The 69,772-nt window shown below is 52.4% G+C and overlaps 3 protein-coding genes across 9 annotated transcripts; 1 reads left to right on the top strand and 2 right to left on the bottom strand.

The window, feature by feature from the left end:
* Positions 1-18,323: 18,323 nt before the first annotated feature.
* On the bottom strand, positions 18,324-32,709 carry cbx5 (chromobox 5). Its single transcript, XM_088922137.1, has 6 exons — positions 32,612-32,709; positions 29,878-29,979; positions 25,417-25,624; positions 24,142-24,382; positions 23,382-23,482; positions 18,324-21,161 (listed from the first exon to the last, which is right to left on the bottom strand). Exons 3-6 carry the CDS (start codon positions 25,554-25,556, stop codon positions 21,020-21,022), a joined length of 624 nt encoding a protein of 207 aa, XP_088778263.1. The 5' UTR covers positions 25,557-25,624; positions 29,878-29,979; positions 32,612-32,709; the 3' UTR covers positions 18,324-21,019.
* An 879-nt stretch (positions 32,710-33,588) lies between these two features.
* Positions 33,589-42,861, top strand: LOC148841422 (heterogeneous nuclear ribonucleoprotein A1-like). 7 transcript variants are annotated; one of them, XR_016090952.1, is made up of 12 exons: positions 33,589-33,687; positions 34,767-34,883; positions 35,247-35,393; positions 35,845-36,055; positions 36,395-36,487; positions 37,014-37,064; positions 37,293-37,355; positions 37,850-37,993; positions 38,490-38,624; positions 38,952-39,040; positions 41,705-41,779; positions 42,734-42,861. XR_016090952.1 is itself a non-coding variant. In XM_088913557.1 (11 exons), exons 1-10 carry the CDS (start codon positions 33,676-33,678, stop codon positions 41,746-41,748), a joined length of 1,056 nt encoding a protein of 351 aa, XP_088769683.1. In that variant the 5' UTR covers positions 33,589-33,675; the 3' UTR covers positions 41,749-41,779; positions 42,734-42,861. The 7 variants fall into 7 exon arrangements, 4 of the variants coding, with proteins under 4 accessions (XP_088769683.1, XP_088769690.1, XP_088769671.1 ...); XR_016090949.1 differs by having other exon boundaries at positions 37,014-37,103; XR_016090953.1 differs by lacking the exon at positions 38,952-39,040 and having other exon boundaries at positions 37,014-37,103; positions 39,544-41,779.
* A 389-nt stretch (positions 42,862-43,250) lies between these two features.
* On the bottom strand, positions 43,251-57,521 carry nfe2 (nuclear factor, erythroid 2). Its single transcript, XM_088918158.1, has 4 exons — positions 57,039-57,521; positions 47,641-47,719; positions 47,093-47,230; positions 43,251-46,197 (listed from the first exon to the last, which is right to left on the bottom strand). The coding sequence occupies exons 2-4, from the start codon at positions 47,686-47,688 to the stop codon at positions 44,830-44,832; spliced, it is 1,554 nt and encodes a 517-aa protein (XP_088774284.1). The 5' UTR covers positions 47,689-47,719; positions 57,039-57,521; the 3' UTR covers positions 43,251-44,829.
* Positions 57,522-69,772: the final 12,251 nt, after the last annotated feature.

Here is a 69,772-nt window from a genome sequence, read left to right as displayed (position 1 = left end):
TCCGAATCGGCCGCGAGCCGCACATCCCCTCGCGCAAGACGACAAAGCAGGTCCGAGGGCCACGTGACCTCCCGGTTCTGCTCTCCTCTTAACTTTTCTGTTTTTCGTGTGTGACTTGGTCTGCTTGGCCGCAGTGCTGTGGCTCCATGAAAAAAACGGCGCCTGGCCCTTTAAGATCCCCCGTACAGGATTCACAGCTCAGGCCTAGACACGAAGAGGCGAGACCCGCAGCTCAGAGTCCCGAATTTGCAACCAGTGGAGTAACTCGGAAAAGGCCTGGCCGTCTTCAACGAGGAGCAATTTGTGACGATGAGCTCGCGATGTGGTCGTGATAAAGCCCTCATCGATCGGGCGCGCTAAGGGTTGCATGAACAGTACAGCTCCTACATACAGCAGGTGTTCTGCACCAGCCCCAGTACACAGCATGTCAGAGAGGGGACTGAGAGATACTGTAGCTCTACCAGTTGAATCAAAGGAGGAGTTTAGAGGGGCCAGACTGCACCAGTTTAGCCAGGACACAAGAGTTAACAGCCCCAGAGCAGCCATCTCCTACAGCACAGCGTCCTCAGTCACCATACTGGGGCACTGGTTTGGAATTCTGGTCCAGAGGGAGGAGCACCCCCTGCTGTCCCACCAGCAGTACTTACAGCAGCAAAATGGTTTTCCTTAGAGATATCCCATCCCACTACTGACCAGTGCAGTGCTTAGATCTGAGATCCTGTTACATCTGGTAAAAATACTTTTAACACAGAGCCCATAATCAAAACTAGCATGGAAATTGTCTGTACAAGCAGTTACCAAATCTCCTGACAACACAGAGGCCTGCTGAAACAAGAGCTGAGCTCAGAGAAGAGCCCCTCAGCCAGCTGGTCCTGAAGCTCACTGACAGCAGCCAGCCTCAGGACAGCACTGCTAGAGCAACACCCATCAGAGTGAACAGATCACACAGCAAGATCTCACCCACAACACAACACACTGAACAACACTATCTCACCCACTGCGACACACACAGACACAACACACACTGAGCAACACTGTCTCACACACTGGGACACAACACACACTGAGCAACACTGTCTCACACACACAACACAACACGCACTGAACAACACTGTCTCACACACAACACATACTGAACAACACCATCTCACCCACTGGGACACACACAGACACAACACACACTGAGCAACACCATCTCACCCACCGGGACACACACACAAAACACAACACACACTGAACAACAGTATCTCACCCACTGGGACACACACACAACACAACACACACTGAGCAACACTGTCTCACACACAACACAACACACACTGAACAACACTGTCTCACTCACTGGGACACACACAGGCACAACACACACTGAACAACACTATTTCACCCACTTGGACACACACAGACGCAACACACACTGAACAACACCATCTCACCCACTGGAACACACACAGACACAACACACACTGAGCAACACTGTCTCACACACTGGGACACACACACAACACAACACACACTGAGCAACACTGTCTCACCCACTGGGACACACACACACAACACAACACACACTGAGCAACACTTTCACCCAATGGGACACACACAACACAACACACTGGGTTGAGGGACAACACAGCACGCTAAGCAAAGAGAAACAGATTCTGATGAACTACAGGCTCAGTGACCACAGCCTGGACATAGAAACTGGACACAGACAGACCTGGCTGTCCAGAGAAGACAGGCTCAGTGACCACAGCCTGGACATAGAAACTGGACACAGACAGACCTGGCTGTACAGAGAGGACAGGCTCAGTGACCACAGCCTGGACATAGAAACTGGACACAGACAGACCTGGCTGTACAGAGAGGACAGGCTTAGTGACCACAGCCTGGACAGAGAAACTGGACACAGGCAGACCTGACTGTACAGAGAGGACAGGCTCAGTGACCACAGCCTGGACATAGAAACTGGACACAGACAGACCTGGCTGTACAGAGAGGACAGGCTTAGTGACCACAGCCTGGACAGAGAAACTGGACACAGGCAGACCTGACTGTACAGAGAGGACAGGCTCAGTGACCACAGCCTGGACATAGACACTGGACACAGACAGACCTGGCTGTACAGAGAGGACAGGCTCAGTGACCACAGCCTGGACATAGAAACTGGACACAGACAGACCTGGCTGCCCAGAGAGGACAGCCTGTGCCCCCACTGACAGTGGGGAGAAACAGAGACAGAGATGCACTTTCTACTGCACTGTGATAAATACTATGGGATTAGAAAAACATTCTTCCCCAAAATAACAAATATGAAAACCGAATACTAAAATTCTATAAAATATTCACCTGCAGAAGGCTCCACAGCCGAAACGTTGTGTTTCCTTTCTCTTCTTTTCAGCATGGAATAAACCCGTTACCTGTTCCTTTACTATAAAATGCAACCTGCCTTGACCACATTGCTCTGCCTGACTGAGCCCAGCTTTCCATTTTCTGAACATCCTAATTACAGCTCAGTTTCTTAACTGCTCCATGGAAGAACTCATGGGTTAACTGGAAATATGAGATTTGGAAAGATTACACGCAGTAGTTTAAGGAAACCTAACCCTCCAACACATCGAAATACTGAGAACAATCAAAGGGATCAAATTAATCATGGTAATTAGTCCATCCCACAACTCCAGACATGCAGGGTCTGCAGCGTGTCCAGTCCTGGTCCTGGGGGGGTCAGTGTGTCCAGTCCTGGTCCTGGGGGGGTCAGTGTGTCTGCAGGGTGTCCAGTCCTGATCCTGGGGGGTCAGTGTGTCTGCAGGGTGTCCAGTCCCGGTCCTAAGGGGTCAGTGTGCCTGCAGGGTGTCCAGTCCTGGTCCTGGGGGGGTCAGTGTGTCTGCGGGGTGTCCAGTCCTGGTCCTGGGGGGGTCAGTGTGTCTGCAGGGTGTCCAGTCCTGATCCTGGGGGGGGGGGGGTCATTGTGTCTCCAGGGTGTGCAGTCCTTGTCCTGGGGTGTCAGGCACTTTGGGACCAGGATTGGTGACCTCTGAATTAAGGATTTAAATGTGTTCCCTGAACTCTACAAGGAATAAGACCAAGATGTAAAATGTGTGAGTTCAGGGTTTTAAATTATTCCTTGCTGGAGTGTAATTTCAGATTAAATATGCATAATTATAAATATGTGTGTGTGTGAAGTGTTGTGTTATTTATAAAGAGAACAAAGGAAATTCTACAGGCACTTCTTTACACAGAGGGTGGTGGGAGTGTGGAACAAGCTGCCCAGCCATGCTGTTGAAGCCGATACTTTGCCTTCCGTCCAGAAACAGCTGGATGAGATCCTGGGGTCAATTGACTTCCTAACTACCACACGGGTTACACGGGACTTGAATATTATGCAATGAAAATAATGATTATTCACATTCATTTGTGTTTTAACTCACCATGCGCCTGTTTATCACCTTTGCATCATTGCTGCAATTCCTTTTTTTTAAAGGGGTAGAAAAGCGAGGGCGCTAGCGGCTGTGTTTTATATCCCGCTCATGTGAGGCGGGCGGCGGCGGAGGTTATCAATTCACCAGCCGGGGGATCCGCGCGGCGCTCTCGCGTTTCCGAAGCACCCATAAACCCTGCAGCCCAGACAGCACTGGAGAAAGACGGCGCTGAGAGGAAAATAAAAGCGCTCTGCCCTGTCAGGACGGGGGAAAAAATCGCCCAATTCGAGGCGGAGAGATGGGCGCTTCGGGAGGGATAAGGCGGGCGGGCGGCAGCTGGTGTGGAAGCGCGGCTCGAGGCTCCGGGGAGAGGAGGAGCGGCTCGCGAGCGGCGCGCGGCGCGCGGCCTCGCTCGGCGTCGGACCCGAACGAGGCCCCGTGAACGGCGTCGCGAGCCGAGGCCGTTAGACGCGGACGCCCGTTGGTCTTACTGTAATTCATGAAATAACGACGGGCGGCCTGAAATGTTGAGGTCATAAGGATTAAACGGAATGAACTCGTATACCGCCTTTCAGTAATGAAAAGGGTCATAAAAGGTCACTTTTACAGGTACAACAACAACGAGGTCGGGGTAGAAGCCAACCTTCACCACAAGACGAGCTGGTATTGCTCTTAAAACTTTCTTTGTTTAAAGCATTTAACATAATGGATGAGGCTGATGGAAGACCTAGTCTGAACAACACCATTCTATTTCCTCATCTTGGCTGTATATTCCCTCTTTCTTTCACACACATCTTCCCGTCCTGTCCCACCTCTGTTTTCATGTGATATCCACTCATCCATTTTCTTACAAATATATATACATGTACATTTATAGCGTACATGTATACAAGTATATACTCTGAAATGAGACGGTTGGCATTGACGGTCTCACAGAGCTGGGACCCAGGTTCAGTTCCAGTTCCCAGGCACTGTTCCGTGTGGAGTTTGCATGTTCTCCCAGTGGTGGGTTCATTGGCTTAATGGGAAAACTGGCACTGGTGTGAGTGCGTGTATCTGTGTCTGCGTCTGTGTGTGTGCCCTGCGATGGACTGGTGGTGTCCTGCCCAGGGTGTACCCCGCCTTGTGCCCGGTGCTTGCTGGGATAGGCTCGGGCTCCCCCGCGACCCAGAATTGGATGAAGCTGTTTAGAAAAGGGATGGATGAGCTGGGCTGAACTGGAAGGTTTATTCTCCCCACAGCGTGGCTTTAATGTTCCTGTAAGACAATTAGGGATTTCACTCTGCTTCAGAAAGCTGTGACTGCCTGTCAGCTTTGCACCACTTACCAACATAACCTAGTCTTTACGCAAGCTTAATGCGTCTGTCCAGTTTGTGTGCGTATGTGCAGCAATATTCTTTTCTCAAGGGGGCAATCATATTATCAGTGATTAAGTGGTTATAATTTTTAGCATTCTTTTTATCTCTTTTCTTTTGACTTCCTCCAGCTAATTTACGGCCCAATTACAGCCCTTGGACAAGCCCAGAATTATGAAGGGACACAAATTACCGGCCTCTTGGAGAGACGGCGGTGGGTGTGGGGGGGGGGTGGCATTGCGTAATTGAAAAGCCGCGCGGGCGGATCAATAATGAGCTTCCTCCCGCGGGTTACAGCAAGCGTGACACCAGTCTCTGCTGAAATATCGCCCCGGCGAACCCAGGCCCCCCTGAGCGCGTGGGACACCGTCTGGAAGCAGGAGGGTCAAAGGTCATCCGCCAGTTGGTCCCACCACCCCCCCAGAGCCGCTGGTATATCCCCGTGCGTCTTCTGTTTAAAAACAAACAACCACATGTTCTGGTACTGCCTGTATGTCTCCTGCATCTCCCCTCTCTGGGGTTTTTTCAAAGTGGTTCTAATCTTTAAAAGGCACTATATAGCATTTCAGAAAAAAAAACAACAGATGGGCTGACTGCCTGGATGTTTTTGAGTGTTGGATTATGGGAAACCTGTCCTGACAGAACCCCGTGGGGCTGGGTTTAAAGCCCACCCTACCTCCATACGCCCACACGCGTGACGCCCTCCCCTCTGCTGCTAGTGGGACTCCAGCCCTCCAGCCTCACAGCCCCGATCAGCCCAGCGCAGGGGTGCACAATCCTGGGTGTCTGCAGAGCCTTTGGCCTCCAGCCCTCCAGCCTCACAGCCCCGATCAGCCCAGCGCAGGGGTGCACAATCCTGGGTGTCTGCAGAGCCTTTGGCCTCCAGCCCTCCAGCCTCACAGCCCCGATCAGCCCAGCGCAGGGGTGCACAATCCTGGGTGTCTGCAGAGCCTTTGGCCTCCATCCCTCCAGCCTCACAGCCCCGATCAGCCCAGCGCAGGGGTGCACAATCCTGGGTGTCTGCAGAGCCTTTGGCCTCCAGCCCTCCAGCCTCACAGCCCCGATCAGCCCAGCGCAGGGGTGCACAATCCTGGGTGTCTGCAGAGCCTTTGGCCTCCAGCCCTCCAGCCTCACAGCCCCGATCAGCCCAGCGCAGGGGTGCACAATCCTGGGTGTCTGCAGAGCCTTTGGCCTCCAGCCCTCCAGCCTCACAGCCCCGATCAGCCCAGCGCAGGGGTGCACAATCCTGGGTGTCTGCAGAGCCTTTGGCCTCCAGCCCTCCAGCCTCACAGCCCCGATCAGCCCAGCGCAGGGGTGCACAATCCTGGGTGCCTGCAGAGCCTTTGGCCTCCAGCCCTCCAGCCTCAGAGCCCCGATCAGCCCAGCGCAGGGGTGCAAAATCCTGGGTGCCTGCAGAGCCTTTGGCCTCCAGCCCTCCAGCCTCACAGCCCCGATCAGCCCAGCGCAGGGGTGCACAATCCTGGGTGCCTGCGGGTTCACATTCGCTCAAGCGGCTCACTGTTGCCCTGATGGGATCAATATAACAGCTTCTCCCCGCTCCTGTGTTGAAATCGAAGAGCTTGGAGACGTCGGGAAGAGGCAAAGGCGGAAAAGGACTCGGGAAAGGAGGCACGGAGCGTCACCGCAGGGTTCTCCGCGACAACATCCAGGGAATCGCCAAGCCCGCCATCCGCCGCCTGGCTCGCCGTGGCAGAGTGAAGCGGACCTCCGGGCTGATCTACGAGGACACCCGCGGGGTGCTGGAGGTGTTCCTGGACGCCGCGGTCATCCGTAACGCCGTCACCTACACCGAGCACGCCACTGGGAAGACCGCCACCGCCACCGACAGGACGTGGTCTACGCCCTGCAGCGCCAGGGTCGCATCCTGTACGGCTTCGGAAGCTTAACAGGAGCGGGGCTTCTCTGCCGGATTGGACCCTGATTTAAGCCCAAAGGCTCTCTCAGCTCCCTTGGTAGAGCATCAGGCTTTTAATCTGAGGATCCAGGGTTTAAGTCCCTGTTCGGGCAATTGTGTTTCTCCTTGCTCTTTCGGTGCCAGGGCTTTGAAGCTTTGCAGGCTCAGCTCCCCTCCAGGACCCGGACTGGACAGCCCTGGTGCAGACACAGCGCCCCCTCCAGGACCGGGACTGGACACCCCTGCTGCAGACACAGCGCCCCCTCCAGGACCGGGACTGGACACCCCTGCTGCAGACACAGCGCCCCCTCCAGGACAGGGACTGGACACCCCTGCTGCAGACACAGCGCCCCCTCCAGGACCGGGACTGGACACCCCTGCTGCAGACACAGCGCCCCCTCCAGGACAGGGACTGGACACCCCTGCTGTAGCCAGCAGCTGTATCACCCTGCAACTCACAGCTGGCAGCCCACTGAAGCTCAGCAAGTATGAGCCTGGTCAGTACCTGGATGTGAGACTCCTGGGAGAGCTAAAGTTGCTGCTGGAAGAGGTGTTAGTGGGGCCAGCAGGGGGCGCTCACCCTGCGATCTGTGTGGGTCCTAATGCCCCAATATAGTGAGTGTGTCTAGTGTGTCTATACTGTAAAAAAGGTGCCATCCTTCGGATGAGACGTAGAACTGAGGTCCTGACTCTCTGTGGTCTTGAAAAATCTCAGCGCGTTCCTTGAAAAGAGTAGGGGTGTAACCCCAGCGTCCTGGCCAAGTTTCCCATTGGTCCTCACCAATCATGGCCTCCTAATAATCCCCATCTATGAACTGGCTTCATCAATCTGTTCTCCTCCACACTGGTGTGTGCTGAGTGTACTGGCGCACCACGGCTGCCGTCGCATCATCCAGGAGTGGTGGTGGAGGGGAGTCCCCATTACACACAGAGAAGTTACAGAAGGGCCCAAGAGTTAATTTAAGGTAAATTTGCTGTGCTAGAATACAGCTCTTTCATGGTAGGCCGAAGAGTCGCGTTGTCCCTGCTCCTCTCCAGACACAGCCCTCTGGTCCTGATCCAGTAGTGGTTCAGTAGTGCTGAACAGGTGGCAGCATTAGTGAGGATGGGTGAATGTTTGGTGAACAGGAGACAAATCATTTCCTCTTCTCTCCTATCTTTTCCATCTTCTCCTATCAGAACTTTTAGCTTAACTCATCCTGTCCTGTCCTCCATCCCATCCATTTTGTAACCGCTTCTTCCAATTCAGGGTCACAGGAGGAGCTGGAGCCTCTCCTGGCAAGTAAAGATCGCAAGGCAGGGTACAGCCTGGGCAGGACAGCAGCCCATCACAGGGCACACAGACACACACACTCACACCAGGGCCAGTTGTCCCAGAAGCCAATTAACCTGCCAGCATGTCTTTGGACTGTGGAGGGAAACTGGAGCTCCTGGAGGAAACCCACACAAACACAGTGTGGGACATGCAAACTCCACACAGATAGCCTCCCAGATTCAGATTTGAGCCCAGGGCTCTGGCCCCGCTAGACAGCAATGCCCCTATCCTTTTCCATTTTATCCTGTTTCAACTCATCCTGTCCTATCCCCTCCTATTCTGGTTTGTCCTATTCTACGCTTTCTTAAGTACTGCAAAAACGCACGATGGGTTGGACAACAAAGACATCCTGTGCCCCCCAGCCCACCCCTCATTTACCTCAGGCCTACCTGCCTGACTGTGGCGCAGCGCCTCCCCCCTCCCCCCAGACACCCCCTGCACCCCAGCCTCCTTTCCTCCTTCCTGCCCATAAAAAATTATCCCAGCTCGTGGAGGGCAAACCGTTAGCATTTGCATTTTATTACGGGCCGCAGAGATTTAGAGAGAAGGATATATCAGAGCTGAGCAGACAGGATTAGTTAACAATACATTATCTGCCTTTTATGGCAGCTATAACTCTTCCCTGGGCCAGGAGAGAAGGAGGAGAGGAGGGAGAGGGGGGGGGGGGAGGGTAGCAAAGGGAAAAGACAGATCCCAGCCAATCATCTCTTCCCACAAGATAATGAACCCCAGCACCACAGCAGGCTGACTTTTAAAGAGAATTTTCTTTCTCTTTGTTTTAGTCTCATACTTATTCTTGAATCTGTCTTGCTCCTTGACTGAGTGTTTCTCACTTCTCTTATCTATCTCTGTTTTTCCATGTCCTGCTCTGTCTCACTCTCTCCTGCTCTCTCACCCTCTGTCCTGCTCTGTCTCACTCTCTCCTGCTCTCTCACCCTCTGTCCTGCTCTGTCTCACTCTCTCTCTCCTCTCTCACCCTCTGTCCTGCTCTGTCTCACTCTCTCCTGCTCTCTCAGCCTCTGTCCTGCTCTGTCTCACTCTCTCCTGCTCTCTCACCCTCTGTCCTGCTCTGTCTCACTCTCTCTCCTCTCTCACCCTCTGTCCTGCTCTGTCTCACTCTCTCCTGATCTCTCACCCTCTGTCCTGCTCTGTCTCACTCTCTCTCCTCTCTCAGCCTCTGTCCTGCTCTGTCTCACTCTCTCTCCTCTCTCACCCTCTGTCCTGCTCTGTCTCACTCTCTCTCCTCTCTCACCCTCTGTCCTGCTCTGTCTCACTCTCTCCTGCTCTCTCACCCTCTGTCCTGCTCTGTCTCACTCTCTCCTGCTCTCTCACCCTCTCCATGTGCAGCCTGGAGAATTTCCTCACTGTAGTAAAGGTATTCTGTGGGGGGAATGTAGATACAGGACAACCTCATTTTCCGGCAGATATTTCTATTGATTTTAAAGCACACACAGGACTCTCCTCTCTTCACTGGCTGTATGGATCGACGGAGTTCCTCTCTGTGCCACACAATGATCCCCCCACAATCTCTGCCCTGAGGGATTGAGGGGACTTTAACTGTGGGCGCAATACTTTTCACTATGATCTCCTCGTAGCCTGGGGGACAGTGAGTGCCCAAGTATTACCGGTCGGTGCCTTTAATTATAGGTCAGATTCAGAATTCGAACCTGTAACCTCCCCATTACAAGGCTTACTCTAGAGGACGCCTGACCCCTGTCCTTCCCTCTCATCCTCTCTCCTTCTCTTTCAAAGAGCTTTATTGGCATGGCCGATGAATTACAGTGTTGCCAAAGCAATTACAATTAGCAAGACATTTACAACAAAACATATTATTGAGCGGCTCCCTTCTGGGTCCCGAGGCTGTGTGACCAAAGATCCCGTACTGCGCTGCCGATTTCCCCTCCGCGCGATTGATGGCCCTTCCGGCTCTGGAGGCTGTGGGAATTGTGGGGTGTCTGTCTGTCTAAAACAATCTCCCTCTGCTGCCCTCGGCCTCGTGCTTCCATGCCCCTCTCCTGCTCCGTGTTCTCTCCTCTGGGCCGGCAGGACCTGGTTCGGGAGGCAGGCAGGGGGAGGGGAAGTCCGACTCCAGTGGCTATGTGCTTTTCAGCCTCTGCCTCTCCCGGTTTCCTGAAGAAGGACTGCGGACTCCAGCAATCAGACTGTGCCCGCGCCCCTGCGGGCTCCTCCTCTTGCTCACACACGCACGTCGTGCCCCCACGCCATCCCCCATCCCGGCACCGGCCGCCCAGCTTAGGAAAGACCAAGCCCGGCTGATTTTTTAATCGCATGGAGCGGGCGGGTTGCTTTTTTACTCGCGTTTGTGCCCACACGCCGGCCTCCAGAGTCCATCCAGGAGCCAGAGGCGCACTGTACGGTGATGGACGGCGCAAGCATCTCGCTGCAGCACCAGCAGCGTGGGCCTCTGCTGTAGGCCCTCAGTCTAGGCGCCGTCGAAACACCCTGAAGGTTTCGAAGGTGACAGAAGGTGGCATCTTCAAAGCCGTGTTGCGGCTTTAATGTGAAAACCACTGAAACGGTTTATTTTCCTATTTACAGCCCCGGCAAGAAACTGCAGGTACAAAGAGGTAAAGGCGCATATCTCCTCACAGTGACCTCCCTGGGGTATAATCCCAGCCCACCTTCCCGAACATACGAACGGTTTCATAAATTATGCACGGCTCATATGTGTGCTGTGACATGCAGGGAAGGTGATAAATAATTTATGATTTATCTCAATCTCAACATCAAGGGTGGGGGGGGGGGGCGGGGAGTGAAGGTCAGGTTTTTGGGTTGCTGTTTTAATCTGCAGACGTGGGTATTTTCCCACCTGCTAATCCTTCTTTTTCTCGACAATCATTTTCTTGGCCTGGGGTTTGCAAACAACGGCCCCACCACCATTCCCCCCTCAGATACCTCACATAAAACTGGCATGTTGTAGTAAAAGTGCGATAAAGTGCGGAACATTGCAGCATGATCATGGCAATGCACAGAGAAGTGTGGCAAAGCCCAGTCAGCTCGTGGTGTGGTCAGTTACAGGGATGATAAGGCTGCGCACACACGCTGGTTGAGCTTTCTGATCAGAGGATTATGCCAGAGGAGGTTCAGGCTGTCTCCAGATGTCAGAAGAGCACGGCCAGCCCGCGTGATCAAGGAGAGAAGCTGCCCCCTGCTATAGTCATGCGACAACCTTCAACCAACTCTGTGTCACATCACGAAGCGCTCGGAGAGACCCGAGGCAGGATGCAAGAGTGTGTGTGCACGAATCTGTGTGTTCATGTGAGTGTGTGTGCACGAATCTGTGTGTTCGTGTGAGTGTGTGTGCACATCTCTGCGTGGTCATGTGAGAGTGTGTGTGCACTAATTTGTGTTTCGTGTGAGTGTGTGTGCATGTCTCTTGTGCATGCATTTGAGTGTGTGTGCATGTTTCTGTGTATTCATACGTGTGTGTGCACATCTGTGTTTATTCATTTGTGTGTGCACGTCTGTGTGTATTCACATGAGTATGTGTGTGAGTGTGAGTGGTGTATGTTTCTCCACCCCAGTGGCCATAGCGGTGGGCATCTCAGGGCAAGGGAGAGAGAGCAGGCGGTTCTGGGTAGGGGCACACGGGCGCAGGGGCGCAGGGGGGCAGGAGGATGGAAGGAAGGACATGAGGGGCACGGGTCTGCGAGGTGCTGACAGTGATTGAGGCTGCTCCCAGTCCTCTGTGCCAGAGCGGCTCTCCGCAGTCATCTGTTTGTGTTTATGTGCTACAGCAGACTCCGCTCCGCCTGTCGGTCGGGGCCCACTGGAACCAATTTGTGCAGGAGGTTATGCTGCAGCTGCTTGTGCAGAAGCACACACACAAACGCACATACGCCCGCACAGACACATGCGTGTACACCCCCCCTAAATTGGATCACTAGGGAGCCCATTCACCCCAGATCAAATCAATTCATGCTGACTCCCTCAGAGATCCTAAATCACTTGAGGCCAATGAGAAGACATGGTAGTAGTCCAGAACGAGAAGGCTTGTGTTCCATTATTAATTGCAACATGAGATGTTGCTGACGAGAGGCTAAATTAGCGAGGGAGGGGGGCTGTGGTCAATCACTGGGCACTGGGCACTGGGCACGGGGCACTGGGCGCTGAGGCTGTGCCTGATCTGAACTGGGCTCGGTCTTGGGGTTCAGCCTGCTGCTGCTCTGCTTCATCGTCTCTCTATTGCTCATGCCAGCAAACTCCTGTCCTTCTGCCGGTCCGGAACCATGTCCTGAGCGGGAAGGCTGCAGCCGCCGGGATCCGCGCTCCTGCACATCGGCACTCTGCACTCTTAACGGCCCAGCGTCCCGTTGTTTCTCCCGAGCTCGCCTGCGGTAAGGAAGCGAATATCCCTGCCTCCGCCACCCCCCTCCCTCCTCAGATAAAAACAAAGCCAGGCCCCTCCGAGAGAATGACTCCAGCTCTTCTGCACACAGAGCGGTTTTAAAAGCCTGTCTTTTATAACCTCTCCACTCACCCCCCACCACCACCACCTCCACCTCCCTGCCCTCCCCTCCAAATCCCTGTCCTGTGGTTAATAAACCGGAGGGCCTGAAATTTACTGGTGACCTTTTGCATTCCATTTGGAGCAGGAGCAGCCTGGAGATCCTCTGCTCCCCTTCCGCAGTGAGTCATCCAGGGAGGGAGACGAGGGTGGGAGGGAGCAGGAGTGGACAGGGGGTGTCGGGGGGGGGGAGGAGGCTGGGGTTTGCGTCCAGCTCTCTGGCTGTTAAATGCCCCCCCCCCCCCCCGTCACCTCCCTGGCTCCCCTTGGAATTTGGATCCATTTTGCTCCAGAGAGGGATGGAGAGAGAGTGGAACATGGCGGCTCCGGCAGCCTGGCTTTCTTCTGAGACATGGAAGCCGTGGAGCTGCGGGTGGGCTTGTCTGTACCGGAAGGGATTAAGGAAGGAGCTCTGCAGTGCCGACGAGTGTTGACTGCTGACAGAGCTCCTCACCGGCTGTGGGCAAAACTCCAGGCACCACAGGGAGCAGGCTCAAGCACCTCCGCTGTAGGACGCGCCCGTGTGTCTCTCGCAGGGCCAGATGCAGACGCTCTAGCAGGAAGGGTGGCGTCTGCATCTGAGGCCTGCGAGAGACACACTCAGGCTTCTGGTCGAACCTGTCAGGGTTTTGCGAATGTACAGCGAGCTGCAGGTCCGACCGTAACCTAGAGAGCAAGAAATCATCTCGGGTTCCCCGACGGGCACTCTCCAGGTTAGCATGCAGGAGATCCCAGAGACGGAGGCTGACGGTCTGCAACCAAGCCAGCCAACGGCGCTGGGGGTGGAAAAGCCCCATTTCCCGGCACTCGCTGGGAATTCAATTAACCTGGAACAGAGACAGTTGTAAACGGAAACCAGAGATCTGCAAGCGCTGAGGGGGGAGGGGGGTGTCACCGCTTGGAGCAGCTCGCCAAAGCCCCGGCCAGTTCAGAAACCACAGACAGCGCAGCTCCCATCACATGCTACCATTGCGCACCCAGTCCCCCGCGCTGACAGGCCAAAGGCTGAATCACATGCAGCTCGTTTGCCGAAAGACCTCAATGCAACCTTTCATTAGCCAGAATCAGCCCAAATCAGACGTGACTCTGACCTGCGCTGAACCCAGTGCCCACTGCGGAAACAGCTATTTCGCCATCGGTCTTTCAGTCATGTGGGGTTAAGGGATCAGGAGAACCATGGGACATCTAACCGCACTATGAAGCATGTGCCAGTCTCCCTGAAGCAGCTTTCTGCCAGTCCTGCATTCCCAGTGGGTTTTCCAGAAGGCTGGAAATATCCACACATGAACCTGTGGAGTGAATAAGAAGTAACTTGAGCATCCACAAATTAAACTTCTTTACACAAAGGTTGGTGGGAGAGTGCAACAAGTTACCCAACCGTGTTGTTAAAGCCAATACCCTGGAAACAGGACGCTAATGATTAACTACCGAATTACTTAAATGGGCCAAACAGCCTCCTTGTGTCTGTGTCTGTATGTCAATTTACAGGAAGTGCTTGATAGACGTAGGCCGCAGTCGCTAGTCCATCACCGTGACATCCAGATGCCACATCGAACCCAGGACTCTGGTGCCTCTGGCCATAAAAACGCAAGGTCATGGAGGTTTTCACAGGGCCTGTCCTGAGAGCCACGCTTGCCCCAGAACTAGTGACTCAGAGACACGTATTGGTTGCATATTGAAAAACTGCTTGCAAGATTAACAAAAATCTCTCTGGTTATGAAAAAACGCTGCATGGGAAAAAGGATTTATAGGCCCTTGGGGGCCCCAGTAAGAATGCCCACTGAGAGAGGATGGGGGGGCACTGTGTATCTGTGCCAGCCAGGCATCTGCCCTTCCTCCCACGCACCACAATCCAGTTTAATTGAAGCCATCGATCATTGAGAGGTTTGACGAAAATTGATGGGCTTTTCTTCCGAGAGACAGAAAGAGGCAATTTATTGATCTGGCAGCTGTTGCTAATTACTCAGATGAGCAAGAGAAGAAAACTTCTTTCTGCAGTTAGCCCTTCAGAGTACCAGGCTCCAGCACAGCCAGGAACTCCTCTCTCTCCAGCTCTCCGTCTCTGTTTCTACATCTTTATCTCTCTATCTGCATGCACAACACAAAAAAAACAGTATAAGTGCCGTGCACCTTCTGGATGCAACTGGCATGATTGCCTTCATCGGGCAAGGTGATGAGATCAGGTGTATTATTTCTGTGTCTAGGTATCAACCAAAAGAATCGGAATAAAGGATTTCATTAAATACAGGGATCTTAGGCTAAAATGATCTGCGTGGAGTTTGCAAGTTCTCCCTGTGTTCACGTGGCTTTCCTCCGGGTGACTATTCATGAGTGACTGGTCTTCCTTCTCCGCCATGACCTGGGATTACTCCAAATCCAGCTCTCTCCTGGAGAAGATCCTGGTCGCATTTGGGAAGAAGGAGGCGTTGGGGGAGCATGGCGATGGCACAGTGGTCAGCATTGCTGCCTCACAGCGCTGGAGCCCTGGGTTCAGTTTTTGGGGTGCTGTCTGTGTGGAGTCTGCATGTTGTGCTGTGCTGGCATGGGTTTCGTCCATGTGCTTCAGTTTCCTTCCACAGCCCAGAGACATGCTGGGGGGTTAACTGGATTCTGGGAAAAGTGTCCCTGTTGCTTGCCAGGATAGGTAATGGTCCTGGACGATGGATGATGGCGACCATGAATTGGACAAAGCAGATAAGAAGATGGATGGATGATACACTAGTAAGGCCTCATTTAGAATGCAATTTGGTCAGCGCATTGTCTGCTCTGGCATCAGTCTGGAGAAGAGCAACCAGGCGTGTTCCTGAGCTTGGGGAAAAAAAACTACTCAGCGCATTTAAAACCGAGAACAGGAGGTGCTTCTTTACACCAAGGGTTGTGGGAGAGTGGGACAAGCTATCCAGCCATGTTTACAACTTCGATATTCTGGCTTCGTTCGAGAAACACAAGATGAGCTTCTTGCACTCCCCAGGTTTGAAGCTTCCAGGGTTATGTTATGCTCTCATGAATCCGCTGGGTTCAGCGTTATGTAATGACCCCGCTGAAGACACAGGGAGCCATTCTCTTGGGGCGTAAGGGTGGCATTTGTCCCCACACCGGGCAGGCACAGAGTGGCTCCTTTCCCTACGTAGGAAATGGTGTGCTCGTTGATAAACTCATGTAGATGCATAAAATCATTTGGTAAAAAAAGTGTGTTATAAATCATAATAGTGTTTACACGTCACAACTAACAGTGTGAGAAGTGTGCTCTTCGAGTAAGACGTTACGGGCTGAACGTGTAAAGTTTTCTGTCTGCAATTCATAAAGCGTTTGCGCACGCCGATCTCGGGGACCTGCTGGCCGCGAAGACATTTCTGGTGCAGGCTCGCCTTAACTTGGGCGCCCTCTGCCGGTGTAATAATCCGCGGCCCCATTACAAAGAATTAAAAAAACCAAACTTCGATAACGCAGAGGGGAGAAAAATAAGGAAAACAGTGACACCGAGGCCTAGGAGAAACTGGAAATAGTCGGAGCCACCCGGCATTCCTGCTAGTCCAGTAATTACAGTTTATTCTTATTTCACTCACTGATATACAGAGTTTGGCTCCAAAGTCACGTACTGTACGGAGCTACCTGTTCGCGCTGTTCAAATCAATATTTGAAAAGGAGAAGTTCAGCGGCCCAGAGGGAACAACTCCAGACTGCACCAGAATACCGGATCCCGTTGCTATGGGCAACGGAGAGAGCACCGGGGTGAGGGAGCTCTTCCTCGCTCTAAGGGACAAAATCTGCTGAAAGTTTGTCTGAAAACTCAGAATTGGCGGGCTCTGCCCATCAATAACGGGGAAACGCACAAATAAATAAATCAAGGTAAAAATAAATACGGCACAGGTTTAACATTCAGGAATATGAAGGGTGCCCTCAGGGGAAGGCCAATGGCTTGGGTGTAGCTATTTGGTGTGCTACAGCGAATGTCATACAGTACATGTACGACACATGAGACAAAGAGCTTGTGTTTCTCCGATAGAACAAACAATTCAGGGGTACAATCTGCATTGTCTGTGTCGACTGCAACTGTTAAAATAAGCTAAAAGAGGAAAGTTATATAGTTTGGGAGCTGAAAAAGGGGTCATTCAGCAATAACGGACAACCCTCCCGCCGTTAGTCTTTTAAACCGATGGCTGGCTGTAATTATACTGACTCTTTTACAAACACAATTACCGTTTTTTTTCCCGCCTGTGAAAACAATTATAGTTTATGTACCTAGTACATTTCGCATTTCGAGATGCTTTTCTTCCGAAACGCAGCCAATTAATTTTGGAAGGGGAGAAATCTAAATTTCTCTAGATATAAGGCTATTTTGCCATTTCCATTCTGGAAGTGTGTAGTATGAGTAATAAACCACATGCCTACCGTGCAGATATCCCCAAGCGTACAGCAGGTGGCGCCGCGTGTTTCATGTTGCGGGTTGGTGGTCGCTGCGGCAGTAACGCCACTTTCCTTACAAATGAAACCTTCTGTCACACCTCCCGGACTGTTTAAAAACATACATAGCAACATAGCAACACGCAGGGATCAGCTCCAACCACGTCCGCCACTGCCTTGACATCGCCTGGTCACCTCCACACTGACCACACCTGCGCCAGGTCACCTCCACACTGGGCACACCTACTCCAGTCATCTCCACACTGACCACACCTGCGCCAGGTCACCTCCACACTGACCACACCTACTCCTGTCACCTCCACACTGACCACACCTGCGCCAGGTCACCTCCACACTAGGCACACCTACTCCAGTCATCTCCACACTGACCACACCTGCGCCAGGTCACATCCTCACTGACCACACCTACTCCTGTCACCTCTGCACTGACCACACCTGCACCCAGTAGCCTCCTCACTGACCACACCTGTGCCAGGTCACTGTTGTTCCTGCCATTCATTGTTCCAGGTATTGTTGATCCTGTAGGTTTGTTCCATGTCTGTCTGTACACCAACACTGCTGCTGTAAAACAACTCGCCCCCCTATTTGACTCTCTCTCACCTCCTCACTGACCACACCTGGACCTGGTCACCTCCACACTGACCACACCTGCACCAGTCAGGTCCTCGCTGACCAGACCTTCACCGGGTCCCGCCATAGCTGAAAGTTCTGGCTGTGCCGACAATCTTTTTAAATGATAATTCTTCATGGCCAAGTCTGTCTTTCAGCTGCTGAGGCTCAACATGCTAAGTTACTGAACATTCAAATGAGCAAAAGGATGATTTTGCTTCTCCCAGAGTTTGGACCCAAAGCACCTCTACATGTGTAAAGCAGTTTCCTACTCTCTATATGAAACACATTTCTTAATACAGCATGTTCCAATGGGCAAAATGTCCATTTTTCACTATCAAGTCTACAAGTCCACCCTCTACACCCCTTATGATCTGATTCTCAGATTGGATCTGTGTTAAATTACATTTTTTAAGGTCTGTTTTAGTGCTAGTCACCTTTTCTGCACCTGTGACTCTCAACATTGCCTATTAACCTCTTGTGCTTTGTTCTTGTTCAGGGACAGAGATCCTCAAACCTCATACTGGTGAACACCCGTCTCCTCTGGTTTTCATTCAAACTGAGCCCAATCAGTGAGACTAATGGCTCAGGAGTTGCAAGACTGTTATAGATTTTTACTTCTCATTTTCACAGGAACTTGGATGGGGTTAATGCATAAAATGTCAGCCACACAAATGAATTAAGACCCCCCCCCCAGACACACACACAAACACAGAGTTTAAAGCCAGGAAAATTATTGAGAAAACAATAAAAATCGTTTTTTAGAATGTTGAAAACTAAGTTTACTAGATTTTGATACAAGACCATACAAAAATCAAAAAGTGCAGAGCAGTCTTTTACATTAACACTTCCAATGACATGGTAACGTACACAAACGCTGCACATTTTAATACGTTGAGATTTAAGAATTTTTTAAAAAAATTAAATGTTTAAAAAATGGAGTAATTGATGTATGTGCTGGAGGTCAGGGAGGGGGGGAGGGGGAGGAAGGGATGTTTACAACATTAAAAAAACAAGTGATGTTAATACTTTTAAGCCACAGACTGCTAGGAACACATTTCACTATAGTCAACACCAAAGATTCTAAAACCCTGTTTTTGTTTTGTCTCGGGGAGGGTATCCCACAACACAAAAGGCTGAGGAATACCCTTTGCATTATTAAAACACGTCAGAAATACACCTCCATCGTTCCCAAACTGCTCCAGTCCACAAGAAAATGAGTCTTGAAGTTCCCCGCTAGCAACGTGAGGTCGGCCTTCCCGGCTCAAAACGTGACATCCGGAGGAGCGACTGGCCGCTGTCCAGAACCCCAGCCAGGGTGTGCAGGCTCCCACAGGAATTTTACACCCCCCAATTCCCGCATGGAAGCCGCTCGGCCTGAAGCATGAGGTCAGCTCCACGTGCGACTCGAGAGTCTCCTCCAGGGCGGTCCCGAGCTGAAGGCAGCAGCGATGTGAACGGGCGTGATCGGAGTGGTGGGAGGCAGGGGTTAAAAATTGATCCGATGTGCACAACTCAGGCCCGGCGCTTGAACAGACCTACTGCGTGGAGTTTTACCATTCGAGCTAAGCGATTAATGGACAAACCGGATGGATGAATGAATGAACGGTTTCACTAAGAGGGTGGCACGGTGGCGCAGCAGTTAGCATTGAAAACCCAGAGCAGGACCTTGGTTCAATTCTGGACCCGGTGTGCTGTCTGTGTGGAGTTTGCATGTTCTCCCCAGGTTCATATTGGTGCCTTTAGGTTTCTACTCTGGTTTCCTCCCACAATCCGAAGACCTGCTGGCTAGTGAAGTCGCTTCTACATAAACTGGCCCTGGTGTCCGTGTGCGAGGTGTGAGGCATCCTAATAACCAAACTGCTGCTGGTGTAACGAGACCTACAAACCCCGCAGGACTGCAACCCTCCGAGACACGGCTGTACGTCAGGGTTCCCCCAATCCTGGGCCGCTGAACCCCTTGGGCAACAGCAGGAGATCACCTCCACACCCCACCACCACAGCTAACCACTCAGCTTCTCCAGCCAAGTGCCTCCAAAGCCACCATTTTAGCAAGAGCTGCAAACGACATCAGGAAAAGATCTACCTGAACACACGCGAGATCTAGTGAGTTAAAGTCACTCGGAAGGAAAAAAAAAACAGAGGTCGCCGAACACCAGGATAGGGGAATCCTCGCTTTAGCCCATGACTTCAGTTCCAATTGGGATTTCCTGATGCAAAGAAAAGTATGGCTTTGTTCTTGAGCTCGATTTTGAGAATTGCAGACAGTGTAGGGTCAAGGCAGTGCGGGCTGAGACGCCAGCCTGTTGCTCCAGACCTCGAAGAAAGGGACAATTTAGAGTAGCCAAGTGAGGCTTTTCTGCTTGTCCTTGGGAGGTGGGAGGAAACTGGAGAACCTGGGGAAAAATCCAGAGGACATGGGGGGAACATGCAAACTCCACACAGATGGCACCCCAGCCCAGAATAAGAGTGAAGAGGCAGCTGGACTAAACCTATCACAAACTGGTTTTTTTCTTACTTGCAAATGCAGCACCCCAAGGCCCTGTGGCTATTAACCAGACCGCCAACACCACCACACTCCTTCCCAGGGTAACAGTCCCGCTCGACCGTGTGCTCTGCTGAAACTGTGGCAGATTAGAAACAAGAACTGCGTGCAGCCCGCGGGAAAGATGCAGTAGGCCAACAAGCCATGACACCTCATTAAAAGAAAGAGTGGTGTAGGACAACACTTACCCACCGGCAGCGAAGGGGAGACTGTGCGTAGACAGGCTCAAATATCATTGTCCGACACCTCTTGTCTAGACATCAGTGTGCACAAATCTCTTTAATTCTTATTCTTCGTCTGCCAAGCCTTTCTCCTGCCTTTGTACTGAAGCTGGGGCAGGACAGGCCCAGCATGTCCGTACATCATCACCGAACAGGGCACTCTGCTGAAACCTGCTGACCTACAGGCTCCTTGCAACTAAAAACCCTACGCTACTGCTCCTACAGGCCTACCAATACACAAAAAAAATAATATATATATATAAATCTACAAAGAGCACAGTTGCGTCAGGCCCCATACCGACAGGCTGTAACATTTGTGACCAAAAGAAAACTATAAAAGGAATGAATCTGAAAAAATACTGAAAAAAAAAGACATTGAGAAGCATGATGCATCCTGGGACACTTCTAGCTGTCAGTCTACCCTCCCCACAACCCCACCCCAGTCACTCCCGTTGTACAGTTTTATAAAAACAGCCCGGGTCACTGTCATCGTCGTCGTCTTGGGTTTCGTGATGAGCGGGCAGTGTCTCTTTGTTGTGTTTCGTTTGTCTGTAACCAGTCCATTCAACCACGGAGAGGGGAGGGGGGTCAGGGGTCAGGGGAGCGAGAGTCTGTCTCCGGCTCGGCAGCCCCCTCCCCTAACCCCTCCCACGCCGCTTCTCGTTCCGCTCCCCCCCCAGGCCCGGCTCAGACGTTCACCGTGCTTTTCTCCTTCTTGTCCCCGTCCTCGTGCCAGGTGAGCCGCTCCTCGTAGAAGGCGATGACGATCTGCGGACACTTCACGTTGGCCTCCTTCGCCAGGACCAGGTCGGCCTCGTCTGAGTCCTTCCTGCGAACCGAGACGCACAGCGCTGTCAGCCCCTGCGCTGGCGGGCCCACACGCCACACAGCCACAACACTCACACACCAGCTCTCAGTGGCACAGAGGCGTCTCAGGTGTTACAAGCTGTGGGGCTCTTTTGTGTCAGCGAACCATCCATCCACCTTCTAACCCCTCTATAGGATCGCAGGGGAACTGGAGCCTAGCCCAGCGAGCAACAGGCACAAGGCAGGGTACACCCTGGACAGGACGCCAGTCCATCACAGAGCACACAGACACACACACCAGGGCCAGTTTTCCCAGAAGCCAATTAACCAAACAGTCTGTATTTGGACTTTGGGAGGAAACCGGAGCACCTGGAGGAAACCCTTGCGAACACGAGGAGAGCATACAAACTCCACACAGACAGCACTCCAGGAACTGAACCCAGGGCACCAGCGCTGTGAGGCCGTAATGTTAATCAATGTGCCACCGGGACGCCTCGACTTCTTAATATGAAGCATAATTTAAATCCATCCTTCACGCAGAGGACAAGGAACTGGTTTTGCTACACTGGGATTCAGTGGAGACAAACATGAGACTTGCATTTTAAAGGGAGGCATACAGACGTGCAATACCTCTGCTCACCCCGCTGTGTATTTAATTAAAGAGCTGCCTCTTTAAGAGCAATCAGTCTTCCAGAGGATGGCTAGCAAAGAGTTTGCAAGATTTATTATCCTGATTGCTGTGCTCGCGGTTGCTACACGACAAGGCACTGTAGCTGGGGGAAATCCAGCCTTCCGTGCGGAGAAGATGCGACGGAGGCTGAAGTAAAAACACCTGAAGGTTTCAGATCGCAAAGCAAATATTTCTGTAGCACTTGGTTGCGACGCCACAAGGACCGAGGATACAAAATTCCCCCCACACCTTCTCTGTATCCAGGGCTTGGTTTGGGCTTTCCTCAGATCAGACTGTTTTTTTCTGATGTTTTTCTTTCTTCGTTTCCTATCGTGGGTCACCAACCCATCTTAATTCTTCACCACGCTGCCCCCACGCCTCCCCACGCTCTGATGTGCTTTCACCACAGCTGGCTTCACTAAACGCGTACAGGAGCCCTGTCGGTAAATTCCCACATCCACACACACAGGAGCGACAGCCCGCTCAGCCAGGAGCCCGTCCGGAGGAGCGCAGGATGGGAATGTGAGCTAACGCCGTGGAAGCAGGAAATTAAAACTCGGAGACTCGGATACCAGGTTGGAGCCTGGACAAACACCTCAGAGATGATGTCTGTCGGACAGAGGCAGCTGGGTTTTTGAGGCGGGAAGTAAAACTAAACTATACATACAAAATGGAAAACTGCGAGCCAGAACAGGCTACTTATGGAAAAGACCCCAGGTGTTTATGCCGATACTTGGTTTACATCTTCTGCACAATGGAGACGCACTATAAAAGGCAAAGAATATTAAGACAATTTTTAAAGAATCCAGAAGTCAAGCGAGTTGACATTAAAAATGAAGACCGCACGATTAAGGCCTCATTTACAACCTTTTTAGTCTTGAACAGAGAAGACTACAAAGAGGATCTGATGTAAATACTCCAAATCCTCAAGGGGACCGGCAGTCAACCCCACAGATGTCTTCAAGATCAATAACGAGACACCAGCTGGAGGACAAGCGGAAACAACACAAAGGAGCGTCTGAAACTGAGAACAAGAGGAACGTCTTACACAAAGGGTGGTGGGAGTCTGGAACAAGCAACAAAGCCATTCTGCTGAAGCTGATAGCCTCACGTTTTTGAAAGAAGCCAGGTTGAGGTCCTGGGATCAGCTAGCTATTAACTACCGAATGGTCTCCTCTGATTTGTAACCTATCCCAAGCTTGTAATCGAGACCCAGAGCAAACTGATCACAGCCCAGGCTCCAGCGCAGACATCTGTATTTCCTTCCTTGCGAGAACCCTCCCATTTGATTCACCCTTCTCTACTTGGCCAAAACATTTGTAAGATCAAGGAGGAACAAAAATTGGTGGATCTCATCCGGACTATAAAATAACAGTTTGTCTTGTGAGGGGATCAACAAAGCAAATGCGTTTTAGGTAAGTACATTAGCACTCAGCTAGCTCTTGGTATGGACGCTTTTTGCTGACATTGGTCTCGGATATCATCAAACCTGCACGCGTGCCCACACACCCCTCCAGGCTCCCCGTGGGGCTCCCCTTTTCCGGAGCGCCGCAGCAGCAGAAACACACTCACCACTTCATGAGGAACATGAGGTCCCCGCAGGAATCTGTAGCGCCGATGATTTTCTCCGGTTCCAGGCCTCTCTCGAAGCCCCGGGCTATCAGGATATCATCCTAAACAACAAGAAGGAAACTGCCTGCCTTCAAACACAGAAGAGCTCTGCAGCACGATGATACCTGCCTTAAACTTTTCTCAAATAAGAAACAACCTTCGCTACAAGAGGGGCCGCAATTAGCTTTAAAAAAAGTACTACAACAAGGATTGCCTTACTACGTCTTCCTAAAAATCAACAAATGTTTTGTTACACAACCCCAATCTGGTATGGCCAATTGTGGGTTTTCGTGTCTTGACTGCAAACAAGAGTCAGGAAGTGCTAGCAGACTCCTCAGCCCTGCCCACCTCCCAAGCCACTCACATTCTGACACATCACTGGCCTATACTGGAGAGTAAGTGCTGATTGGAGGAGAGTTCCTTCCCTCACAGGAAGCTCCGCCCCATACCAGAGGGTCAATGCTGATTGGAGGAGAGGAGTGTCGCTCACAAAAAGCGCCACCTCATACAAGAGCACGAGTGTGGATTGAAGAGGCACATCCGCCTGCATCCACTGCCTCGCAACAAGTGACAAGACCCAGCTTGAACCCACAACCAGAGCTCAGGCAAGTACCTTTACCAGCTGAGCCACCTGGGCGGCACCAGTAGCTATTTTATTTCCAACGTCAAAGACGAACACAAAGACACCGCCATTAAAAAACCAGGCGGTTTCGCTCCTTACCTCCTTCTTCTTCTTGGCCTTGCCGTCCTCCTCGTCCTCCTCGGTGGAGTTTTTCCTCTTGGCGCCGGTGCCGTCCCGCGAGCGCCCCCCCGCCGCGCCCGTGCTGCCCCGGCTGCCGCCCCCCCCGCCGCTGGGCGTGCCCCCGCCGGCGCCCGCCCCGCCCTTCTTGTACGTCTTCATGAACTCAGCGATGAGCTCCGGGCAGTCCAGGTTCTTCTCCGGCTCCCACGTGTTGTGTTTGCTGCGGCGCGGGAGGAGACAAGGAGACACGGGAGACAATTCCGATGGCGCGCTGATGTGCGGGGGAGGGCGTTGCTCGGACTCATCCAGAGCTCCCCCAGTTCCCCCGTCTCACATTCCCGACGGATCCCGGACCTCCCCGAGAGGTTCAGGCAGCCCCGGGTTTCTTGCGGCAGCAGATCTTCCGGGTTTCGGGAGCAGTGAGGAAAATGTATTTAATCTGTCCCGACATCCACTGCGCTAACCCCGGTGGGTAACCCTAATCCACACAATTAAACCAGACTGGGCAGGACAGGGAATTATCGGTGCACAGCAGCTACAGCTGGCAGACATCTAGTGTCAACTGAACAGAGCAGAAGGCCAGTATAATCACTGACCGTCACGACCAGCCCTGGGACGGCGAATCTGAGCTCCTTCCCCCAGGGCGTTGATTTACACCACCTAGTTCTGGTGCACAGAAATCTGAGATATCCTTCATTCCCACGGCTATTAATCTGCTGGCTCTGGACAATTTGGGGCGGTGCGGTGGCTCTGTGGCTGGAAGGTTGCCGGTTCACATCCCGCGGCCGGCAGAGGAATCCTACTCCGTTGGGCCCCTGAGCAAGGCCCTTAACCCCAGCTGCTCCAGGGGCGCCGTGTAAATGGCTGACCCCGTGCTCTGACCCCAAGCTTCTCTCCCTGTCTGTGCGTCTCAGGGAGAGCAAGCTGGGGTACGCGAAAACACAAATTCCTAATACAAGAAATTGTATATGGCCAATAAAGTGATCAGATCTACTCTAGATTTTAATCAACTTATGCTTTTTTTTTCCTTTAGAGAGGTATGTTTCTCCCTGTTAATGCGTTCACGTTGTGGCAAAGCAAATTTCTCATCAGGAGCCATAAAGGAGGGGGGAGAGGAGGCACACAGGAAGAACCAGGATGCCAAAAATAAAACCCAGGAGAAAGGAGAGCGCCAGCGAGCCGGGAGGGGGGATCCCAGAGGGTAAGAGAGGGCGAAACAGGCGGAAGAGGGGGGTGAAAGAGAGACCGTCTTACTCTGAGAAGCCCTTCCACTTGAGGAAGTACTCCACACGCCCCTTCACGACCCGACGGTCCAGCACCTTCTCCACCACATACTCTTCCTCCTCGGACGACTCCTCCTCCTCGTCTAGACGCCGCTGGTTCTTCTTACCCATGGCAGACTATGCTAGACAGGCGGTCGAGCAGCAGCAGCAGCAGCAGCAGCGCGGGGAAGCGGCGCCCTCTGGTGAGCAAGAGGAACAACTACATTCAGAGATCCAGCGTGGCTAAGCTGTCTACGGACGGGGACAGGCTTCGGCCCACCGCATGACAACCTGTCCCATTTGGACCTTTAACCCCTTGAGGGCCATGCAAAACTGACTTTTCCTACCGAATCCTCCTCTTTCCTCTGAAGTTCCAGAGCTTCACCCCCGGGTGAGTTACACACTCGCCACATTTTCATCCTGGCTAAGGAAGTAAAAGTGTTTCCTGTGCAAACATACAGAATGGTGCTCGTGTGCACAGGCGACATGGTGTTAAATGGTGATAGACCCTGAGGAGGATTTAATCCCTAAAAATTAATAAGGGTCTTGACATCCAGCTCTCAGATACTCATACAATCCCCCACCCTCAGCAGGACTGCTCCTGCAGCACTGACTCCTCTGAAAACGATTCGGCCATCACTCATATGGAGTGAAATGAGATCGAACTGTGGCTCTAAATTCACTACAGTGTCAAATTACATACAGTTGCTCCAGTCAAATAATAGGCAGGGCAGCACAGTGGTCACAGCACTAGGACCCTGGGCTCAGTTCCCTGGGTAATTGGTAAAATTGGTCCTGATGCACGTGTGTGTCCTGTGAGGGACTGATCCCATCCAGGGTGTACCCTGCCTCTTGCCTGTTGCTTGCTGGGATGCAACACAACGACTCTCCCACGACCCCGAACTGGATGAAGCAGTTAGCAGATGGTTAGCAGGGTTGCTATAATAATAGCAATTCTCCTTTTATTGCCCAGAACACCTTTCCTCTTTTAACCTTCCAAAACACTAGTTTTGGTTGAAATCATATGGCAAAGGGAGGCCTGTCCATAGCAGAACTGAAAGCACCCATCAGCAGGAGGGGTTTGGTGAGGTGGGGAATGAAACCTGAAGACACTCAACACGGTTTTTTTTAATTCCCCAAACGCCCCCAGGTAGCAGCTGCGGGGACAGGGCACCAGACAGGCAAAGCTGGGAGGGGCTGCGGCAGACACCATGGCCCCTTGCCAGGCGCACAGGTGTGCCCACTGCCGGCGCCATGCCACAGCTGAGCCCAGACTAGCCTCTCCCAGCCATGCGGGCCGAGCCCCCCCCCCCACCCCACCCCACCCCACCCCGCCTTCCAGTTTTCCCCAAGCTTGCTGAACCCCCACACCACACCACACAGTCGGGAGCCATGGCGGTGCAGGTGAGCGACACAGGGAATGAGGAAAAAGAAGCCAAATCCAGGATCCGCACTGAGGAGGCCTATTCATCATCATCATCATCATAATCCTTACACTTACACAGCACTTTTCTGGACACACCACACTTACGCTTCACAGGTAATGTGGACTCCATTCCTCTCACCCAGATGACGCGCATGCACACCCACACACACCATCACTGGGGAGGAGAACAGAGTGATGAGGCCAGGTCATAGATGGGGGTTATTAGGAGGCCATGACTGGTAAAGGCCGGGGGGAAATGTGGCCAGGACACCGTGGTAACACCCCTACTCTTTCTGAGCAACACCCTGGGAGTTTTAATGGCCCCGGAGAGTCAGGATCTCGGTTTTATATTTTATATGAAAGCTCCTATTCTTATTTCTTTTGCTTTTTATTTCTATATAAAAGTTGTTTTGTTTTTTTAACATTTGGTGCAGAATGAACCTCTACCAATGCCTGATTAAATATAGTTTGCTTTTTAAAAATCTTCTTTGGCTCCCGAGGAGTAAGAGGTTGGAAATGAGCGTTAGCTTTCTGCTTGAAGCTGGGGTTTGGGACTCCCCGATCCTGGGTTTGAAGCTTCAGCGTGGAATCTGAGCAGGGAGCCTGGCCAGCACTGAGAGTGCTTATAAACAGTGCCCTGGACACCGCTCACTGATCTCACAAAGAGCTTTATTGGCATGACTGATGGAATTGCAGTGTTGCCAAAGAAGAGCGATTAACGAAATATTTACAAATATTTGGAACACTAACTAATATTTGAGAAGGTCTGTCCCTTTTCCTCAGGCTGTGACAGGAGATTGTTTACCAGACTGCAGCTCTTCGTTTCCTTCCTCAGTTTCTATGTCCAGGCTGTGGTCACTGAGCCTGTCCCCTCTGTACAGTCAGGTCTGTCTGTGTCCAGTTTCTATGTCCAGGCTGTGGTCACTGAGCCTGTCCCCTCTGTACAGTCAGGTCTGTCTGTGTCCAGTTTCTACGTCCAGGCTGTGGTCACTGAGCCTGTCCTCTCTGTACAGACAGGTCTGCCTGTGTCCAGTTTCTACGTCCAGACTGTGGTCACTGAGCCTGTCCTCTCTGTACAGACAGGTCTGCCTGTGTCCAGTTTCTATGTCCAGGCTGTGGTCACTGAGCCTGTCCTCTCTGTACAGACAGGTCTGCCTGTGTCCAGTTTCTATGTCCAGGCTGTGGTCACTAAGCCTGCACTTCATTGGGGTTTCCCCTCATTGTCTCTCACGCTGGTCAGCAGCACTGTGCTTTTAGGGCTCAGCAACACCCTACCCCCTCACTACCTGTACCTGAACCCCGTCAATGAACCAGGCACCTCGCCAAGGCACACAGAAAGCAGGTCAGGTCAGATTTTGACAGCACACCGTTTACATTAGATACACAGCCTTCCATTGCCTATGAGCGACAGACAGACCGCAACATGGCAACATGGTTGACAGCACTGGGGAAACTCTCTGGACACAAGTGCAGAAGTGTGGGGGGTGGGGAGGCTTGGAAGTCTGGTTGTTCTGCACGGCCACATAAACCACTGCAACACCTCAATTCTTCTAAGAAGGGCTTTGAAAAAACTACACTTCTCCTCGCCAACACACACAACCCCCAACCCCCATACGTGCCTGCTAGCTCCTTCCTGCAAAGCATTACCATTTTCAAATAAGAACATAAGAACAGTTACAAACGAGAGGAGGCTATTCGGCCCACATAGCCTGCTTAGCGCTTGACACCCCATTGATCCGCGTGCAGTTAAAACTGTGGGCAGGAGGTGCGTTCTTTAAACGGAGGGAGGTGGGAGTGTGGATTAAGCCGCCCAGCTGTGTCGTTGAAGCTGATGCCATGGTGTCTCTCAAGAAAGAGCTCGATGAGATACTGGGGTCAACTAGCTGCTAACTACCCAACAGGACAGATGGCTCAAATGGCCTTCTCTCGTTTGCACTTATTGTTGAACGAGAAAGCGTGACAGACTAATTACGTCCTGCTTCTCGTGTTTCCCAGTCGGGCTTCACCAGAGAATGCACGAAAGGGGGCAGACAGGCACACACACCCACACCGAGACCAGTTTTCCCCGGAGACAAACGACAGGCATGTCACTGGACAATATGAGGAACCCGGAGCACCTGCAGGAAGCCCATACGAACACGGGGAGAGCATACAAGCTCCACACAGACGGCACCCCAGGAACTGAACCTGGTTCTCCAGCGCTGCGAAGCTGTAATGCAAACCACTGCGCCACCGGGCCGCCTCACTACTCTCAATATTAAGCTTCGTTTAAATCAAAGGACAAGGAGGACAAGGAACAGGCTTTGCTCCACTGGGATTCAGCAGAGACAGACACGCGAATTGCATTTTAAAGGGAGGTATACAGACATGTAATAATGCTAATCACACTGTTATGTCCTTAATTAAAGAGCTGGCTCTTTAAGAGCAAATCAGTAATCCAGAAGATGGCTAGGAAACCATCTGGGAGGAAACCAGAGCACCCAGAGGAAACCCATGTGAACCAGGAGAAAACATGCAAGCTCCACACAGACAGCAGCCCAGGTCGTGAAATCGACCCCCGAGCCCCAGTGCTGCAAGGCTGCGAGGCTGCAATGCCGCAATGCCAACCACTGCGCCAATCTGCTCCTGATTCACCCCTTGCAGTACATGAGTACATTTACAGTACAATTCCCATCATAAAAACACACGATGGCAAAACATCTGTTACCACCCTTGGACAATACTCCGGCCTTTCTGTCATCTTGTAATGCAGCGAAGCACTACATTTCCCGGAAAACGTGTTCCCTTTTAAAAATCCTGTGTGTATATATATAGATAAATGTATGGTACATATGCTGTTTCATATTAAAAAAGTAGTCTCTCTCAGCTGCGGCCACAATAAGGGAGCTGATGGCAGATCCTGTTTAATCAGAAAATGCACATCACAGGCTGGAGCATGGGAGAATACACATTTCTACAGCAGGTGAATTTCCCTCCATGCTTGTTGAACAGGTGGTTAAAGAGCTGGCCTAAGCCTTGCGCACTTACTGCAGATCCTCCAGGCCTGAAGACTGTGGTCTGTGCCAACAACGGAGAACAGTTCCAGGGGTGTCAGTGCCCCCACGGGAAGAGCTCAAGTCCAGCTGCAGCCTGAAAGCAAAGGGTAAGCAAAGACAATTCAGAGCCTGGGGCTGCCACAGAGACGAACGCAAGAAGGTCTGGGAAAATCGGGGAGGAAAACGCCTTCGACCGCTTGTGCGCAAGGAGGAGAATACTCCTTAAAAAGCATGAAGCGCGGGACTTCATCTGGGAGAGCTGCAAACTTCGGGACAAGGCTAGGATTCATTCTGTTGAGGCTCTTCCACCAAGCAGAGTCCAATTCGCCCCTCTTTTACACGGCCGGCCGTTTCACTGGAGGGATGAGGGTCTGAGGGGGGGGGTATGGCTGCAGAGTCGCGCTCGCGCCCTGGAACCCGTGGCCACAGGTCAGGAGTCCAGAGCCTGGCCGCTGCCCCCGAAGGGCTTCTGAAAGGGGTAACCATGTGGGGCACGTGCTGCCATCTGAAGGTGGCCTTGCCCACAGAACAATGACAGGAAAGGAAGCCCCTGCGTTACACTGAAAGGATCCCCCCCCCCCTTCTCTGCTGATGGCGATTCTTACAGCTGCTTCCTTTGATACAGCTGATTTCTTTGACTAGCTTGCCCATCAGTGGGGAAACAAGACGCCAAAGAGTTAAAGCGCTCTTCCCAGACCGGCAAGCATGAATATGTATGAATCAGCCTATCGATTTTAACGCTCACTTGCGCATCTCTCCAGTTAATCCGGCTCTCCTTTTCTCACCTGGATAGACATTTTTTTGTTGTTGTTGTTGTTGTCCTGTACGTGTTTAATAATAAAAAAAAAGGCAGGAGATGCAGGAGCCGAAGACGCACCTCGGCCGTGCGGTGCGAGAGCCTGGCTCTCCACGACGCGTGTGGATCACCCGGTGGGGGGCTTGTAACACGTGGAGGTGCAGCGTGATACACATTTTGACCAACATTCAGAAAAACCAACGCTGGTCGTTAATATTGCACGGGGTGGGGATACTTTAATCAGACTCGTCAGCAATCAATCCAAAACCGATACCCCCGGATTCATCAATGGGGGGCGGTCCCCCCCTCCCCCCCGTGAGATTATCGGGCTCTACGCTCCCCTACAAGGTCTTTATCCTTTTTCAGAAGGTGCCACGAATGCTCTCGCCTGCGCTGACTTCAATCGCGACCCCACTCCCTCGCAGACCCAGTGTCCGCCAGACCCGGAGCTGAACCGACGGCTGGAAATCCTGAACTGGAAGCGGAAGGCTTCCCGATCGAGCCCGGGGGAACACTCTCCCGATCTGGGAGCTATCTGACCGTGTCCGATGAGCAACCCTTTCGCACACCCACAGACGCGGCGTCAGAGGCGCTCCGCGGTTTAAACTGCGATGCCCATCATACCCACCAGATGCGGGGATCGGCGCCACTCTTGATGACCTACATTAAAAAAAAAACGTCGCTGCTTGATTCTTTCAATGGGGTGATCGGTCCCCGTTACCGACTTGCAAGATGCGCACCGCCAACCCGCCCTGCGAATTTTTAAAATCCTTTACAAACACAAAATCACCGAGCTTTGCGTTTCCGGCTCCTCTCCACTCGGGACCGTAAAGAAGTTTGCCGGAGGGCTTGGATTCACCCACACCAGTCTCTTATCTTACTGAGAGACACCGGCACCCGTTTGTTTGTTCTTTCCCCCACGGGTGGAAAAAAAACAGTTTTGTGTTCCAAGGGGAGGTTTAATTCCCTCGTCACGCCCGAGATTTAAGGAGCGCGCTGAGCTTTCACCGTGACCAAGGAAAGGGCATTCCTTTTAAAGGCTTTTACACCGTGCGCGTCTGTTGGCACGGGGGGGGGGGGGGGGGGGTCATTTTCCTGGTTAAAAAAAAACGCCAGCACAAGTTCGCAAGCAGAACTCAACATAACGTTCAGTCCCTAACCCAGGCAACCCGATTTAAAGTCACAACACCGTTTGTGAGGCGTGCAATGCTCGTCACAACACTCTCACTAAGGGCTGCGCTCCATTCACTGCCTTATCGGCTTGAGAGAGACACGGGACGAGATTTATTTATTTTTTTCAGATTTTACTCTGGAGAAGCATGCCGGGCTCCGGGAGCTCCGAATGAATTCACACAGAGAGACAAGACAGGGGGTGGGGGCAGAGAGCAGCACCGCTTATCTGCAAAAATCGCCAATCACCAGGCAAATTGAATCGCTGCACACAGTGGAGGTTTTTTTTTAGAAAAGTAGACTCCATGCTTTATCTGTTGTGAAACCCGCCTTCTCCTGTAAATCCCAGTTTATAACCCCAATTTGCAATACAAACACACATGGCCGTAACGCAAATCACCCTGGCACAGGAAGTCCCTCCTCCCTGACGCGTCTGTGATTTGTACGCTTGGTGCAGCGACCCCGCCAACGCAGGGAAGGCGCCTCTCTGAGTGGCCGAGGCGACTGTCAATCAATGTCGCTCTTCCGCTCGGCCCGACACGACCCCACCCACCTACCTCCTCCTCCTCCCCCCCCCCATCTTGTTTCTTTCAATCCCGCCGCTTTCACATAAGAGACGTGAACGAAGAAACGTTCAAACCGACCCCCCCCCCCGCCGCCCACCATAAAAACTCTCTTTCGCACGTTTTCGTTAACATAGCGCAGAGTAGCCTACCCCTCAGCTCTTCGCTGGTGCGAACTGAACGGGAATTTGGCTCACCCAGTCGGTGAAGAGACCGTCTGAATCCAGGAGAGAAAACGTTACGACCCGATCCGCCGCCGCAGCTGCAGCTCGAGCGCCTCTCCGACTCTCCTCCTGACTGCGTAGACGCGCGCGCAAAAAAAAAAACACACAATAGCTGGAGCGCGCACGCGCACGCAGGGAGCTTTGAAGGGGTCCTTCTGCGATAATAAGACGGCTTTCCCCCGCTCGCGAGGATGATAAAAATGCTTCAAATAATAATAAAATAATAATAATAATAATAATGATGGTGATGAAAAACAAGATCATGCAAAATCTCGACCGGGACCATTTTCCCTGGTTCTCTGAATCCAAACAAGTAGGTTTAGCTGATGCGAACAAGCAGTGTGTCTCGGGTTTAGGAATTGTATCTCTGACGTTAGGAGCTGTATTCATTGGACCTAAAAACTGCTGTGAAAAATAATAGGAAAACATACTTTCAAAGTGCTTAGAATGTGCCTATTGGCAAAAAGCGACAGCCTAGCTAGCTGTATAGCTGCTGTAACAATTCCACGTAATACATCTACCACTAATAATCATCTAAAATGGCATGTTTCTGCAGTTGCATGGGCCAATATTGCTGGGTGGCAGATTTCTTTGGACATTTCATAAAGACGATGTTCATGTTTTATTGATTTAATTGACACCTTATTCACGCAAGTACGCGGATCTCTTTTTTTCCACGGCTATTTTTTTTTCCCCACAACACGACTGCGTCACCGGCCGCTCGGCTTCCCCAATGATTGGCAGGAAGAGGAGCAAATCGGATTCCGACTTCACAACACGGGGGGAGTGCGATTGTTCCGACAATATTGCTGCGATTGGTTAGAAGGACCAGATGGGCCGTGATAGACGAGAGTTCTATCCAATGAGCTTTGAGCAACTCTCCCAGCTCCGCGCTGCAGCGGGAACTGTTAGCCAATCACTGATGCCAGTGGGCGGAACTTACCGTCTTCATAACTCAGTAGCCTGAGCAGCGAGAAGGGCTCTTTCGACCTTGTTCCTTCAGCAAGAGGCGCTGTGCTGGTACAGATCTTGTAGCAATGTCTAAGGAGGTAAGTTTTTTTTGCTTTTCTTCAGGCTAAAGCAACTTACTAGGCGTTTTTTTAGAATCTTTTAGTCAAAATACCCGTGCTTTGGATAACGTGGTGGTTAAAGTTTATTGTTTGTAAAAGGTCGTAGCTATAAAAGACATCTGCAGTGTTTTCATAAGTCGTCGGCTCGTTTGTTGCTGAATTTGTGGAAGGTGGGGGAAGACGCACATCGTCACTGTTTACTTCAGCAGTATATTTTTCCGTCTTTCTAATTTATTACTGTGTTTTATTTCTTTCTTTGGTGGGATGCGATCGGTCGCTCCGCCATTTCGTGAGGGCGGTGGGCGTGCAGGCCACGCGCCTGCGAGCGAGCGAGATCGTGCGTCTTTCCCCAAGTGAAAGACACGCTTGTCTCGCGTGGCCGCAGTATCGGCCCGCGTTCTGTATCCGGAGCAAATGGAAACACCGTTAATCGGTGAATACGCCCAAATCTTGCAAATCCAAGAAAAAAAAAGACTCGGACCCATTTCTTTGTTTCCTGTTGGAGTAACGAACATGGCGCCCGGGCCTTGGAAGTCCTGCCCGGAGTCAGTCGTCCCAGATTGCTCTTACAGCACTTAGACCTGTGTAATGCAGCTTATTTCCCCGCATCAAGACTGGGATGCTGTGAAAACGTGCTCCTCTGTTTTGTGGAGCCTGGGCGGCCGTGTTGGTAAATATTGAGACGGTGATTGTAGGCTGCCGCTCGCGCATGCGCCCTGCCAGAGCCTTTGTCTCCGGTCTGGAACCTTCCGCGCTCACGCGGGCTGGCTAGCGTGCCCACGCGCCGGCCCGGGGCCGCTTCCGTTCTGCGTCCTGAGATTGGCCTTGCGGATTCGGCGCGGAGCAGGTCTTCGTGTATGTAACCCCTAAGATGGTAGGAGGACACGCTCCGGAAGTTTTTATTTGCGTACAAGCTCTGCATGGCGTGTAATCGTGCCTTGGTCGCGGTTGTGTCCAGTCGTTTTCCTGTTTCCGGCCGGGTTCGGGTGACCGGCGGGACCGGCCTGCCCGTCGCCCAGCGCTTCCTGTCTCTAACCCCCCCGCTCCCCCCGCCGCAGGCTCCCCGTGAACCGGAACAGCTGCGCAAGCTCTTCATCGGAGGGCTGAGCTTCGAGACGACGGACGAGAGCCTGCGAGCCCACTTCGAGCAATGGGGACAGCTCACGGACTGCGTGGTAAGGAGAGGAGAAGAGACCCCCCCCCCCGGACCCCGTGCTCGCGGTGTGGGGGTGGGTGTAAGCGATCCAAGGACGCCCCGGTTTGTTTGCTGTTGGGGGGAGCACCTGCCCTTTGCCCTGGCTGTGCGGGGGGGGGTGTTTGTCAGGCCCGGCGGCAGTGAGTGGGAGTGGGCTAGAAGCTCAGCTCGTGATCTGTGTGTGCTGAGAGTCCCAGAGCTTAGGGCTTCGTCCCACCCAGGACCCTGGGTGGGTTACCCCACCACTGTGACTTTGATTGTTTACCTAGAGGTTGGGGGAACCGGGGCCAGGCCTCCCTCTGCCTCCAGTGCTGATGTGACCCTCTCCCCCCCCCCCCCCCAGGTGATGCGGGACCCCAGCACGAAGCGGTCCAGGGGGTTCGGCTTCGTGACGTACTCCTCGGTGCGGGAGGTGGACGCTGCCATGAACGCCCGGCCCCACAAGGTGGACGGCAGGGTGGTGGAGCCCAAGCGCGCCGTGTCTAGAGAGGTGAGCCCCCCCAGTCTGCTGTCTGTTTTCCCTGGGGTTTGGGGGGAGAGTGTTTCCGAATCGAGGGCCCACCGGGGGGCTGCGGAGCCGCTGCCTGCCGTACCCGGGACATGCGGGGCTCGTCCGTCCTCGGCGAGATCTGTTGTCTGCGTTGCAGCGCTGGAACAGGAGGAACGTCTTTGCGCAAAGAGTGGTGGTAGGAGGGAACTGATGTTGAAGCTGGTACCCTGGCTTCCTTTTCAGCTCTGCGGAATATCCATTCAGTCTTCTGATTGGGGCAGCAGATTCTGTTTTACCCAGAGAGTGGTGGGAGCATGGAACAGGCCGTTCAGCCACGTTATTGAAGCCGGTACCCTTTTCCCCGGCTGGATGGGGTTAATTTAAGCCAGTAGCTGCCCTAGAGGGCTGGACTGGCCTCCTCTCGTGACCCGCCTTGTCTCCTCGCCCACAGGACTCGACCCGGCCCGGCGCCCACATGACCGTCAAGAAGATCTTCGTGGGCGGCATCAAGGAGGACACGGAGGAGCACCACCTGCGCGACTACTTCAGCGAGTTCGGCAAGATCGAGGTCATCGAGATCATGACCGACCGCGCTAGCGGCAAGAAGAGGGGCTTCGCCTTCGTCACCTTCGACGACCACGACTCCGTGGACCGCATCGTCAGTAAGTGGTCCGCCCTTTCCGAAACAAAGACAAGTTCACTCACAAACCACCCTGATACCATGCAGACCACTCTAGCAAGCTCAGTGAACTACGCAGTTCTACTTGAAACAAGCCATCTATAGCCGAGACCCAATAATGAACAGCAACTACACAACAAACGGGGGGCGGGGGGGGCACTTTGAAAATGAGTGTGCAAGCTTTCACCGTGATTGTGAGCGAAGCCCTGCTGCCTCACACCGTCCTTCACCGCGATGCCCGTCGGCCGTGCGGAAACAGCTGTTCATTGGTGCTGAATTCCGATTTCGCTTTCGAGCTTCAAAGTTCTCCTTTCTCCTGCAGTCCAGAAGTACCACACAGTGAACGGCCACAACTGTGAGGTGAGGAAAGCCCTGTCGAAGCAGGAGATGGCGAGCGCAGGGATGAACATGAGAGGTAAGCCTGGGGTGGGGCGGGCTGGTCACGCGCAGGGGGTCTTGGACCCAGTGCCGTTGGTGTTTTCGGCTCTTTTTGGGGAGAGAGATGACCTTGGATGCTTTTATCTGAGAATTGATTTGGCTTTAGACCTGAGTGCTTTTGGGGGTATATTCTGGCCAAAGGAGCAAGAGCTGGGTCCTTACACACAAGTGTGTGGGGTGGGGGGGGGGGGGGGGCGGTCTGTCCATTCCAGCTGTCCTGCTTGGTAGCTGATCGGTGCAGTGGTCTGTCACGGAGCTTTATTGCAAGAGCCCAGGATCCTGGCTTCATTAACGTCGTTGGGCGGTTTGTTCCAGGCTCCTGCCACCCTTTGTGTACAGAAGCCTCTTGTTCCCAGTTTTACTGGCGTTGGGTTCCTCCTAGCTTTCGTGTGGAGGGTTGTGAAGGTTGTGTGGTGCTGTGCAGGCCTCAGACTAGACTTGCGCTTGGTTAAAATGCTCCCCCGAGCCTGGTGTCCTTCTGTGGTGACATTCGTTCTTTCCAGGACGTGGGGGCAGCAGCTCAGGAAACTTTGGCAGAGGTGGTGGATTTGGAGGTAATGATTTTGGCCGTGATGGATACTTCGGTGACCGTGGTATGTGGTTCAAAACCACTTTTTCCTTTTTATCTCTCTCCCTTTTAATCATTTTTCCCCTTAACTTGCTTTTGCCCCCCCCCCTTCCCCCACCCCCCCTGGCATTTCTTGGATTTAATTTAATTCAGGTTGTTTTGTTACGCTGCACTGACCACGTTGGGGTTATTTTTTTTTCTTCTGCTACCCCAGGAGGCTTTGGAGGCCGTGGTGGATATGGAGGAGATGGGGGCTACAACGGCTTCGGAGGAGACAGTGAGTTTGGATTTATCACTACTTGTTTATTTTTAACACTGTGTATGTAAAATATTTTCTTTTACTTCGGCCTGGGTTTAACACCCCAGATTCTCCTTTAAGAGCCGAATTCCAGTATCGCCAGTGTCCGGAGGGGGATCTGTGGCTCCAGACCCACAGTCGGGGTCTCTTTCAGCTGTGGAGCCTCTTCTTCGGGTGCGAGAGAGGGAAAATTGGCAGCTGATGCTCGATTTGACCGAACGCGCCTTCCCCGTTCTCTCAGACTTGTTTCCTTCCAGTCCTGCCTGTTCACTTGCCGGTTTTGACTTCGCCAGCTGAGTGTCCGCACTGCCTCGTTCCTACTCCTGCCTCTTCCTGGGAGGCTTTTGTTCTCCTCTCTCTCGCACCCGAAGAAGGCTCCGCGGCCGACGCCTGGGATAGACCCTTACCTGGTTGCAGCCTGCGCGTGCCGACGCGCCTCCCTCATCGAACTCTTCTCTCTCTCTCTCCTGCAGGTGGCTATGGAGGCGGGCCCGGCTACGGGAGTAACCGTGGTTACGGCGGAGGGCAGGGTTACGGCGGCGGGCAGGGGGGCGGATACGGAGGCAATGGAGGGGGCTACGACAACTACAACAATGGAGGGGGCAGCTTTGGAGGAGGTGAGCGCCAAGGTCTTGGAGACACCGCCCAGGTCTTTCTGCCTCGGCTTGTGGTGACCTAACGGAGTGCCTGAGCAGACCAGCCAAGTGCTTTCTGATGTTCCAGCAGCTGATTGAAAGTCTCCTGCATTCCGGTTCCTGGTGGGGGGGGGGGTGGTTTTGCAGCCCTTTGAGTGGATGGTGCTTCCCAGCTAGTGGAGCTGGTCACCATGCCTAGGAGCTTGAGTTTCCACATGCTGTCAGTGCTGGATCCCAGTAACGAGGTGGAGCTGGGTGCCTCAGGGTTGAGCTATCTTGCCTGTACCCTCAACCTTGTTGGTTCGGACTTGCTCAGCCGGCTGGTTACTGTGCTTTGCCTGAAAGCTGCAGGAGTTCACTTTGGATCGAGTGCTTGTGAAGGCATCCCAGAGCACGAGGGAGAACTTCGTTAAACTTGAACTGCCCCGGTGCCCTACGAGGCTAACCAGATCTTTTTTTTTTTTTTCTGGCCTCGCAGGAAGCTTTGGCGGCAGCGGTAACTACAACGACTTCGGCAACTACAACAGCCAGTCCTCCTCCAGCTACGGCCCCATGAAGGGGGGAAGCAACTTCGGAGGAGGCAGCGGCCGGAACAGCGGAGGCCCATATGGGGGTACGTGCCCAAGCTGCAGCCTTCCGACTGGGAGGGGGGGGGCACCGTTCCTGTGTTCACTTATCACACTAGTACTGGCGCGATGAGCCATGCATCTCGACACATTTCCTGTTCTGACTCGTAGCTTTGCCATCGTATTGTAACTGGTTATGCAATCGCAAAGTGATGGAGGAAAACCAGCTGCTGATGTTGGGATTGAAACTTTCCCAACAGTGAAATTGGCCGTTCAGTGTCCCGGGCAGGTGCCAACTGGCTCTGCCCTCTTCATGTGGGGTAATGAGCATTGCCCCCAGCCCTTATTCATGGCCTTTCTTCCTTGTCTCCCAGGCGGCTATGGGGGTGGCTCAGGCAGTGGGGGTTATGGAAGCAGTGCCGGAGGCAGAAGGTTCTAGGGAACCCCCCCCACTTCTGAGGAGGTAAGGGCACCCCCGTTTCGGTACCCTCTTGTCTTTGTGTCGCTGCATAGTCTGCTAAACCTGAGAGACCAGAGTAACTTTGAAGATGGGTCTCCTCAGTCTAGGCTCACGTTAAACAGCTGTTCTACATACAAGAGCCTGATGAATGTGTAACTGTTAGACTAACCTGTGACTGAATAGTGCTTTCTGCAGAGGATCCAGAAGCAAACCTTCATGTGTTCCCCCAACTCTCAACACCGATACCCCTGCTCTGGCAAAAAAAAAACTTCAATTAAAGTCCAATTAGTGTTTTACTCCTTGGCCTTGACTTAAAGCTTTCTCCTTTCTGCTGGCTCTGCTCAAGAGCTGGTTTCTGTTTTCTGGGAGGGTTTCAATGCACAACACAAAGTGATGGTTTTGCTCCTGGGTGCCTCCCTGTAAGTTTTGTTTTCAATGTAGATTCATTCTTATTATACATGAAGCCAGTGCACAGATTAATAATGCTGTTCCGTATTGTTCAACAGGGTTCAGTACTTAGGAGAGGAGAGCGACAGGAAGTGACAGGGAAGCAGCAGGTTCACACCCTAGATCTGCTCAGCCAAGCACAGTTGTGGCAGGTTACAGCTGCTACATGGAAGAGCATGAAGTGTACAAATAACAATGTAGAGACTCCTTGTATCATGTTGAGCCTTCAAACATGGTTTCTGTGTTTGTGGAAAAAAAATGCCATCCAGCAGGATATTTTGTAGTTGCAATTTGTTGTAAAAAGCGTCAAGCATTCCAGATGGTTTTATGTAGATTTTTTTTGGCAGCACCTGTGTGGTGTGTGTGTTTTTATAAGTGTAACTGCAACTAATCAAGTCAAAATAAACCACATTACACTTTTTTTAAAAAAAAGATGTGTAGTGTTTGTGTAGATGACATGTGACTGGGTAGAGGTCTCGGTGCCGTCATGCTTCCTGACGGCAGGTGGAGTACTGCAGCAGGGAAGGTAGCCTGCTCAAGCAGTCGTGCACCGCAGACGTGGATCAGGCGGTCGATTCCACCTGAGCACAAGTTTGCTGCACTGGCTCACCTGTCCCCGTGTCCCAGAACCCTTCAGACTCCAGCACAGCAATCCGTCGGCCAGCTTTCAGCATAATCCGGCTTGCCGTCGCTAACCAAGCTTTAAGTGTAGTGCAAAACCCTCTTGTCCTTTGCAGTTTCTTGTATATTTGTATTCCAGTATGCTTTCTTACTGGGTGTTTTGTGAACTGCACTCTTTTTGGCCAGCTGGGTTTTTCTGCTGGGCTTTTTTTTAAATAGGATTTTTGATGCTTGGTAGCTGGTGTTGAGCTGGTCATTGCTTCACTTCGGCCATCACCCAGAGCAGACAGATCAAGTATTAATGATTGTGGGGGTGGGGGGGGGTGTGGTCTTTTTAAAACCTGGTTTTTGTGTGCGTGCACTTTTGCACTGGATTTAAAGCGACCCTTTTTTGATCGTTTGAATGGCTCATGCTCCCCGATCTTTGAAAAAAGGAGGCCCCTAAAGACTGCTTGAGTTGGAAGGTTTTTCTGTGGAGTGTGGCAATAAGAGCAAGTCCCAGTCTCCTCTTCTACATGTGCTTGGAAGCCTGGTTTCTTCACTGGAGGAGGACCCTTTTATTTCGGAAAGGTTAACGGTGCCACTAGGAGTCTTTAGCGCTGGTTTCGGCCACGTTGCCCGGCTGGAGGCTTGCATTACGAGCGTATCTTGAGGCTAGCCATTGGAGGCAGCTGCCAGGGAGAGCAGTAGCCAGAGAGATCATCGCAAGGAGCCAGAGAAGTCTTTCTGAGTACAGAACGTTGCTCTAATAAGACTAGCAGAGTCAGCAGCTACGAAAGGGGTATATTTATACCGTGCTTAGTAGGTAAGAACAGATTTTTCAACTTGTACATTTGTTTAAGTTCTTAATCCTCTCTCAGTCCAGGGTTTGTTTCAGCCAGTTCAAATTAAACCAGGTGATGCAGAGGGAATTTTTAGGGTATGTTAGTCTGTGTGTGTGATGCTTTAGTGTGGGTTATTCCCCAGATACAAGACAGCCTAGTTTTTGGAACAAAACCTCACAGGTTTGAGTAGCTTTGAAGTTTCTTGTAATGGGGTACATGAAATTGGGTAATGCCAACTAAGGAGTCAAATCTTGCATGACAGAAATGCATGTGATTGGAGGGGTGGAGCAGATTAAAAGCCATATTCATGGTTTGGCTGTCGTTTCAGGGAGGGAGGTGGTAAGGTTTGGGAAAACTTGCCTGGTTGATTCAAACCCAGACTGTTAGGCTTTTAATGAAAGGGGTGGGGAAAGTTGAAGTTCAGCATCTGTATTTGCCTTTTGTCCTCATGTGAACTTAGTTTGTCCTGGACTTGGAAGTGCACAGGTCAGTGTTGCTGGTCCCTGGTGGCCAGCAGGTTAAATCGACGCCTGGTGCACATTCCGAGGGGCACTAATGCATGCTGGGAAGCTTGATATCTCAAGAAGGTAACTTGAAAGCAAATCTTTGTCCTGGACAACCATGTACTCCACCGATTTCAGAAATGACATTAACCTAGTTAATCAAATCAGGGCATCTTGATTCAAGCCGTAATGATCAGCAGTTTAGTCACTTGCTTGTGAGTGTTTGTATTTTAATTGTGCCCAATGTACTAACTTAAAGATCTTGTTCTCAGGACTTGATAGGGAAGGATGTTCCGACACCTCCAGCCTGACGTGACAAAGTTGGCATGTTGATCAGCCTTAAGAAGGTGCGTCCGTTACAGTGGAACACGAAGGTTACTGAAGCAGCTCCTTGGCCCTTTCCCTGGGGAGGGGGTGCGCCCGGCTCCTGGTGGGCAGAGAGGGGAGGGGCTGGTGGAGGGGGTCCGCCTCTTGAACCCGAGTTGTGGCAGCTCTTCCCCTACCCGGGTTGGAGTCTGCTGCAGAGCTCCCTTGACGTGAGGGGGGGGGATAGTCCTGCAGGCCCTCTTTTTAATGGAGGCCTCATCAGGAAGAGGTTTAAACCAGCCTGACGGGGTCCCAGTTCCTGCTGCGACCCCAGTCCTTATTCCTTCTTGAGTCTCCTGACCATCTATATCTGTCTCTCAAGTGTGTCTTGTATCATGTCAAAGGGTTAAGCTTTTATCTCCCGGGGTACTGGTGCACCTGTTGGCTCCCGGTTCACTCTGGATCGCTGCTCACCAGCAGGGGGAGCTGCTGCATTGCTGCTTGATGCCTTTCGGTACCGCAGCACCCATGCCCCCCGCCCACTCCTGATGAAGTCTCTCGGGGGGGAGATAAAGGATCAGTGTGAAATCTGGGTGCAATCAGAGGCCCGCCGGGGGTCTCGTGACCCCCTCTCCCGGGGCAGGGGGGTTGCCAGCCTGTTTTTTTTTTTCTTAATAAGCCCTCGAGTTTCCCCTGCCCTGGCCCGGCTGTGGCCGAGTGATGTAAGCCCGGGCCGGCCCGCCATCGGCCCTCGCTGACTTGCTTTAATCAAGCGGTTGTCGTTGCGAGCCCCTTCATGTGGCCGCGCAGCTGGGGTGCCTGGGCAGAGAGGAATCCGCTGCCCGGCCGCGGCGAATTCCTGCGGGGCCGTGGGCCCGCCGCTGGCAGCGGAAAGTATGCGACAGCTGGCTTGCTGCCTTGTGCTGATGTGCCACTGCCTGCTGGGCTCTGCAGCTCTCCTAACCCTCTCATCCCCTCCCACTCTTGTCTTGCAGGCTTCTTAAAGGAATGCGAGGAGGACGGCTTTTAAAAAAGTTTCACTGGAAGTCTGCAGGACAGCATTTTTTTTTTACTAATTTTGTAATGATTTTTATATTTCTAATAAAATACAGAAATGCACAGCACACCAAGCCTGGGTGTTTTTGTTTTTGCCGTAATCCCATAAGATCTGAGGGAGTTTCCTGTACTTGTACCTTTTTGTACGGAGATTTTAGGCAATGTCTCCTGCATCCCCAGATCCCAAGTGCTCCCCAGATTGAACTTGGAAGAGAGATTTGGGCTTGCATGGGAAGCAGCTACATAAATGGACAGGACCCCCCCGATTCTGGTCCCATACAAGTTTCTGTAAGACGCTGAGCAAAATCGGCCGGGTCTGCCTGTGTGCATGGTGTTCAGCAATGAGGCCCGTGCAGGAAGGGGAGGAACAGGGGTGTCCTGGTCATGCTGGTGTTAATCTTTTTGGGCTGTGCAGTTTCTTGATGCCTGGTATACAAAAAAAAAAAAGTTCAAAGAGGATTAGAGAAATATTTTATTGCAATTTCTTTGGCCACCCATGATGTACAGCAAGGTTCTTCATACATTTGTAGACCTGAGACATTTGGTTTTAATGCAACACTGTACAAAGCAAACACCTTCACGCTTTGGCTTTTGAATTTGAATACGGAGGTTGAGGGGGGTACACTTTGCTGGAAAGTGGGATTGTGAGAGCAGAACATCGGGCTCTGAAATGCCCTTTTGTCCGATCTGTGTTAGTTGTCTTATACCATTGTTGCTTATACCCAGGGGTCTCCCTTCCCTGCCTCCAGAAAGCCTTGATCCAGTGGGTTTTATGAAGTGTTCGGTTTCTGAAGGCATTGGGAATGTGTCATCCATTTCCAGGTGCTCTGTGAAACTAGGCAATCAGTTGGAGCAAAACTCTGCCCCTCTTCCCTCCCCCTCTCCAACCTCAAGGAGCAGAGCTCCCTTAATGGAGCCTGGTGTGTTAAGTGAACCATCACACGTGTGTGACAGGATGACCTGTATGCCTTGACTGGATCGGTGCTCTGAGCAGGAAGTTGCCCATTCTCCAGGTGAATCATGACTTTCTGGGGCTCAGCCTGGACACGTACTGCCCGAAGAGGAGACGCCAGTCTACAGCAGGGCACCCCTTCACCTAGCATGTTTACGGGAGATGGAAGGAGATCCTACTCCTGCTTAAATTCCAGGGGCTTAGCGGGGAGAGGCGATCCCAGTTGATTCTCTTCGCATGAAAGGATCGTGCTGTGGAGGTTAAGGCTCAGAGGTAAACGGGGGTCTCGACTCGTAGTGCGCCCCCACTGTCGGTGTGCAACGCCAAGGAGAGAGAGAGAGAGAGAGAGAGCCCGAAGAGGCACTTGTTGTGTGAATGCCAAACTGCAGCACTGCCCGTTCATCGGCGTTCCCCCCCCCCGGAGCGGTAATCTCTTATGGGAATTCTGTGTGGACCCCCGCCCCCATCTTGGAAGTCTGTCTCTGGGGGAGACTGTTGGGCAGCCCGGAGCAGGAGCAGTCTGTCCATGGGGCGCTGTAGCACAGCCTGGGGCTCCTGAGCGCCAAGGACACTGGGGCTCTTCCTGCAGCAATATGGGCTCCCCGCTTTCCAGTGAAGGGGTGCATAACGGGGAGTCAGGAGCGTCGCCATCACGAGACGTCATGGGGGCAGGGGGTCTGTCCCTTCACGAGTCTGCTCGCTCCTGCCTTGAGCTTCTCGTTCTGCGGAGTGGGGAAGGGGGAGGGGGGGACTCCTCTGTGTGCCTCATGTCTCTGTGGGGGGAGGTGCACAGTCAGCCTCGATCACAATCCAGAGCGCGCTTGGGAAAGGCACGGTCGGGCGACGGGTGCTTTAAACTGCTCCTAATCAGCTGAAATTCGGTCCCGAGTCTCACACAGGCCTGAGAGGGGGGAGGACTCCCAACCTGGCCACACTGATCCGGGCTGTCGGGGGCGGTGGCTCTTGCGCTGTCTTTAAATACTGGGCCCTGCAGCTGCTCCGGACGGAAGCCGGAGATCCCTGCCCTGCCGCCGGCCCGGTGGGGGAGGGGGGGTAGCGAGCGCACGACCCGCCCGGCCCGGGTCACTCCCCTTCCTCCCCGGGCTTGCGCGGCACGAGGAAGACGCTGCCGTCGCTGGTCTGCTGCAGGGAGTAATCGTCCAGGGAGTAGGGCCGCCCCTCCTCGTCCCGCAGGCGGGCGAAGACGTCGGCGTAGAGCTCGGAGAGGCGGCGCTTGGCCAGGGCCAGGCCGCGCTGGTACTCGGCCCGCTCCCGCGCCAGCTGCTCCCGGCGTGCCCGCAGCTGGCCCAGCTCGGCCTCCAGGTGCACGATGTTCTCCAGCTTGCGCTTGCGGCAGTTCTGGGCCGCCACCTTGTTCTTCCCGCGCCGGCGGATGTCGCGCACCAGGGCCAGCTGGGCGTCGGTGAGCTGGTAGCGGGACAGCAGCTCGTTGAAGTCGTCCACCGGCAGGTTGACGATCTTCTCCAGCGCGAAGGGGATCTTCAGCGCCAGGGCGCGCCGCTCGTCCCGCGTCAGGGGCGCCGCCTCCCCCCCGCCTCCGGCCCCCCGGGCCTGAGGGCCCCTGAGCTTCCCGTACGGGGCGGCTGCCCTGCTAGAGCCGGCGCCGCCGCAGCCTGCCAGGCTGACCGCGCCCGGCACCATGCCGTGGAGAGCCGCGGGCGCGATCGGGTGGGGCTGCAGGTCGGAGGGGAGCTGCTGCTGCTGCTGGTGCGGATGCAGAGGGGGAGGGGGCAGGCTGTAGGAGGGCTGGGGTACGGGGTAAGGGTAGTGGTTCATGGGGTGCTGGTAGTCCATTGGGTACAGGAAATCGGGCCTCATCCTCCCCGGCTCGGCCATGCCCTCCATCTCCAGGGGGGGCTCCCCGTCGCTGTACCCCAGCCCGGCCTCCGCCGCCCCGCCGGCGTACGGGGGGGCACCCCCGGTCGCGTTCCCCGGAGAGGCCAGCGGGGGGCTGGACCCCAGGGACAGTCCCGAGTCGGACTCCGGGTCATCGGAGGGGGGCGGGTGTTTGATCGGCCCCAGCCCCGCCCCCGGGGGGCCCCGCCCCTGCCCGGCGCCCATGAAGGGGGGCGCCCCCACCTCGCCGGCCCCCGCCAGGCTCATGTGCTCCAGCAGGCTCATCAGCGGGGGCTGCAGGGAGTGGGAGTGGGAGTGGGAGTGGGAGTGGGGGTTGGGGAGCAGCCTGGAGCCCGCGTGTCCGTACAGGGTCTCGATGTTGCTCCCCAGGCGCTGCAGGCTGCAGGCTGGCGCCCCCGCGGGCATCGCCTCCGTGTAGGGGCTTTCGAAGGTGTCGCCCGGACCCGGGCCACAGCTGGGCAGCGGGGGCTCCAGGGAGGGCTGGCTCAACCCGAAGCCCACCGGGGTCAACTGAGGGCACACGGGCTGGTAAGCTGCCTGCTCGAACGGGCTCTCGCCGGGCACGTCGAACTCCTGCGGGCAAGGGAGAGAGGGGGAGAGGTCAGAGGTCAGGGGTCAGAGGTCGGGAGTAGCCAGGTAGTCCTGTCTGCAGCGCGTGGCACAACAGGGTTGCAGCACAGCGATCTGGCGCATCAGATGAGAGCCTTCAAATCCGTGCGTCACGTGCAGGAGGTGAAACGCACCCCCTCCCCCCCAGAGATCCCTCTCAGGTGCGCTCAGGTTTCTCGCAGGAACAGATGGGCATTGTGCTGCCGGGAGGGGGGGGGTGGGGAGTTGGGGGTGAGCCTTCCCTCTCTCCCCCCCTGTTCGTTTATCCCTTCATCACTCAATCAGCCCATTGTTGCACAGCTTATCTCTGAGGCCTGAGCGCTGCGTGTATGTGCGTGTGTGTAAAATCAGTAAAACGTGCAGCCTGTAAGACTCTCTAAAAGAGTGGAATAATTCCGCAGGCTCCTACAGGGCAGGTCCTAAAACACGCCAGGGCAGATCTCCCCCTGCTGTATCTCCTGCACAGCCCTGGGGTCGACCGCTGTTGACCTGAGCAGCCGAACAAAACACTGAAGGCGACGCCTTCCCGTCGACCGCCACACAGGGGCGCTATAGTGTCAGCTGGTCTGTCAAAACCACAGTGTCGGGGGGGAGAACAGAGCTAGGAAACTGGGAACGCGTGAAAATACGGGGAGAAGGTTTCCTCGGGCACCAGCGGCACACGCTCTGAGGCCCAGTGCCTCCGGGGTGTCCAAACCAGGTCCCGATGACCCCGGTCTCGGTGGGATTTGTTCCAGCTGAGCCCTCCGCCGTCTCCTCGGACACCACCTTCGGCGGAGTACGAACAAGTTGTGCTCGGGTTCGGAACCTGCCAAGCGCTTTGAGGAGGAGGGGTGAGGAGCTCTGTCCCCGCGCGCACCTGTAGCTCTGTGATGGCCATCAGCTCCTGCCAGGTGAAGTCCATCTCCGCCTCCGGGAGGGGGCGGTGCGGGCGAGCCGGAGGCACAGCGGTGGACATCGGTACACCCCCATGGAGTCTGCCAGGGTGGGCCAGCCCCTGAGAGAGAGAGAGAAAACTGAGTCTGTCTCCTACTAATGCTCCATCTGCCTACAGTATATGTCAATATTTTATGATATGTCTTTGTTGTAAATGTCTGTAATATGTCTGTAGATTTTTTTTAACTTTAATTTTTTGTTTTGTTTCATGTGAATTTCATTATTTTTATTTGCTTTGGCGACACTGATTGTACCCCTCGGTCATGCTAATAAAGCACCTTGAATTGAATTGAATTGAATTGAATTGAGAGAAAACACAGTTGATTCTGTACCAGCACAGATACGGAAAAAAAAAAACACCATCCGGAATGTGTTTGTCCAAGAAAGCAAAAGGTGTGTGCTAGGAATTATGGGAACTATTCCCATAATTCCCTTATTGCCGGTCATGCCCCAGAGAGACGGCCCACTCACCTCGCAGTTTCTCCGCAGTGGGAGGATGCAGTTGGCAGCCGCGCACATTCAGGACGCGATGGAGCAGCGACAGCTCCTCCTGGAGCGGAGAGATAGACAGAGAGGAGGCGTTATCGACGGGGAACACAGTTCCACGGCCAAGGCCCCAAATGATGGGAGCCAGCAGACAAGCCTGTCCGCTGCGAAGCCCAGCAGAGCTACTGGGAGTCATTGCTCAGAGGTTTACTCTTCAGAGGAAATACCTGCACCACCCTCCCCCAACATGGATAGAAGAAGTCACATAAACATCGCTGTTTTATGCCATCGGCCAAAGTAGGGTAAAGCGCAGTGGAATCATTGTAAAAACGTGGCCAAGCAAAGTATTTACATCATGTCAATAGTGCTGGGTAACATGACACTGTGATGTTATGGAGGCCAAGAGTGACCACTGCTGGATTTGCACCAGGCTGGTGATTCCCACTGTGCATGGAGAGGCGGGAGAGAGCAGGAATGGGAACCAAGGAACGCTGCCGACGGGCGGACCCTCCGGACTGCCTGAGGCTGGTCCGAGGACCGCGGTGCGTCCCGTCACTTCCCGGAAGCAGTCAGAGCACCGTCTCTGACAGCTGGGCCTGCCTGCGGGATGGAGCTCCAGACACGCGCCTCCCGTTCACAGTCTGCACAGGCCTGGGGCTCCCCCAGAGCCCCCGGCGTGCGTTTCCTTGTTCGTGCCGAAGGAGAGGACAGCTGGGTGGATTCTGAGCTGATTCACCCTTCAAGACTGAAGAGATTCAGTTCATGTGGCCCTTGAGCCTGTGAGACGAGGGGCAAGACAACGTGCAGCACGACAGAGAGAAACCACTGTTCAGGATATTGTATTATAAACGTCTGTAGATGTTCTGATTCTATATGCTTTGGCAACACTGTCATTTATCAGTCATGCCAATAAAGCTGGTTCAATTTGAACTTGAAAGGTGTCGAAACTTCGATGGAAATCATTTGGAGGTTGGGGACAAAGCACTGGAGAAACCCTGTGTGTCTGGTATGTGCTTGTGTGTGCTCTTCCATGTGTCAGGCATGTCTGGCAGCCAGTTCCGAGTACTGCGGAGTGAGAGGGCTTCTCGGTATCAGCCGCGCTGCGGGACGCTGTGCTGGACTCTGATAAGACTATCTGCTGCCTCCCAGCCGCTTCCCTGACTAACGGATGCCGGGGGCCTGGCTGGGCTCTTCAACGCGTTTAGCTTTCTGGTCTCCCGTCTGTCCCCCTCTGTGGGAGACAGGGCCTTCTGCTGCACCCCACAGCTCTGGAACTCTCTCCCGACAGATCAGAGTCACCTCTCCTGTGCACTTTCACATCTAGACTCAAAACCTTCTTCTTTAGAAGGGCGTTTTTTTACTGGTTCTGTGTCTGCCAATTTTCTCGTTCAGCCCTGCAGTCAGTCAGCTGTGTGGGGCAGCAGGGTAACAGAGCTGCTCCAGATGGACTCTCCAGCTCCTGGTGAAATGGGAAATAAAGCACAGCCGGCCAACCAGGCAGTGAGTCTTGGGGAGGTGGGAGGAAGCTCCCAGAAAACACCCCTGTGAACACATGGTCGAGACCATGCAGACTCCACACGGACAGTCGCCTCGGGCAGGAAACTGAACTGGGCACCTGGGAAGGAGCAGGTCGCTCTGCCACGCCCCCTCCCCTGACCCTCGGAGGGCCTGCTGTTCCAAGGTGCTCGTGCAGAGCAGCCCTTCAGCTCCTGGGCTCATTACTCAGGGTGGGCTCTGCTGTAGAAATGACATGTGCCCCCCACTCGGACATCTAGCTCTCTGTTGAAAGGGAGCCGTGCCGTGTGTGAGTGTGTGAGCATGTTTGCGTGTCAGTGTGTGTGTGAGTGTGTGAGCATGTTTGCGTGAGTGAGTGTGTGAGCATGTTTGCGTGTGTGTGTGTGAGCATGTTTGTGTGAGTGAGTGTGTGAGGATGTTTGTGTGTGTGTGGATGTTTGCGTGTGTGTGTGAGTGTTTGAGCATGTTTGCATGTGTGTGTGTGAGTGTGTGAGCATGTTTGCGTGTGTGAGTGTGTGTGTGTGAGTGTTTGAGTGTGTGAGCATGTGTGTGTGTGAGCACGTTTGCGTGTGTGAGTGTGTGTGTGTTTGAGCATGTTTGCGTGTGTGAGCATGTTTGTGTGTGCGAGTGTGTCTGTGAGTGTGTGAGCATGTTTGCATGTGTGTGTGTGAGCATGTTTGTGTGTCAGTGTGTGTGTGAGCACGTTTGCATATGTGAGGGTGTGTGAGTGTTTGAGCATGTTTGCGTGTGTGAGCATGTTTGTGTGTGCGAGAGTGTGTGTGAGTGTGTGAGCATGTTTGTGTGTGTGTGAGCATGTTTGCGTGTCACTGTGTGTGTGAGCACGTTTGCGTGTGTAAGTGTGTGTGTGTGTGGACATGTTTGCATGTGTGTGTGAGCATGTTTGTGTGTGTGTGAGCATGTTTGCGTGTCAGTGTGTGTGTGAGCACGTTTGCGTGTGTAAGTGTGTTTGAGTGTTTGAGCATGTTTGCGTGTGTGAGCATGTTTGTGTGTACGAGAGTGTGTGTGAGTGTGTGAGCATGTTTGCGTGTGAGTGTGTGAGCATGTTTGCATGTGTGAGCATGTTTGCGTGTCAGTGTGTGAGTGTGTGAGCATGTTTGCGTGTGAGTGTGTGAGCATGTTTGCGTGTGTGAGAGTGTGCGTGGAGCACATGCCTGAGCTGCTCTGGCCGTGGTGAGCGAGCTCAAAGGGGGCGTGCTGGGGCCCAGGGGTGCCCCTCGAAGGGCAGGTTGAGCCCTATGGCCCTGACGCCCCCATGTTCATTGCATGGGCGCACAGCGGCCTGCTGTGATTAGCGCAGACGGCGCGGCCACAAGGAGAGGAGTGCAAGGAGCTATCCCAGCTCACCCTGCGACTGGTCACACATCTCGGGCTCAGGGCTCAGGGTGATGTCAGCGACACCTGTGACTCCGCGGCCACATCAGGAACATTGAATAAGGAATAAAACTGTCGGGTTGGATCCAGGGAAATCGCTTTTTATATCATATGCATGTGTCTGGTGGCCGGTGCCGCAGTGGTCAGCATTGACGCCTTAGAGCACTGGGGTCCTCGGTTAAACTCTAGCCCTGGGGTGCTGTCTGTGTGGAGTTTGCATGATCTCCCTGCATTCATGTGGGTTTCTTCTGGGGACTCTGGTTTCCTATCACAGTCCAGAGACATGCGGGTAGATTCATTGGCTTTGGTAAAATTGGCCCCGATGCGAGTGTGTGTACCCGTCTTTGTGATGGACTGGTGTCTCCAGCTCCCCCGTGACCCTCTACTGGATTGATTTCTGGAACGGGAGGTGAAGGACTCCTGCGCTAGTTTCTTCCCTGGCTGTTCCAGGTCCGCGGTTCGCCCTGCCCGGCTCTGCCAGCCCGCAGGGGAAAGGATGAGGGGGCTGTGACTGCCTGCACGGTCCGAGCTGCGCGTCCGCTCCACTCGGGCGGCTCCTCTCCCCGCTCTTGCAGCACGTGCGCCCTGGCGCAACGCGCGCTCGCGACGCCTCGCTCCTGCGGTCCGAGTCAAGAGGCTGATGAGGCGCGTTCCTCTGTATTTCTATTGTTTAAATACATTTTTTTTTAAAAGCAGTTTTTTTTTTCAGTTCAGTTTTTGTTCTGTCTTACTTATAAGTAACGTTACGATAACGGACGGGCGGATCAATCCCCGCTATAACGCAGATTTCTGCGTCGCTGTTTCTCCGCGGACGCGGGCTTGAGTGACTGATGGGGTTCCGACGCGAATTGTTTTCTGATGAGCTTTTTCTGTCTCTCCCTCGCCTTTGTCTGCTTTGTTGCGCTTTGTTGTCTTCTTTGGCCACGAAACCAAATAGCTTGTTTACCGGAGAGAAGGCTCTCCCAGTCACAGCGCAATTACGCCTCCCTCCTTGCGAGAGTGTTTATTTATGTGAAGGAAGATTTCAGTTTGTATGGAAGGAATGCGTTTTTTCATCTCCGGGTTAGACAGAAGAGGCATTTTATTTCTGCTCCTGGCTCGGACTTCAATATAGCCTTGCGGATTGTGTGCCGAAAATCAGCCACCTTGGCTCTCAGATTCCGCCCGAGCTCTCGGAATGCTCTCCGCGGCTTGTGAGCAGCGATCGCAAGTAAACACAGTTCAAACGCACACGCCATCCGATGTATAAACGATTGTAATTGTTTCTGTTTAAGAAAACAAAGGGGGTATCGTCATTAAATGATGTTTGCAGACTGCAGATTTTTCTAATTCGAACATTTCGCTTTCGAAACGCAGAATCCTGTTTGAAGAAGTACTGTAGAATGAATTTGTTAGTGTTGGGCTGTTCTGGACTGAACTGTGCTACACAGCATTGAGCTGCGCTGTTCAGCAACTATCCTGCAAAGAACTGCATGCAACGTGATGCTCTGTAATATATGCACGACTGTAATTGACACTGATCTACACTGCAGCTGACTGCACTGTACCACACTGGACTGCACTGTACTGTACTACACAGGACTGGACTGTGCCACTCTGGACTGTGCTGTACTGTACTACACTGGACTGCACTGTACTGTACTACACTGGACTACTGTACTTCACTGGACTGGACATGCAGAATTTGAACTCTTCTACACCGGGCTAGACTGCACTGTACAAACACTGGACTGCACTGTACTGTACTACACGGGACTGGACTACACTGGACTACTGTACTTCACTGGGGTGTACTACACAGGACTGGACTGCACTGTACTACACTTGACTATACTGGACTACTGAACTACACTGGGGTGGATTATACTACACTGGACTACATCGGACTACACTTTGCTACAATACACTGGACTGAACTGTACTACAGTACTACAGTCAACTGGACAGCACTACTGTGGAAAGAACTGAACTTCACTGGACTATATTGGACTGTCCTACAATGGCTTAAACAGAACTGTCCTGAAAATGACTAGGCTCTCTGTGCTCTACTGCACAGTGTTGTTCACTCTCACTCACCACACTTCACTGTGCCATTCCACACTGTACTACACGTGTTGTGCAGGAGCGTACTGCAGAACCACATTCAAAAGGTTGCAGAGATGCTCCGCATGACTGCATCTTTTTATTACAGAAGTGTTGCTGCTGCCCAGCGCAGTGCTGGGTGCTGTGCTGTACTGTGCCATTCTGTGCGTTTTGCAAAAGCCAGTTTAGAGATAGGACGTCAGTGCTGTCGTTGCCCCAGCTGTGTCTCTGCGGCGGATTTCCTCCAGCATTCACACGCCGCGCCGCAGGAGAGCAGGACGGCCATCTCTCCGACAGGCTCTGTTTCGACATTACGTGTTGCAACAACACGTTAAATTAAAAAAAAAAACAACTGAGAGCCAGTTTCCTGGAGCTGATATGCCGAGGGCTGGCTGTGGTTTGAGTCTTTGAGAAATGAAAAATAACACCCTGGGACTGCAAGGAATACAGAACGCCAGTGCAATGCTTTAAAACTTTGTAAACGTTCCTCACTGCACGAGCAATCGAGAAACAACACTGCTCTCTGTGTCTTTTTAATTGCTACTCTTTCCATTGCTGCACAATGGGCCAGTGACTGCGGAGTGCGGTCTAGAGATCTGCCTTTGTCTCCTGCACTTCAGGCTCAGATCCACAGCTGGACCAGTGATGCAAAGCACTGCTCCTCCAGGAACACAGCCCAGTAGGTGTCACAGGTCTGTTTAAAGTGCCATCTGCTTCAGAACTGGCAAAAAGGTTCAAACTGCTCTAGTTCAGCAACACATTGATTCAGCTATGCAGTCAGGATTTCTGATGCAACAAAACTCTCCAAAGAGTCGTGTCCCTGGTCTATATTAATAGAGTGCCTGTATAGAAACAGACGCACCGGCACATCTCGAGGCTGTACAGTCATTCCTCCCTACAGCTCCCTCTGAATCCACCTGGAGCAGCAGTGTCTCTCTCCTCCTCTGAGCTGCTGTGTGTCACCCAGGGGGGGCTGCACTTCAGGGAGTGGGTGATGCGAGTTCCCTGTCATAAAGCTCCTTTGAAATGCAATGAAAAGCACTCTGTAAATCAGGGAGTTATCACGATCCAGCTCTACCAAGTGCCAGGAATGCCCTTGTGGCCTGATGGAGCTCAGCCTGGTCAACTTGGAAAAACTGCCTCCATGCTGCCTCAGAGCTTCAACCCAAGCAGCGCGTCTCCTGCTGAACTGATCCTTCGTTGAGTAAAGATAAAGACACAAAGACTCGTGGAGGCCACAGCAGGGATATTCCGAGACAACGTCCTGCTGCGTCCTGCTGCGGACGAGTGCTTCCAGAGCTGGGAACTATTTGGAACAGGGACTCGGCAAGATGCAAGAGACTCAGTGCAAGAGCCAAGCTCAGTCTCCCCTGGAGCTGTAACACACCGACCCCAAGCAGTGTCCTGGGATACAGTACTGGGGAACCGTCTGCCCTATTTCACATTACCGGATTTGTACCCTGCGGATCCCTGCTTTATCCTCTTCCTGGCTTGGCCTGAGCTCTCCCATTCCTCACTGTTCAATTCCCAGCTAGCCTTTCTTCTGTTTAATTCAGCTTTATGTAAAGCAATTGGGAGGACTGCTGACTGCAAAACCACAAGCACTCTTAACGCACTCGAGTATCTTTTCACAGGTCAATGGGTTTGAAATCCGCTGTGGCATTAATATTATTAATAACCTGTATTTAATACAGCGCCTTTCACGTTACATCATCTGAAGGTGTGTTGGAAAAATGGCTAGTTGAGTCTGTTCTGGGAATGTCCTGGGTACCACAGGCTATATCTCCGAGGATGTGTCCTGGAGTCTGGATGCCTGCGTTGGCGCGAATTGGACAAGCCTACAGTGTCCCAGCCGTGTACCGGGCCAGATATCCCATGATTCCTGGAAAACACCGTGCTGGATTGTCACTGCCCGGCACCCACAAAAAAAAAAAAGAAAACTGCTTGAATTTTCTCCAGCGATGCGAAAGGCACACTCCCTAGTGAACATCTGCTCTTCTGCTGCCTTACAGCTGTCATTCTCGCTCGGTTCCCTCTGCGCTGGTTTGCAGGAATGTTTGGAACAACGCAGGGCACTAATCTGGCCCGTTTTATTGCCGGAACGTGATCTAAGGGTCCGACCTGGACGGCACCGGACCGACTCAACTCTTGTACTCGCGACTTCGGCTCTCTTCCTGGTTGGACCCATCCGGGCTCTTTATCGGATACCGGCATCGAGTCCCGAGGCACCATTTTCAAAAATCGGGTTCTTTTCCAGCTGAGGAGCTGAAAATCTGTAAGAGCCCTTGGAAGTGCAGGCAAGGCCAGACGGGCCGCGGTACCGAAGGGCTGGACTGTGGCCCTGGCTGGCCCCCATGTGCGACGCGGATGAGGCGGCCTGTCGGTCACCCGGCCTCGGCCGCAGTGCTCACCAGCCCGTGCTCAGCCGGGGGACCGGCGTGCCCCCGCAGGAAAGGCGGACTTCCCCAGTCTAGAGGCAGAGCCCCGGGACAGCGCGGTGACACGGTCAAGTGGAAAGCCCCCCAGGAGTGCGCAATTATGACACAAATCTACCGTTGCCGTTTTTGACAAGCATACTGTAGAGGTGGGTATACCAGAATATTCAGATATATATCAACAGTAATTCATCCAGCCAATGCATTGATTCATCACAAAGCGCATTCAGTGGACTGTGAAATATTAACAGCGTAACGTTCATGATCTACAGCTGTACGGCACGGGAACATCCCCTCACGTAATAAGGTACAAAAATTAGACCGCAGGGCTCGCAGACACAGCCTGCAGCAGTGTTTGAGGAAAACTGAGCGGCTTTCTTCCTAAAGGCAGCAGAGCAACAGGCGTAGGAACACCTGTTAGGAAGTACAAACACACCTGTCCCGTTTTAAAAGAAGATTCAGCTGAGAGACACCGTGCATATTCATTCCATCATTTACAGTAGATTCATATTGCAATGCATGCATAATGCATGGATTCCCCATTACAGATTGTTTTAGGTCGGAAGTTTGATTGCTCTCTGTGAAGTTATATGCTCTCTTTCTAAATAATTAGATGCAATTAGTCTGACTCTGCACCATACACTCAATAGATCATGTATTTCTTCTACTATACATCTTGTCAGTTTGACTGAATCCTGCCATGTGAGTTCTGTTACCTTCTTTAGTGTCTGCGAGTCAGATATTTTTGCTCACACATTGAGTGAAACTGTGTTTGCACACAGAATTCGCCTGTGACAATATCCTGGATTGCAAGAATCATTTCTATAAAACAGACAGGGGTAGCAATGGTGACTATGGCTGATTTAGAGTCAATCAGTAAGACAGAACAAAATACACTCAGTAGAGACCCGATCCAGCAGGCTGCAGCTGTGAAAGGCTGTGTAAAAATACACTACCGACACAGCAGTAGTCCGTGTATATCCAGACAGGCGGCTCACTGTTAGAGAGAGTGGCTGTGCTCTCCGAGTCATCAGCCTCAAAACACTGTAGTCTAGAAGCTCATTAAGTATGTTAAAGGCCAGAGAAACTGGTGGGCTGTCTCTCTCATGGGGGAGTCCTGTCAGCCCAGAGACCCAGCAACAGGTGCCCTTTACGAAACACGGAGCTACACATTCCTTTTAATCAAGAGGCAGGCCCAGGTATGCCAAGTGTTCTAATTTCATTAACACCTTTTTCTCTAACAGCCAATGAAAATCCACTTCTGCCTCCACCAGCCAGCCTCACCGCCTCCTGAAAACCCACAGACCTCACTCGAGTGCCGGCACCTATCCTTTTTCCTCTCCGCGAGTTTGAAAACGAATTGGTTTTTGCCTTCTGCCAAAAAGGATGCAAACTAGTAAGTCTAAACTTAGCGGCGTGCCGTTATTATCTGGAGCAGTTTTGGAAGAAACATTTACAATAATACAATAGGCTGTATCTTGGTAGCAACCTTAGATGCCTTGTTAAAAAAAAAATGAAGACATTTTAATGTATTTTTGAGTTTTAAAAAACAATGTATCCTTTCTTTTCCGGACTGCTGGGGAAAAAACTGTTCTGGCACTGAAAGCTACACAAAGCTGCAGTAATTCCTCAGCAGAGCTTTGAGATTGCCAGCTTTATCATCGTCACCATCATCATGATCATCAGTACTGAAGTTTTGCTGCGTCTTTTCTCATACAGTTCTGCATCCTGCACCCAGCATGTCCCGGACCAACATCTCGTTCTGCGGCCATCCCGTACACAGGCCCTCCTGCAATGTCACAGTGTCATGGGGACACACGAGCGCCAGTATCACAGAGCTCTGGACCCTCTGGACTTTGCCCAGCACGCAGCAGTCCTGTTCCTCGGAACGCGACTGGGACGGACGGCGGGCAGGTGCAGAGGACGGGCCTCAGCTGGCCGCGGCGCCGGGGATCTTACCTGAGCTGCATGTCCGGGAGGCTCGGTTCGGACAGCTGGGCCAAGGATGACACCCTTCAGGTGGGGGGTGATAATCCCGGGAGCTGGGAGAGAGGGGATAAGGGAGACTCTTGTGGCTCCGTGGGCTGGCCGGCTCCTGGCGGTGGCCGTTACATGTCCCTGGCAGCCGCGACGGTTCCTCTCTCTCTCCCCCGTGTGTGTGAGTGCGTGCGCGCTCACCGCTTGACAAACTCAGAAAGCCACACCGCCTGTCCCCGCTGGCTGATCTTACATAACTGGGATGGGTCTCCGATGTAACAACCTTTCCTGCAGCGCACAGACACACTGACACACACATACACATGCGCTCGCTCACACACACACCCACCCTCTCTCTCTCTTATTTCCTAACTAACCACCCCCCCCTCCACCACCACACACACACCCCTCCCATCCAACCTCCCCTCCAACCAGCCCGGCTCTTCTCTTTATCTCCAGAGAAAGAGAGAAATACCACAAACTGAGAAATAAAGCCGTCAACACCCCCCGCCCAGCCTTCCCAATCTCTGCCCCCTCCCTTATCCCACCTCTCCACCCCCTCCCCTGGCCGGCCCCTCCACTCCCGCCCCTCCTGTGGTGAGGAGAGCGCAGCCACTGCAGGGAAATCCACTCAGCAGCTCGGCCTTCGCAGAGCAGACGTTCCACCGGCCACAGGACGACCCCTCGAAACCAGGACGTCCCAGATCCCAGATCCCAGATCCCAGATCCCAGATCCGGGGCAGGGGGGGTTTGTGGAGGGTGGCCCTTCGAGGAGGTTTGGCGAGTGGGGTGCCTTTCTGAGACCCCCCCCACCCCGCTAACACACACACACACACAACATCCCATTTTCATCTCAACTCCTCTTTATTATCTCTTCCCCTCTTGTCTTATCGCAGACCCCCCGAATTCTCAGTCTGGCAGTCAGACGAAACCAGACCTCATCCAGGACACAGACGCGCACGCATGTGCACCCCCATACACATAGCCATGCACCCCCATGCACATACACATGCACACATACAAACATGCAAAAACGTGTGTACACACGTACACGCAGGCGCACATACACGCACATCCCAGCGATACGCCATCCGATCAGCTGAACCGCTGCCCCCGATGGAGAGAGCTGGACGGGACGAAACCGACCGCCTGCAGTTCGGTCGTCAGGCCTGCCGGCCGCAGGGGGGGATTTCAGGCTCCAGGTCTGGGCCCAGGTGGGAGTGCTGGGCTGCCCGCACTGACGAGCAGGGCAAATCCATCAGAGCCCCACCTGGCAGGTAAAGAGTTAAAGACCGCCGGTGGGGGTCGAGAGCCGTGTGTGTGGCGGCGGGGTGGGGGGGCAGCAGATTGTGACTTCTGCCAGCGGGGTTGGAATGCACACCTCAGGCAGGTAAGAAAGGGCGCTTTGTTCCTCTGCCCGGCTGGCCAGGGACGGGTGCGGGGGGGAGGGGAGGGGAGGGGGAGCGGAGTGTGTTTCAGACACGGCAGTCATCAGACCTTACCCAGTAACCCCACTGCGGGACTCGGGGCTGTCCCACGCAGGCCAGAGAGCGGCAGCGCCCTCTAGTGACCACCGAGCCCTTTTCACATCACCCAGGTGGGGGGCTGCACCTCGGCAGTGGCAGAAGTGGGCCCCATCCTGCATGCAAAGAGCTCTGTGACCCTTTGGGATAAAAAGCGCTATAAAAATGCAATTCATTATCATTATCGTGATAACACAGACGGCTTGATTATTGTTGTTATTAATAATCCATGGTCACAATGAGCAACACAACACATATTACTGTTATTGTTATCCATCCATTCATTTTCTAACCTGGTTAATCCAGTACAGGGTCGTGGGGGAGGCAGTCTCTAACCCAGTAAACAACAGGCACAAGGCAGGGTACACCCTGGATGGGATGCCAGTCCATCGCTGGGGCACTCACACTTACACCAGGGCCAATGGACTGTGGATTGAAAACCCATGCTAACACAGGGAGAACTTGCAAACTCCACACGCATAGCACCCCAGGAACTGAACTAAGGGCATAAGCACTGCGAGGCAACAATTCTGACCACTGCACCACCGTGCTGCGCCTTTCTCCTTTTTATTATTAGACACCTTTAAACAAAGTGACTGATAGTACCATCTAAATATGGGACACAGATTGATACAGAGCAACACAGAATGCTGTTAAAGACTTCGCTTGGCTTGTCCTCTGACCACCTCACCTTGTGCCTCAGTCTAGGTGAAGTTTAATCCTGACCTGAATTCACGTAGGGCGGCACAGTGGTTTGCATTGCCGCCTTGCGGTGCTGGAGTCCTGGGTTCACATCCTGAGGTGCTGTCTACGTGGAGTTTGCACGTTCTCCCCGTGTTTGTGTGGACTCCCTCCACAGCCCAAGGACATGCTGGCAGGTTAATTGACTTCTGGGAAAACTGGCCCTGGTGTGAGAGTCTGTGTCTGTGTGTGCCCAGTGATGGACTGCTGTCTTGTCCAGGGTGCACCCTGGCTTTAACCCCCTGCTTGCTGGGATGGGCTCCGGTCCACTGTGACCCTGAATTGGATGAAGCAGACAGAAAATGGATGGAATAATTCACAGAACTGCTCCTCCTGAAATGGCAGTGCCCTGCCCACTTCCCATGAAGGGAACAGGGTCTATAGCTGTTGCTATGGGGGGGGGGGGGCTTTCCACTGCCTGAGATCCTTACTCTCGCCCCTTGTTTCTCAACTCCAAAAGCCTGACCGTGCTCTTACATTCCCAAACCGTACTGAGGAATCTCAGCTCCGCTGGACTGCACGGTGTGTTCTTGTTTTGTTCCGGGGCCCTAAAATTGAGGATTCTGCCCACTGCCGGCATGCCGCAGAACGGGAAGGAACCGCTGTCACATGGCGGCTGGTCGGGGTTCGAGGTGTGGGAGGGGGAAGGTGTGGGAGGGGTCCTACCAGGAACCAAGAATGGGGGACTTCCCAAATCCTCCAACACACAGCCAAGCCTCCAGCCTACTCCTCCTCCCCCCCACAAAGAAAACAGGGGAGCCGAACTCTCATTACTGAGGTCACAGTGGTTTGGGGTCTGAGACAAACACTTAATGTTCCTCTGCTTTCAAGGGGACTTTCCATTGACTCTGTTTATTTGTCCTTCTCAAATACACACCACACAGGGTGAAAACGGAGTAGAAGGAGAATGTTTTCACAAATATTATATTTCTCTCTCTCTCTCTGCCCTCGGCCCCCTCAGTCTCTCTCGGTCGCTCCCGTTATCTCTGTGTATCTCTCTCTCTCTCTCGGGCTGCTGGGCCCGTCTAGACAGCCTTCCAAACCGTCTGTAGTGACCGCAGGGAGCTCTGGCCCCAGGTTGGGTCCGCCGGACCGGACCGGACCGGACCGGACTGGGCCGGGCCCTGTCCTGGCCGGCGCTTCTCCTCGGGCCCCCCTGCCCTTCCTCGCTCCCGATTCCCGGGCCACGGCGGCCGGCGCCAGAGCTGCTGCGGGCGACCTCGAGCCCCGGGCTCGGAGCGGGACACGTCCCGCAGAGTCTGTGCTTCCGCACGCAGCGTTTCCACTCTCTTCCTCTCAACATGGTGTTGGGCGGCGGGGGGAGGAAACGTACTTGTTTAGGTTTAGGTCCGTGAGATTTCTGTCTTTTTTCTGCCTTGTTTCCGCGCATCATCGTCATTTCACATTTTTTTCCAAGTTTCCCCACATTGTCCCTTCCGGTATGTCCATAGCCGGAATAGGTGTAGGGATTGTTCCCGATGACGTGAACCTGGAATGTCCCTCCCCGCTAATTGTCAGTTACATGTTTTAATGTAAAGCCGTTCTGCGATGTTATCTCGCCGTGTCGCCTCTCCTTAACCGACTTTGAGTTCGCGTCTGACAGCAGGGAGGCAGACCGAATCTCTCGTTACTACACGGTCCTTCACCTAAAACTTCACATCCGAAACTGTCCGAATTTCCCCACTCGAACGGACAGAGATCCAAGGTCTAAAACAAAATACAAAATCTAATTCTAGATATTCGAATCAGTGGACGTTTTCCTCCGTCCACGTTATACAGTACGAGTCCCAGCGGCTTAGCTGGCTGGTTTAATGACGTGGAAATAATGTTTAACAATATGTAACGTTTGGTGTTGGTGTCTTTGTTCAGCACTTTAACATACGGGTAACATTCGTGTGTGTGTGTGTGTTAAATTGGAGTTAAGCTTTGATCACTCTCAACTCAGTTTAATTTAAAAAAAATCCAAATATATACTCAGCGGCACAGTGGTGCAGTGGTCAGCATTGCTGCCTTGCAGCACTGGGGCCCTGGGTTCAATTCTGGACCTGGGTGCTGTCTGTGTGGAGTCTGCGTGTTCTCACTGTGTTGGTGTGGGTTTCCTCCAGGTGCTTTATCTTCTTCTCAGTCTAAAGACATGCTGGCAGGCCTTGAGCCTGTTGTTTGCTGGGATAGACTCCGGCTCCCCCGTGACCTGAACTGGAAGGAGTTAGAAAAGTGTTGGATGGATAAATATATAACTGGAGTCACTAGAAATGCAACAGATGCCATTGATTCCAATACCATAGGGAGGAGTGAAGATCAGCCCACAGTTCAGCAATCAACTGCTGCTGTGCTGGCGGTTCAGGAGTGCGGGTGCTCACAGCAGGGTGTGCTGCCTCGCTGGCATGTGTGCGCACATGCGTGTGAGCACGTGCTCGCTCCACCCGTGCACGGGCGCAGGGAGCACTCTGCCAGGGTGATCAGTCCCTGGCGCAGGTCCACTCTTTATTGGCTTAAAGCTCGCAGTCACCACACTTTGATGTAGCAAAAAAAGAAAAGAACCAAATTAATAGATCATTTCTATGAAAGAAAACTGGAAAAGTCAGGATTTCATGAGTGTTCAAACGCTTTGCTGTGGCAAACTCTACCACAGACTATAGACTAATTTAGCTGCACAAAGTTAACTTAATGACCCACACGAGGTACATGAGTGGCCTCTGTTTGTGTGCAATGAAAGGTTCATATAATTTGACAGTAAATTCAGGAACCTCTGTAAAGTCCCTCAGTCAAGTAGTTAATTTCACACAAAGATTCACCCAGCAAGACTAAGGGATCTTGCTCAAAACACGTCAGGGATAAAGGCATTGAAAAGCACTGATCAGGAGAAGGGGGTAAAACACATCGAAGTCTCTGAACATCCCTGTCAGCATTAGATTTACTCAATCACCAGGAAATGGAAGGTACATCGTCCCATCAGGGCAGTGCCTGGAGGAAACTGGTCAAGGGCAGCTCTGTGAGGCCACTGGCTATTTTGAAAGAGCTTCAGAGCTCAGTGGCTGCGTTACTCAGCAATATCCTGGTCTCTCCTCAGTGCCGGCTTGCATGACAGAGTGCCAATCCCATCTCCCATCCCACATGCAGTTTGAACAGAGCCTTTAATGATCCTACAGACATGTGGCAGAAGGTTTGGTGGTGAGACGAGACAAAAGTGGAACTTCTGGTAATTGCAAGGCATGACATCTGCCACAAAACCAACGTAGCACATCTCCCAGTAAACACCATCCCTACCATCACACATGGTGACAGCCAGGACAGGCAGGTACTGGAGGAAAACCTGCTTCAGTCTGCCCAAGACCTGTAACCTTTCAGCAGGACGATGACCCAAAGCAAAAGGCCAGAGCTACTCTGGAGAGGCGTAAGGGTAAGAAAGTGAATATCCTTGAGTGCCTGGTCAAGTCCTGAGTTGAATCCCTTTGAGAATCTGTGGAAAGACATGAAAACTGCTGTTCACAAGATGGCCAAGCCACTTGAGAGAAATGGAGCAAGTCTGACTAAAAGAAGGGGCAGATATTGTGCAAGGCTAGCGTGCCAAGTTGGTAGAGACTAACCCAATAAACTGTGTGGCTATAATTACTGTCACTAAATATTGAGTTCATGAGTCTGAATACTAATGCAAATAACATAGTTCAGTTTTTTCTCATTAGTTTTTACTGACATTTAGTGTAACATTTTAAAAAGTTCAGTCTGAGCATTTGGATTGTGAATAAAATATTCAGTTCACAAAAAAAGTCTATGCATCACGCTCTGCTCTGTGCTCTATGCTCTGTACATGCTTGTGCAGTGGTATTCATGTGCCTACCTGTGTTGGAGCTGACACTGTTTCTGTTGGACTGGTATTCATGCCTCTGTCTGTGATGGAGCTGACATAGTGTTTCTGTGTGCACTGGTATTCGTGTGACTGTGTTAGAGCTGACTCTGTGTTTCTGTGTGCACTGGTATTCGTGTGACTGTGTTGGAGCTAACACAGTGTCTCTGTGTTGTAGCTGACACTGTGTCTCTGTGTGCACTGGTATTCATGTCTCTTTCTGTGTTGGAGCTGACAGTGTCTCTATGTGCACTGATATCTGTGTCCCTGTCTGTGTTGGAGATGACACTGTCTCTATGTGCATTGGTATTCATGTGACTGTGCTGGAGCTGACGCTGTGTCTCTGTGTGGTCCAGACTCTTTATCTTCAGAAACCTGCTGAATCCATGGAGAGAGAGACTGACACCAGACATCAGCCAATCCACTGATTCCACTGATTACATCCACTTCCTGTTCTTTTTGCATGTATCAGCCACTGTTTGAGTGTTGAGTGATTTTTGCACAAGTGCCTCTTTTACCTGTCAGTGTGCACGCCCGCGTGCTGATGTGTGTGTGTGTACGCATGAGTGTGCTCGGCCGTGCAAGTTGCTAAACGGAGCTCTGTGTTGTGCAACGGGCCGGGACAGGGAGGATGGAGCGGCGTGGCGATAGCAGAGGCCGACCCCCAGTCCTCCTCTCATGCAAAAACCACAGCGGTTAGCGGCTCCCTTGGTGAACACCTAATGCATCTTTATCAGAGTTGAGCAGAACTTCCGCCCCCCCCCCCCCACGCACACAACTGGGGCTTCTCCACCCCTCCCCAGCCCTCCCTCACTCCTTCCCAGCCTGTCTTCTCCACTGTGTTTGAGCACTGCCTGCAACAGACGGCAAGACGCATCTGTCCGAGCAAAGGTCCCACAGTTCCCAGCTGCAAAGATCTATTTCTTCTGCCTCGCATTCAAATCTTCCTCCTTCTTCTTCCTCTTCTTTTTGAGGCTGCTCCTCTGACGAAGGCGGTGATTATATTGCGCAGAAAAAAGCAAACATTAATTTCCTTTTTAACCTGATAAAAAAAAGAAAAATAAGATCTACTAGCATGCATTGTGTTTTGAAACTTTCCACAATAATCAGTGCATCTTATCACGAAATACGTTTAACACCAAGTAAAGAGTCAAGACAGGATTTCTGCAATTACAGCTCTGTGCTGTCTGCAGCTCTGGGCCCTCTCCTTCCCTGTGTGAGTGAATCTCACAGCTACTGTTGGAGTGTCAGGGTGGCCTGTCTATCCTGCTGACCTGAGAGACACTGTGCTCATGTCAGCACATGTGCTTGGTCCGTCTTGGTGCTGTTATCACTCAACAGCACGGATTATCGGCAATGTGACAACCAGACAGGGAGAAGGATTAAACATCGACCCTGGGTTTTAAAGCACTGAAGTATACAATTGGAAGTGATTAAAATATTTTAGTCTCATGGCCTCGATGTTTCTGGTTTTTAACTGTGAGAACGCGAAGGTACGACATAAACCTGCCCACCTGCCCTCTGAGTGGCGATCTCTCACGCAGGGTCACACTTTTCCAGATGGGGCCAAGACCAGTTGAGGATGGCTGTGGTTCCATCCAAGCCCAGATTATTTCTGTAAATCCAGTGAACATGTGCAGGAGGGACCAATCAAGCTGGCTTCCGAGACACGTGATTTTCCACCAGGGGCACAGACAGACACAGGGGCTGGCTGTTGGGGATTCGGGGTCGGGGGTCGGGAATGCCATGAAGGCGTTGTGGTGCCAGGGCATCATCACCCTGAATGACCTGACTGAACAGGACACTTCCCTCAAAGTGCTTTACTCATAATGGGGATTCTCCTCCAACACCACCAATGTTTAGCCCCCACCTGTAGGTTATGGGTGTTATAAAGATCTGGATGAACCTTTTCCTCTCAAAGCTGCACAGATCCTGTGTCACAGGGCCGATCTCCTTGGTATCCATCACCCCTATAGCACCCCCCCCACTGGTAGGTTATTCCTGTGAGTACTGTCCATCTGGATCCCCTTCCCTGGAATCTCAGCTCAGCCTGCCTGTTGGACTGTTCTCTCCTGTGACTGCCCACAGTCCTTCGGGATCACAGCATCATCCTTCCTTTCAAAGACTTCCTCAGCGCTGGACGGTTGACCTGGCTTGGATGTTCTGAGGTGCTGCAGGAAAACAAAAAGAAGCCACAGTGCCGTTCGGTGTGCTTTTGAAACAAGTTTATTCAGAGACCTGGGCAGAGGGATAACAATGCACTCCTATCTATTCAGCTCTGAAGCTTAAATATAGTGCTTGGTGATTGTGTACATTAACTGCAAGCAGTGACAGACCTTCTGTATTGCCAGGAAGAGCAGAACTCCCCGTTCAGACAGCCTATATAAAGTGTTCATCAAACTCAACAAAACAGCTGCTCACAATCCTTGGGTCAGAAAAAAACATCCATCCATTTTCTAAAAGCTTTCTTCAATTCAGGGTGGCGAGGGAGCCAGAGCCTATCCTGGCAAGCAACAGGCGTAAGGCAGGATAGACCCTGGATAGGACACTGGTCCATCACAGCGCAGATGCACACAGACACACTTACACCATGGCCAATTTTCCCCCAGACAATTAACCTGCCAGCAACCCATGTGAACCTGGTGAGAACATGCAAACTCCGTGTAGACAGCACCAGAGGAATTGAACCCAGACCCCCAGCTCTCCGAGGCAGCAATAACAGAATCACCACCCCACAAAGAAAAAAACATATTCCTGCCAAGTTGTTAAATTTAACAGGGGAGACTGCACAAATGGTCAAGATGAGCAAATCATCTCTCTAGAGTCTCTCTTCGCACCTGGAGCTTGCTCAGGGTTTGCTCCCAAGAAGATGTATACCGTGTCCTTCCTGGGATTTGAACCCACATCTCCTCCATGGTAAAAAGCCCATCTATGTATGGTCATATGTATGTACTTGCTGTATATATGTGGTATTATTTAAGAGACTGTAGCTGTTGTAACATTTTGTGCTTTTGTTAAGTGAGATTATTTTGTAACATATTCTGTTGCAAAACAGAATATCTGTATTCCATTTTAGAGTAACTTCACGGTACTGTCCATCATAATAATTATAAGATGTAATATAAAGATATAAAGAGATAATAAATTGTATTTGATACTACCTTTACAGAGGTACAATACAAATCACATTATGGAGGCTACAACTTTAACAGGAAGTCTGTATCTGTTCTTAGACATCAGCATAAAATACAAGAACAGATGCTGCAGGGGCTAAAGGCAAAAGCTGAGACCTCATGGAAATCAGTCCACAGCTAAATAAACAGGGAATTTAAAGAAATGAAACACGGTGGATCTATGTTTTCCCTGGGGGGAGCTGCGCAAATTGCCTGCATGCAGTAGCTGATTTCCTGTGGTGTGCTGTTTGCCCACAGTTTCCCCAGAGGCGAGGCAAGGACCAGGAGTACAGTGCCTGCCTGACAGTTTGTGTATTGAGTAACACGGTCTCTCAAGAACATAAGAACAGCTCGAACGAGAACGAGAGCAGGCACTCAGCCCGTCTCACCTGTTCGGTAGCTAAGTTGCATATCGATCCCAGAATCTCATCCATCCATTTTGTGAAAGAAGCCAGGGTATGGGTTCCAACAACATGCTCCAATCTCCCAACACCCTTTGTGTAAAGTGGTGCATCCTGTCCTGATTGAAATTTCTCATCCAGCTGTTTCTTGAAAGAAGTCAGGGTATGGGCTTCATTAACATGGCTGGGCAGTTTGTTCCAGACTCCCACTACCATAAGCGTAAAGAACGGGATGTTGTTAAAGCTGCTGTGCTGCTAGTGCTAGATTTTCAGACTTACATCCTCCCACCAAACATGGTGTCCACCTCCATTTTTCATTCCCAAATCCACAGCTAATATTATTTTAATTGGCATCATGAAATTTGACAGTCCTTGTCAATCAACTCGCTCGCTTTTACTTCTGTTAATTTTCTGCTTGGTAAAAACTCCCACATTCCTGCGAGCACGGGTTCGACTGGGACAAGATCATGCAGTTGTTGTGTGTGTTGATACATGTTGCAATCAGCAGACGCCAGACAGGTCCCAACCCGAGCTGGTCATAGCCCAGTAGCAAACTGATCCGAGGACTGGCACAGACACCTGGCACAGACACGCTTAGCACAGACATGCCTGGCACAGAAAAGCCTGGTGGTTCAGGTACCTGGCACAGATACACCCAGCACACTCACACCCCTGGCACACACTCAAACCCTGGCACACACACACCCAGCACACACACACCCCTGGCACACACACACACCAAACACACCCACAGCAGACACACCCAGCACACACACACCCCTGGCACACACACCTAACACACACCCCCAGCACACACCCAGCACACACCCAGCACATACACACCCCTGGCACACACACACCTAACACACACCCCCAGCACACCCCCAGCACACACCCAGCACACACCCAGCACATACACACCCCTGGCACACACACACCTAACACACACCCCCAGCACACACCCAGCACACACTCAGCACATACACACCCCTGGCACACACACACCTAACACACACCCCCAGCACACACCCAGCACACACCCAGCACATACACACCCCTGGCACACACACACCTAACACACACCCAGCAGACACACCCAGCACATACACACCCCTGGCACACACACACCTAACACACACCCCCAGCACACACCCAGCACACACCCAGCACATACACACCCCTGGCACACACACACCTAACACACACCCAGCAGACACACCCAGCACATACACACCCCTGGCACACACACGGCACACACCCAGCACACTCACACCCCTGGCACACACACACCTAACACACACCCAGCAGACACACCCAGCACACTCACACCCAGAACACATACACCTAACACACACCCCCAGCACACACCCAGCACACACACACACCCAGAACACATACACCTAACACACACCCCCAGCACACACACACCCAGCAGACACACCCAGAACACACACACACTCCTGGCACACACACACCCAGCACACACACCCCCAACACACACACCCCCAACACACACACCCCTGGCACATACACACCCAACACACACATACACCTAACACACACACACCTTTGGCACACACACACCCAACACACACACACCCAGCACACATACACCTAACACACACCCCCAGCACACACACACACCCTTGGCACACACACACTCAACACACACACCCCCAGCACACATACATACACACACACACACACACACACAACACACCCAACCAACACACACACACACCCAACACACACACACCCAGCACACACATACACCCAACACACACACACCCAGCACACATATACCTAACACACACCCCCAGCACACACACACACCCAACACACACACACCCAACACACACACACCCTGCGCTCTATCATCAGAACCATCAGAAAAGCCCATAAGTTAGAGAAGGCTGTCTGACCCATTGAGCTTCGGGTCCGTTTGCCTACAGTCCCAGAGCCATTGGATTCCAAAGCTCTGGTCTGCTTCCAGGAAGGAGACACGGTTGTGTCACTGCAGAGACTCACAAACACCAGCCTGCCCCCCACTGAGGCTAAATCACCACTGCGGTCAAGAGCTGTGGTGATTTAGCCTCGAGATGTTTGATGATTTTGCTGTTTTTTTATAATGTTCTTTTATCTAAATTAGAGGTGTGGTGTCTGAGGTCGTATTTCTTTTCTTTTTTCTCTCTCTCTTTATTTTCCACTCGTGTGGTGTTGAAATTTTCTATTTTTGAGTCTTCCCCCAGCGAAAGACACCATCTGGTCCCATAGTCTCCCGGGACACACCGAGGCTGAATGGAAAGTTGCCCTTAAGCTGAAAGACACTAACTTGTCAGTCCTTGCCAAATGTTTACTGTTGCTTAATTACCATTCCCTGCAAAATAAGTAATATTGATAAGTCTGATATTCCTGTCCCCAGTCGCGACTGGGGAGCGGCCTATCAGTCATTGAGTTGATCTGGGGGGGTCACTTCAAATTTGGACCAAACAGCAGAGGCTTTCAAACAGGGGTACAGGGACTCCAGAGAGAGGGTCAGGGATCCCCACAGCCAAAGAGAACAGCTCAGTTCAGAAATGTGTATAATCATCACTCTTCTACAGAGAATCTTAACCAGCTGATCTTGGGGTCAATCTGTCGAAATGCAGGTATGCTTGAATGCGCAATAACGAGTTAAATTCCTGACATGAATTACAGAACTACGGTATGGTTTCGTGTTCAGATTGGTGGGTGAAATTAATTTGCTTCCAGTACAATCGGTTGAAAACCCTTTAATGTATTTACTTTGTTTAATCATTACTGTTTGCTGTAATCACGTGGCACTGTCAGCATTGCTGCCTCGCAGCGCTAGGGTCCTCAGCTCAATTCCTGGGGTGCTGTCTGTATGGAGTTTGCATGCTCTTCCTGTGTCTGTGTGGGTGTGAGTGTCTGTGTCTGTATGAGTCCTGAGATGCACTGTCGTCCCGTCCAGGAAGGACCCCGCCTGAGCCCGGTGCTTGCTGGGATGGACTCCGACTCCCCCCGGCCCTGAAAT

This window comes from Atractosteus spatula, chromosome 1 (assembly GCF_055471065.1).
Source record: "Atractosteus spatula isolate fAtrSpa1 chromosome 1, fAtrSpa1.hap1, whole genome shotgun sequence".
NCBI lineage: Eukaryota > Metazoa > Chordata > Actinopteri > Semionotiformes > Lepisosteidae > Atractosteus > Atractosteus spatula.
The sequence above is the reverse complement of the archived record's forward strand: the minus strand, read 5'-3'. Positions and strand labels throughout refer to the sequence as shown.

Coding starts and splice junctions, on each gene's coding strand:
- cbx5 (XM_088922137.1), bottom strand. CDS start 25,556: ATGGGTAAGAAGAACCAGCGGCGTCTAGACGAGGAGGAGGAGTCGTCC. Junction 24,383..25,416: donor AAGTGGAAGGGCTTCTCAGA/GTAAGACGGTCT, acceptor CCCGCGCCGCAG/CAAACACAACACGTGGGAGC. Junction 23,483..24,141: donor AGGCCAAGAAGAAGAAGGAG/GTAAGGAGCGAA, acceptor CTTGTTGTTTAG/GATGATATCCTGATAGCCCG.
- LOC148841422 (XM_088913545.1), top strand. Junction 34,884..35,246: donor GACAGCTCACGGACTGCGTG/GTAAGGAGAGGA, acceptor CCCCCCCCCCAG/GTGATGCGGGACCCCAGCAC. Junction 37,356..37,849: donor CAACGGCTTCGGAGGAGACA/GTGAGTTTGGAT, acceptor TCTCTCCTGCAG/GTGGCTATGGAGGCGGGCCC.
- nfe2 (XM_088918158.1), bottom strand. CDS start 47,688: ATGTGCGCGGCTGCCAACTGCATCCTCCCACTGCGGAGAAACTGCGAG. Junction 47,231..47,640: donor CACTGCGGAGAAACTGCGAG/GTGAGTGGGCCG, acceptor TCTCTCTCTCAG/GGGCTGGCCCACCCTGGCAG. Junction 46,198..47,092: donor TGGCCATCACAGAGCTACAG/GTGCGCGCGGGG, acceptor CCTTGCCCGCAG/GAGTTCGACGTGCCCGGCGA.